This window comes from Bombus fervidus, chromosome 18, assembly GCF_041682495.2.
Source record: "Bombus fervidus isolate BK054 chromosome 18, iyBomFerv1, whole genome shotgun sequence".
Classification (NCBI taxonomy): Eukaryota; Metazoa; Arthropoda; class Insecta; order Hymenoptera; family Apidae; genus Bombus; species Bombus fervidus.
This window is the reverse complement of record NC_091534.1, coordinates 3686010-3758098: the sequence shown is the minus strand read 5'-3', so window position 1 is coordinate 3758098 and position 72089 is coordinate 3686010. Positions and strand designations below refer to the sequence as shown.

At 38.4% G+C, this 72089-nt stretch overlaps 3 protein-coding genes across 3 annotated transcripts; 2 read left to right on the top strand and 1 right to left on the bottom strand.

The window, feature by feature from the left end:
- The first annotated feature begins 14260 nt into the window (after positions 1 to 14260).
- Positions 14261 to 26806, top strand: LOC139996708 (uncharacterized). The gene is made up of 2 exons (XM_072021236.1): positions 14261 to 14710; positions 26651 to 26806. Exons 1-2 carry the CDS (start codon positions 14261 to 14263, stop codon positions 26804 to 26806), a joined length of 606 nt encoding a protein of 201 aa, XP_071877337.1.
- Positions 26807 to 28814: 2008 nt separating this feature from the next.
- LOC139996458 (uncharacterized protein C18orf63-like) lies at positions 28815 to 29983 on the bottom strand. Its single transcript, XM_072020830.2, has 5 exons — positions 29733 to 29983; positions 29495 to 29630; positions 29245 to 29419; positions 29002 to 29164; positions 28815 to 28917 (listed from the first exon to the last, which is right to left on the bottom strand). The coding sequence occupies exons 1-5, from the start codon at positions 29894 to 29896 to the stop codon at positions 28815 to 28817; spliced, it is 741 nt and encodes a 246-aa protein (XP_071876931.1). The 5' UTR covers positions 29897 to 29983.
- A 13665-nt stretch (positions 29984 to 43648) lies between these two features.
- LOC139996468 (uncharacterized protein C18orf63-like) lies at positions 43649 to 45540 on the top strand. Its single transcript, XM_072020841.1, has 5 exons — positions 43649 to 43913; positions 44016 to 44151; positions 44227 to 44401; positions 44482 to 44644; positions 44729 to 45540. The coding sequence occupies exons 1-5, from the start codon at positions 43750 to 43752 to the stop codon at positions 44829 to 44831; spliced, it is 741 nt and encodes a 246-aa protein (XP_071876942.1). The 5' UTR covers positions 43649 to 43749; the 3' UTR covers positions 44832 to 45540.
- The last annotated feature ends 26549 nt before the right edge of the window (positions 45541 to 72089 follow it).

Here is a 72089-nt window from a genome sequence, read left to right as displayed (position 1 = left end):
GGTATCTATTATAGTCTCTAATTTACTATATAATTGATACTTTAGCCAATAAGTAGATAATATCGATAAAGTATTTATTAAATACATAAACAAGAAAATTATGTAAATATTTCTCCCTTTCTCTCTCTATCTCTTCCTTTCTCACTATCCCCCTCTGCTTGCTAAAGAATATGAATGTTAAATTATAATATATATCATAATTGTCTGTATACCAATGTATAATTTATAGGTAATTAAAAAAAAAAGATAAAAATTCTGGCTACAAAGATATTGGGTTTATGCTGGGGTATAAAACATATATATTTAATCTTAAATATATGAAAACATTATACATATAACATTAACAAATTACTTTTATTAAAAATTTTATAAATTACAAAATATGTGAAATGAACTATATATTTATTATAATTATATCAATCAGATTGATCAATTTTTAAATTTTGTCTTTCTTTAAATCTTTTACTATTCGGCTATTCTTATATATATATATATATATATGTCGGAGTAGAGTTGTTTGACTTTTGATTATGGGCGTGTAAAGAATCTTCGCCTGGATTGTTCATTGTAGTTTCACAATCAAGATAACGTTTATTAACACAAATACAGAAGAAATAAGTTTGAACAGTAACAATGGTAACTAGACGCTGATGGCAATGACCTTAGATTCGATATAGCGAATCCACGGTCCACGGGCTCACTCTTTATTTAACTCAGAATAGAATTTCTATGCACAAAAGTATCGCTCGCTATGACGCTCTTTATATTGCTCTCTAGACGATGTGTCACTCACCAAGGAGATCACAAGAATCACTGAGTAATGGAAACTTTCTTCTCCTTACGATTGCGTTAGCTTTGTTTAACGTTGGCCTGGGATACCAACAAACTGCTACCGTTGCTAGGCAGACTCGCATAACTGCGACATTGCTCTTGCCCAGGGTTTGATTGTTAATACAACGTGTGTCTCATAATATTGGTACTTTTCTGTTAGGTGGAACGTTCATCCCGTAACCGCGGTTACGCTCGGCGACCGGTTGTCGCCTCGAGCCTAAGCTCATTGTCTCAAGTTTCGAATGACTGTGTCTGGGTTATTTCGTGAATGCTATTGAGGCTTTTCCAAGCAATTCCAACGGGTGACCCCGTTGTCCTTTCATCTCCGACATATATATTAATTAAGTAAGATCGTGAATCAGCTTTGAAGCATGACATGAAATGAAAAATACCAAAGATATAAATCACAATAGTTAACAATCTGACTATCTAACCCTTTGCGGACTTTTTTTTTTATCGTGGGGAATTCCTCATGGACACTCGGCGCTGCGTAGCAACGACCGTGTAGTGTCGGACTCTTACCGACTAAAATCCCACGGTGGTCATCCCGACGTTCAGAGGTGCACCCGGGGTCTCTTGCGAATCACTACCGAGTGCAACCTCGTCGTCTATCTCCCTGCCGTTGTAGTTGTCTAGGGAGGCGTCCCGGCTTGAGTTGGAAAGCTAAGGGGAACCACTCCTCCTAGCGCCACGTCCCCTAATCTGACGCACCCGGGGCAGCGACGGTGGCGCCGCGCCCCTGCGTCGTACGTAGCCCCTGCGACGTTGATGCGACGATCTACTGGCATCGGCTCTTCTCTTCCGGTCTCTCTCTGCCCGCTCCTTTCTCTGCATAACCTCCTCGCAGTAGGTGCGGACAGCGTTAAACTCCCGGGGCCCTCGGAGCATGGCCTCAACGACCGCTTCCGGAGCCAACCTCTCGCCGATGTCGAGCTGCAGGACGCGCCGCGGTTTCGCCCACGCTGGACAGAACTCCAGCGTGTGCTGTGCCGTGTCCTCCTCTTCCCCGCAGTGGTGACAGATGGACGTCACCTCCCGCCCGATCTTCAGCAGGTACTCACCGAAGACCCCGTGTCCGGTGAGCATCTGTGTCTTCCTGAAGGTGAGCGGAACCCCGCCTTGATCTCCCCAAGCCTCCCAATTGGGAAGCACGGCGCGGACGGCTCGGTGTGGCCGCCTGGCGTCCTCCTCCATCAGCTGGGAGCGCCACCGCTCCCAGATCTCCAGCTTTGCCTCTTCCCGGACGTTCGAGGCCGAGAGGCCGTCCAGCGACAGCGTCGCCGTCGAAGGCGGTGCCCTCAGGTGTTCATACACCCGACAGAGCTCAAGGGCCCGCAGCTCAAACGGTGGGGACGCCGCCAGCACTGTCGCCGACTCGTAGGATATTGTTCGATATCCTCTGGCTATTCGGATAGCGTTCGTCCTTTGCAGACTCCTCACCAGGGTACGACTGCGGCGGTTGGCCATCAGATCTTGAGCCCACACCGGTGCCCCATAGAGGACCCGGGACCGGATCACTCCCTCGTAGAGTCGGCGGACTCCCGACCCTGCTCCGCCTATATTCGGAAGAAGGCCGCACAAGGCGTTGGCTGCGGCCGTCACCCTCGGGACCAGGAGCTCGAAATGTGGTCCGAACGTCCACCGACTGTCGATGGTGAGGCCCAGGTACCTCATACGACACTTCACCGGCACCGCTTCGCCATTTATGGCCACGGACAAACCATCGGGAGGGGATCCCCTGCGGCGGCGGTCGAAGAACCATAGGGCCTCCGACTTGGCCGGCGACACGCTCAATCCCAGTCGCTGAATAGCGTGCACCGCGCATGCCACAGCGTCTTCCGTGAGAATCATGGTCTCACTCCACCACCGTCCCCCGGCTAGCACCAAGGTATCGTCGGCGTAACAAACCAAGCCCGTGCCCGGGGGCATCGGGCATCGAAGGACGGAGTCGTAGGCCGTGATCCACAAGATCGGTCCTAGCACCGAACCCTGCGGGACGCCGCGCTCCACACGTCTTCTCTCTTCCCCGTTCCTCCCAGTGAAGGTGATCCACCAATCGTTCAGGTAGGCTCCGATGACCTCAACCAGGTACGCCGGCACCTCGAAGTGTCGCAGAGCCTCCATTATCCTCGCCCAGGGGATAGAGTTGAAGGCGTTGCTGACGTCCAGGGAGACCGCTACCGCCGTTCCGTAGCGGGAAACCATGTCCTCCGCCATGCTCCTCACCCGCTTCACAGCATCCACCGTGGAGCGACCCCGGCGAAAGCCGTACTGACTGTCGTGCCATCCGGGAACCCGCCCCGAGATATGGGCCTCCAGACGGGCGGCGATCACCCTCTCGAGGAGCTTCCCGATCTCGTCCAGCAGGCATATCGGCCTGTACGCCGACGGCGATTCCGGCGGACGATCCTCCTTTCGCAGCAGGACCAATCTCGCCGTCCGCCACATCCGCGGGTAGATGCCCTCCCTCAGGCATCGGGTAAACAGATGCCGCACGCGAGGGGCCACCACCACCATCGTCACCGCCCAGACTCGGCCCGGAACTCCGTCCGGACCCGGTGTCACGTCCCGGGACGCCATCTTCTTAGTCGCCGCGAGAAGCTCCTCCTGAGTGACCTGCAGCTCCTCGCTCCGCTCCGTCGACGTCGTCGCCGCCGTTGCTGTTGACGACGTCTCGCCCCCGCCGGAGTAGCGGGACGATCCCGACCGCCCCGCGTCGCTGTCCTGATGCGGAAACAGCGTCCTGATGACCTTGGCCAGCAGTACCGGATCCATGTTGGCGGTCAGCGGGGGGGGGCGGGTCGTAACTTCCTCGTTACCACCTTGTACGGCCGCCCCCACGGGACTGACTCAACCGCCTCGATCAGCTCCTTCCAAGACCGAGCCTTCACGATCTTGATCTCCCGCTGCAGAGTCCGTCTCGCCTCTCTGTAGACCCCGTAGCAGCGGGAGATCTCCTCCTCGTCGCGCGTCCTTCTACGGCGACGGGCCCGCAGAAATCTTCTGCGTGCCCGCACGCAGCTCGCCCGCAACTCCGCGATCTCCGGCGTCCACCAGTGAACGCAGCGGTTGCGTCCACCGCCCGGGACGGAGCGCGGCATCGAGGCGTCGCAAAGTGTTGAATCTATGAAAACATTCAGTGGGAACTAAACATAAGCATATGTATTTACATGCAGGACAGTCGTGTAAAATAAATATTTCTTTTTTGCAATAAATCCTTTTGCAAATATATATCCGACATATTTTAGTATAAAATAGTACTTAATTGTTGGATACTTAGAGTTGTTTGTTGCTAATTAGGAATTTATTTACTGTGAATGATCGAATTATTTAATTTCATTTTAATCGTTTTGATTGATCGCATTATTTTTTTGAAGCTTCAACAAGAATCAACTTAAAATAATACGATCTTTATTACGAAAGGTACCGTTTCGTTTTTAACAATGTAAAGAATTTTGTGTGTATATGTATGTATGTATATATATACGTATATATATGTATATGTATATATATGTATATGTATATAATATATATATACATATTTAAAATATAGCATACATATTTAAAACAAGCCTTGGAGTATACCTGGAAATAATACAATGAAACTATTAGGTCCCTTTAACGCACCATCTAATCTAATCCATCCTTCGGCCGAGATAATCAGCAACTGTTCAATCGTATTTGCTCGGACACACATTATTTCCAAGGAATTGAGTTATTGCTCATAAACCATAAGAATTAAAGATTTTGCTTAATGCGGAGTTCCTTAATTTATACAATACATACCTAAAGTTTACAATACGGTGAGGTATGGAATAAGTGGACTTTACCCTAACGGTAATCCGGGGCCTCTCCCACCCTGACAGCGACCGATGGTAGGGGATGACATTTATTACTAGTTCGACAACATTTACTTGTTATTTGGTTAAACATCTTCGGTCAAGAGTCACCTAGTCTTCGCTCTTCTGTGAGAGCACTCGTAGACACTTGTAGTAATCAAGAGTTTTTGGAAATTAATAGTGATTTTTTAATTGAAAACTCAGTGTTAAGTGATATTACAATTGTTACATCGGTGTTAAATGACATTTTAATTGTTAATTAAAAAAGCATTGAATCTACGAAAGCGAAATTGGGCGGCGGGCGCGATCGTGCTAATTAATTCCGCTAAGGTTGTCGGCTACGAAAACATCTACGATTTCAAGAACAAGAAGTCACATTCTGCTGACCAGTATAGACGCGTTTTCGAAACTAACGTCTAGAGTTAATTTAATATAACGCGCTTAGTGGTCGACTTGCTGGCGGAATACAATAAAGATTGAAATACGTAAACTATAATTATGCCGGACATTTCGGACATGATGCCTCGCGCACCAAATCCTGATGGTACCTCGAGACACGTGGAGGACAACGTGGTGGTCCCTACAGGTTCATCGCAGTTAAGAGCACATATTCCTGCACATACTTCGATTCGCACAGAAAACACAGTAGCAGGTATGTTAGTATTACGACTAGTACGCAATGTTTAGGAATTTTTATTTTTATACGTGCAATAAAAAAGCATGTAAGCAGAATAAATGCATAAACATTCACGGTTTATTCACGATTATGTTTATTTAGATTTAAATTTATTGCTATCAATATGTTGACACAAATCATCAGTAGTTCGGGTCAATCATTGAGTCGTTCAAATTACGAGTTTATCATTCTCTAACAAGAAAGTAATGGCTTTCAATAAACCATTCATGAAATTCATATCGCTCATTTTGTTCTATTTCTATTCGATGATGCACGTCGTTAATATCTTATCTTATAATAATTTCGTTGAAGTCTTTGTTCATCAATAAACCGTCGTCTTTTATATGTTTGTTCGTAAATAATGTACAATAATAAGACTAAAATATTTATTCATATTTAGCTCCAGAAGAACAAAAGGAAATAAAACGGTGGAACATCGTAATAAGAGAACAAGAACGCTACGAAACCAGCGAGGAAGTCGCTGAATGGATTCCACCGTACTTCGGAAATTCCAGGACAACACACATCAATTCGTGGATAAGGGACGTAGAATCATGGTCAAGTGCGATGAACGGCGAGAATTCTTGTCTGAATGGCGGGCATACGTATTCGAATGACGAGCATACGCATTCCAGTAGGAAGTATACATGCTCGGATGGCGACTGTGGGTTTTCATACGACGAGTATCAATGCTTGAATGGGGAATATAATCAGCGGCCAGAAGAGGAGAATTTACGTTCAAGTTTCGCTAATTCATGGACACATATCGAGAATTTGTATCTCGATAGGGTGAATTCAGTAATAAATAACGAGAATGTTTGTATAAATGATGAAAATTTTTATACAAATGTTGAAAATCCGTTCATGAATGCAGAGGATTGGCCGAACGATGACGAAAATTCACCAAAGAATCAGGAGAATTCTTTGATAAAAGGTAAGAACTCATTAATAAATCACAAAAATTTTTGTATAAATAACGAGAATTCCTTGAGGAATGGCGAGAATTCTTTGTTAAACGGCGAGAATCTGTGGTTAAATGGCATGAATGCAGGGTCAAATGTCGATAATCCGAGTGCAAATGCCGAATATCCGCGGTGGTCGAATGGGGAGAATTTCTGTCCAAACTTCGAGAATTCAAGAACAATCATTGAGTCGTTCAAACTACGAGTTTATCATTCTCTAACAAGAAAGTAATGGCTTTCAATAAACCATTCATGAAATTCATATCGCTCATTTTGTTCTATTTCTATTCGATGATGCACGTCATTAATATCTTATCCTATAATAATTTCATTGAAGTCTTTGTTCATCAATAAACCGTCGTGTCATTTATATGGCTGTTCGTAAATAATGTACAATAATAGCACTAAAATCTTTATTTATATTTAGCTCCAGAAGAACAAAAGGAAACAAAGCGGTGGAGCAAAGTAATAGGTGATCCAATACGCTACGAAACCAGCGAGAAAGTTGTTCAATGGATTCCACCGCACTTCGAAAATTCGAGGACAACAGACGTCAATTCGTGGATAAGGGTCTTAGAATCATGGTCAAGTGACGAGATGAACGGCGAGAACTCTAGTCTGAATGGCGGGCATACGGATTCCAGTAGCGAGTATACGGATTCCAGTAGCGAGTATACGGATACCAGTACCGAGTATGCGGATACCAGTACCGAGTATGCGGATTCCAGTAGCGAGTATACGTATTCCAGTAGCGAGAATACGTATTGCAGTAGCGAGTGTGCGTATTTCAGTAGCGAGGACGCGGAATCCAGTAGCGAGTATGAGATTTGCAGAAGCGAGTATACGAGCTCGGATGACGAGCATTGACGATATTTGAATGGGGAATACAATCAGTGGCCGAAAGAGGAGAATTTTTGTCAAAATTTCGCGAATTCGATACATATCGAGGATTCGTATCTCGATAGGGAGATTTCAATAATAAATAACGAGAATGTTTGTATAAATGATGAAAATGTTAATACAAATGATACAGAATGACAACAATCCACCGATGAATCACGGGAATAAGTTAAAGAATGACAAGAATTCTTTGATAGAAGCTAAGGATTCATTAATAAATCACGAGAATTCTTGTATAAATAACGAAAATTCCGTGAGGAATGGCGCGAATTCTTTTATAAACGGCGAGAATCTGTTGTTAAATGGCGTGAATGCAGGGTCAAATGTCCAGAATCCGAGAGCAAATGCCGAATATCCGCGGTGGTCGAATGCAGAGAGTGTTACGTCGCGTGAGTCGGTACCTGTGTCACGGATCAAATTTTTGTTTAGCACGTGCTACGCCAGATGCTATGGCCCTTGCGAGATTCCTCATAGTCTGGGCGTTAAGGACTACCCATTGTTAACGCTAACCCTCAACAGGCCTAAGGAGACACCGTAAACCGAATCTGTTCTGTTTCATTTCTCTTCACATAAACATTTTCGGTTTACAGATGGTCCGCATATTTGTTGCACGCTCTTAACTATTACGGAGAAAGCGGGTGTCTGGCGAGATGACAAACTTTTCCCAGGAACAAGGATGCCCATATCTGGTTTTCTTTATCATTCATTAGCCAATGGGCATCGCGGATCATTACCCTCACTTTTCTATCGAAAAGTGCGGACGACGAATCCGCGTTCTGAGTTCAAAAGGGCACACCCACACCGAGCTTTCTTCCCTGATGGTACGAGCCAGGACCAAACAGTTCTTCTTCCGATCTTTTTGTAGCAAAACCTAACTGTGAAAAATAAACTTGACTTCAGACCGAATCTTGTGTTTTTCACTTTAAAAATTACGTGACATTTTGGCGATCCTGCTAAGGATCCATTCGCTTCAGTGTAAACGAAATCACGATTTCGGCGTGCGCGCATCATTGAAGATCGAAGGATCAGCGGACCATTGTGAATCTTCACTACCACAAAGCCCTGCAGCAACTTTCAACGTTCCACTACGGTGAAACTAGACGAGAGGACTACGGTCAGCGCAGAGCAAGCCTACAAATAAGATTCAGAATCCAGAACCAGCCAGAGAGGAAACATCCCAGAGACTCCTCGACGGGCATAGCTACTACGGTAAGCTACAAAACTCAATTCATTTTCGCGTTACCGTGCGAGAAAACCAAGTTTCCCAAGCGTTTCGAATTCAAACGACGATAATTCCGATTCGATAAGCTTGATTGGAATCATGTCCATGCCACAAAAGGACAAAAAGGAAACCGTTTCTGCAACCGGAGTTATGGATAAATCGACTCGTGCCATACTCGACGCGATACAGAAACAAAACGAGGACCTCGTCAAACAAATCGAACTTCTTGCGCGACGTATAGAAGAAACGCGACAGATAACCGACAATGAAAATAAGAAGCGTACAGCAGAAATAGAGCTATTAAACAAAAACATCTCGAAATTTACGTTAGGACACAACGTTAATACGGAACGGAGCTCCATGATTACCGTGGACGAAGTTGTTACCGCGAGAGACAGAACTCCCCCACCATTCGCTCCAATTCAAACAGAAGCAGAAAACTATCCTTCCTACGAAGACCGTTTACCGCGATTCGATCCTCCGAGGTTACGAGCCATGGAGGCGATGGCATGTCTACCACAGCTAAGCCTCGAAGACGATATCGGAGTAGAAGAGTTCATACGCGAAGTGCGCGAAGTGCGAGCCTTGTGTTGTGAACAAACGGTACTGCTCAGAATGATTAAGTTCGGGAAAATTACGGGTAAAGCCGCAATGGCTATCCGCAATGTACCAATCCACGAATACGGACACTTGTACGATGCCCTACGACGAAACGTAGCCACTCAAACCTCCATTAGGGAACAACAAGACGAACTACGCGAAACAAGACAGGAACACGGCGAAAGTGTTCAGAGTTACATTATCAGATTTCGCAGAGCACTCAATAAATTACAAAACAGCATAACGAATGAGTACCATGACGAAATCACTAGGCGAACGACGAACGATAGGATCTTAAGAGACTCCATAATCGATTTCATCCAAGGGTTAAAACCCGAAATAGGAAGAATATTACTCGGCTACCCACTATACAATATCGCCGAAGCCGAAAACAGAGCCTCCTACGTCGAGCGATACCTCAGGGAAGATAGAAATCGACGATCAAGACCAACGGAACGATCACGATTCCCCGAGCAGCGACGACCAACAACCAACAGACCAGACCTTCGAATTAACGCCACAACAGGAAGACTACCCACAGTTATTCTACGGTCCGACGGACGACGACTTAAATTCCTCGTCGATAGCGGAGCAGGAATTAATATACTCAAACGACGATGTGTATTGCGACCAACAATAGTGAAAGAACAGAAATTCTCGATGGGACACTCTAGATTTAAGACTAACGAACACGCGTTGATAAAATTATTTGGTAAGGTTGTAGAATTCTTCGTGGTAGACAATGACTTTCCGATCATAGAGGACGGCATACTCGGTTTTTCAGCCCTATCTAAATTTAAATTTGAACTATCAAACCAACAACTCAAACTAGACAATAACATTCTCTTGTTGCAACGGGAAAACGACGTACCCCCAAAACAAACAGTGTCAAAAACAGTCAATCTGAAAAGAAAAGATAATACCGCAGCCGACGCACTACCTAGAATACATGTTCTAACTAGACGAGACGAAAATTATTCATACAAACAAAAAGATACACAGCAATCGTTTAAAGCCCTACTTTCCAGTCAACAGCCCCACCAGCACCAAACGCCCTGGCCGCAACACCCAACACCTATACCTCAACCAATACATGCCACCCCGAAGGAAAATAGGAATCAGGTGTAATTTTCAAACCACATCGAGTACGATTTCGCAAAAGCCTCCTGAGGAAAACTTGAGGGACCAAGTTAAATCTAAGAAGGGGGGAATGTCACGGATCAAATTTTTGTTTAGCACGTGCTACGCCAGATGCTATGGCCCTTGCGAGATTCCTCATAGTCTGGGCGTTAAGGACTACCCATTGTTAACGCTAACCCTCAACAGGCCTAAGGAGACACCGTAAACCGAATCTGTTCTGTTTCATTTCTCTTCACATAAACATTTTCGGTTTACAGATGGTCCGCATATTTGTTGCACGCTCTTAACTATTACGGAGAAAGCGGGTGTCTGGCGAGATGACAAACTTTTCCCAGGAACAAGGATGCCCATATCTGGTTTTCTTTATCATTCATTAGCCAATGGGCATCGCGGATCATTACCCTCACTTTTCTATCGAAAAGTGCGGACGACGAATCCGCGTTCTGAGTTCAAAAGGGCACACCCACACCGAGCTTTCTTCCCTGATGGTACGAGCCAGGACCAAACAGTTCTTCTTCCGATCTTTTTGTAGCAAAACCTAACTGTGAAAAATAAACTTGACTTCAGACCGAATCTTGTGTTTTTCACTTTAAAAATTACGTGACACCTGCGACGTCCCTCATGGTCAGGCCGCCGGGGCCTGCACATCGTCACACTGACCCGCAATAAATCCAAGGAACCACCATAGCCCACATCTGTTAACAATAAAATTGCATCCTTTGCACATATTCGGTTTATGAGTGGTCCCTTAAATGGGTCCTTAGGTTTATTGCACGCTCGTACTCATTACGGAGAAAGCGGAGGTTTGCCCAGCGAGGTAGTAGGTTTTTCCCAAGGACAGAAACAAACGTGATTCATATTTGCCGAGGACTGTGCCCTCGTATTTAATTCATTAACATTGGGAATACCCAATGGGCATCGCGGATCGTTACCCTCACTTTTCTACCGAAAAGTGTGAACTACGAATCCGCGTTCTTAGTTCATCAAGGATACACCCACGACGAGCTTTCTTCCTAAATAGTACGAGACGGGTCAATCACTGTTCTACTAGCCCTCAGACAGTCAAGCACTGCTCTAAAATCCCTTGGACAGTCAAGTCCACTGTTCTACTAGTCCTCGGACAGTCAACTTCAAGTTTTAACATGTCAGTCAAGTTCTCGCCTCTATAACTACCACGTCTAGCAACCTTCGGGTTCATCAACACGCTTTCCAAACACGGTCTGCTCACATCTAGTAGTGTAATCCAGTATAAATAAATACATATATAATATAACTGTGAAGTCCAGTTATATTCCAACCCAATCACCCCTTATTCTCCCACAAGAAATAAGGGGATCGTCCTGTTCGTGGTGTCGATTCGTATAATCGTAACGGGAATTTACGACTCCCGTTGACGCGCTATAACGCGACCGTCTCCCCGCGACTGGACGAATATACAGAGAGTTTGTGTCCAAATTTAGAGGTAGAAGGCGCAGGTGCAATCGAAAATGATTCACTAAGCGTTTATAGTTTTTAATGTATGATGACGTACAGTGGGAAAGAACATAAGCGTATGTTTTGACATAGAGTATAGTCGCGTACGAAAAGTACCTCTCTTTTCAATTAATCTTTGTATAAGTACGTATTTGATATTATTTAATAATAAATTGTGCTTAAGTGTGTAATACTTAGTTTTATTTATCCTTACCTCCAGTCTATTTACTATAAAAGATCGAATTATATAATTTATTTCAATCGTTTTGAAATTATTACGTTTTTGAAGCTCTAACAAGAATCGATGTAAAGTAATACGATTTTTATTAAGAAAGAAAACGTTTCGTTTTTAATAATGTACAGAGTTTTGTGTATATATAATATACATATCTAAAACAAGTTTTACTTATATATACTTGGAAATATACTTGGTTACGTATATAGTAATAAAAATATTACGTCTCGTGATCCTACCATATATTCTAATCCATTCTACGGCCAAGATATCCATCAAGTATTTAGCAGAGGTCCAATTGAACGCTCTCAAATTTTTACATAAATTTAACCATATTTAAAATTTATCATATCGCTCCATAATTTCTGTCTTTTCTTAAAACATGCATACAATATATCTTTCGGAATTTACATTTAGTTTGCTCTTTTATTTTATGAGAAAAATTTGTACTCTGCCTTGCCTACCGTGAGCGGTTATTTTGACCGCCGACAAAATATTTTAGTTATTCTTAAAATAAATGCAATCAGTATAAAGAAAAGGCTATCTCAAGGTCAAATGTCAAACAAAATCAGTAATAACAAATAATAGCAGCTGGTATAGCCGTAATCTTGTCCTAAAACATAATCCATCCCTCGATCAAGATAGCCACCAGCTATCAAGACCTATCAACTCAGACTGATAAAAATCCTAAGGAGCCGCTACAAAATTTAGCATTTTTTACAGTCCATTTTTACAAACAGTTTAACAGTGGAGGAGTTTCTTAGGGTTATTGCTCATTTCGATATAACACGGAAAAAGCTTTCCCAACTCCACACTCGAGTAACCGTTGGTGGAGAACGGACAATACTCATCAATGTTTTCGTATAAATATCGTCAACACAGACTATATTCTTACTTGCTATTGTCCATTCGACTAGAATACATCTCAGTTTGTTAGTCAATTGGACGCCATCTAAACTTATTATCTCTAAAACTCAGACAGAAAGCATCTCACGCAGAGTGTTTTGTGTAATGTTGTTATAACAGGAAAAATAAAGTCAAATTTGACAATAATTTTGTATTCCGTACATGGTACTATTCTGTAATAAATATTTACTCTAGAAATGCCAAGACTTTTCAAAAAAATATTATAAAAAGACAATAACGGATATAGAAGAAGATAGTTCAGTGTGCGATGAACAAGAAATTTCAACCGAATCAGAGTTGAATATTATAAATAAGCGTTTACGTAAGGGAAAAAGGAAAGAAATGATCGTTGACAGCAGAGAGTAAGACTGGGCCCGAGGAAACAGTTTAGAAAGAAATAGATGCAAGTCCCAAACCAGGTAGGACATCAGTTCATAATATTTTGAGGGATATGCTAAACGGCATATAATGGAAGAACAAGTAAAGACGGCATTTTATCTTATGTGAGGGACAAATCTCGGGAATTCGTATTTATATGGCGAGAATTCATTAATAAATCAAACGCATTTTTGTATAAATAACGAGCATTCCTTGAAGAATGGCAAGAATTCTTTGATAAATGACGAGAATCTGTGGTTAAATGGAGTGAATCCAGGGTCAGATGTCGAGAATCCGAGCGCAAATGCCAAATATCTATATATATATTAGTAATAATGACTGAATGAATAATAATGACTTTGCTGAAATTATGAGGTTTATACGATTTGATAAGAAGAGGGAAAGAAGCCAATGTTTACGAACCAATAAATTTGCAATGGTATCAACAGTATGGGGCCAATTTACAAAGAATTCACAAAATTGTTATAAATCTGGTGCATACATTACTTTTATATAAAGAATCGCAGGAAAAAAACCATGCAATAAAACCATCAACAAGTTGAAATTCATTATTACAAAAAACTTGTCAAGTAAAAAATTTCTGTAACGAGAATTGATTGTAAAATAAACGCAAATTAAAAAAAATGTAAAAAGTTGGAAAGGTTACAAAATTACGAAAATTTGTTTAAGATGCGGGAAATATTTATACGGCAAATGTACAGTTGATAATAAGATAATATGTAAAAAATGCAGTGGAGATATATCTGTGGCGGCACTCGACAGCAAAATACCACCGAAAGACACCAACTAGTATCGGACGGCGACAGCGCTGTGGTTAGCGCCTTGCGGGCACGGACATGGTGTGCTATGGAGACGACACCTTGGTCTTGGCCGGGGATCGCGGGTGGTACGAGACACAGAGGCTCGCGGAGACGGCCGTGGCGTGCACAGTGCGCGCCATTCGGAGACTAGGCCTGAACGTGTCGCCGACCAAGTCAGAGGCACTGGGGTTCTTCGACCATCGCACTAGAGGAGTCCCCCCCCCCTCCTGAACTCTGCGTGGACATTGACGGAGAGGAAGTACCGGTGATATCCCAGATGAGGTATCTGGATCTCACCATTGACAGCGGATGGACGTTCGGTCCACATTTCAATCTGCTGGTCCCGAAAGTGACGGCAGCAGCCAACGTCCTGTACGGTTTACTGCCGAACATCGGAGAAGCGAGAACCGGAGTGCGCCGCCTATATGAGGGAGTGATCCGATCGCGGGTCCTCTACGAGGCTCCCATATGGGCCGGAGATCTAATGGCCAACCGCCGCAGCCTGACCTTGCTGCGGAGACTACACAGGACGACCGCTATCCGCATAGCGAGGGGATATAGAACGATATCCCATGCGTCGGCATCAGTGCTAGCTGCGTCACCTCCGTTCGAACTGCAAGCCCTCGCATTCCAACAGGTGTACGACCACCTGAGGGATCTGGGCACGAGTGACGGGGGAACGCAGCCCACCAACTGTGACCGGCCGGTCCAAGAAGTCCGGAGGGAGGCAAATCGAAGGATATGGGAAAGGTGGCGCTCCCAATTGCTGGAGGAAGACACCACGCGGCCGCACCGAGCCGTTCGCGCCATCCTCCCCAACTGGGAGGCCTAGAGAGACCGCGGAAGAGTCCCACTCACATTCAAGACGACGCAAGTACTCACCGGTCACAGCGTGTTCGGGGAGTACCTGCTAAAAAATTCAAAGGGAGGTGACGTCCATCTGTCACCACTGCCAAGAGGAGGAAGACACGGCACATCACACACTGGAGCGCTGCTCAGCGTGGGAAGAACTGCGCCGCGTACTACGCCTCACCATCGGCGATAGGCTAGCCCCTGAAGCGGTCATAGAGGCCATGACGAGGGGCCAACAGGAGTTAGCCGCCATCCGCAACTACTGCGAGCAAGTAATTCTAGCGAAGGAACGGGCGGAGAAAGACAGAGAGAAGAGAGGCGACCCCGTCAGAGTGGTTCGCCGAAGAGAACCGATACGACACCGCGAGACCGCGGCACCGCCACTACCGCCGTCATAGAAGAGCGCGGTGAAGGAGCCGTCAGACTGAGGGGGGTCTGGGCCCCCCCTCAGACTCGCACGACGGCCCAGGGAATGCGGCACTAGGGGGGGGGGTCCCCACACCTTGCTGCCAAACTCAACCAGGATGCTTACCACAACAACAAAGGGAGACGACGACGAAGGAGTGTTGCGGTAGCAAATCTAAAGAAAGGAACCGGGATACTCCTGACAAGCGTCGTAAAAACCACCGTGGGGTTTTAGTCGGTAAGAGTCCGACACTACCCGCCGCCCTCCAGAGGGCGGCCAGGCGTCCATGAGGATTTCCCCAGGATAAAAAAAATAAAAGAAAAGTGGTTAGCGCTTTAGGTTACGAACGTTCGGGACTCGGGTTTCAAATCCCGGCACCGGAGTCCCATTTTTCTTACGCAGCATCTGAAATGAGAAGAAAAAAGCAGCAGTACCCTAGCAGCGACATCCACACCAGCAAATACAACTATCACGACTTATTCACCTCACATCTCTATAGAAATAAAAGTGTAATTCTATTTAAGCCTATAATTGGAATTAAACAAAAGTAAATTTGGACGAAATTTAAGAAAAGTTCATCATTTTATATACATTTAGTTATAGATTAACCATTATCTAAGTTAAGTCATAAAAACTACTACTTCTTTAATCACCGATCATTTTGACCGCACACGGTAGGAGTAGGTGTACACGGAGTGTCGGTAGGTTTAGCGTTAATTACGTAAGATTTAGAGATTTTTCTTACTGTCGAGGCCCTTAATTTATACAATACATACTGAAAATTGGGACACTCCTTAGAGTTATTGCTCATTACGGTGAAATATGGTATAAGAGATACTCGAAGGTCGCTTGCACGGGCGAATAACCTTTGGTGGGGGGCGGCGACCACCCATCACTAGTTTTCCTTCCCGATAACATCATCGCCAAATAACGCTTCGCTAAAAACACCTTCTACATCTATTACACATAACATTCGTAGACATTAAATTCTTGAAAGATTGTTGGAGAGAAATAGTGATATTTTAATTGATAACTTAGTGTTAAGCAATATTTTAATTGTTATCTCGTTGTGAATATCATTCAAACCACCTCTATTATCTTAATCGAAACCGAAATCAACGATCGGCTCATTCGTGACGTCGATTATCGAATCAAAACGAGAAATTACGACTGTAGTTGACGCGCTATACTGCAAACGCGTCTCCCCGCGAATACGATCGAATAACAGTACATTGAATAACAAGGAAATTACTTTATATTTATACTTATATACCGAAAAAACTAGGTGGATTTCAAGTTTTATTTGATGTAGACCATAATATTAACACTTTGACTGCCACGTTGGTCATATATGACCGGCCACGGTTTCTCCTGTGACGCCACGGTGGTCATTGGTGACCGGACCGCTTGAACTTCTTACAATTGTAAAAATTGTATGAAAATTGACAGTTAGGGCATTTTGAATATAACCGATAAATAGAAGATACTTTGAAACAAAAGGTGCCCCATTGAGCAATTAAACATTTTTATTAGAACATCAATAAAAAAAAGAATGAGAACAAATCTTGTATCTAACGGTGCACTGTGTTTGCATCCATATCTTTGAGGGGTAATCTACGAATATTATTATAAACACACCTTAGAAAATAATCGTAAATGTTGCTTTATAATCATATAATTGAAGTTAGAAGTGCGCACATACCTTACTATTATATATAGAATGAGCAAATACTGTTTATTAATATCTTCTACACATTTCAACGATATATTCTGGACGTTTTGCTTACGACGATATAGCCTTATTATAATATGTCGCTATCAACTGTTAGCAAGGCACCACGATGGTCACCCGTGACCACCAATAAGATAAACGGTTCATTGGGGAAGAATGTTGTCTTATATCATCAATTTATTATTATTTTGCCATTATATGTTTTGAATAATAAAAATACTCCCGTGGCGTCCTGAGCGAAACATGTGGTTTCGGCGTAGCAGTCAAAGTGTTAATATCTATAATTGACTAAACTGCAACCGTAAAAATCCAATACCCGAAAATAATATAAAACAAAATTATCCGTAATAAATACTATTACTAGTAGAAACGAGTTGAAATTTCATAACAGATCAATATACATATAAAATTCTCTTTTAAAGAAGGAAGTAGACCGAGATACGAAGTTAGTATATATATACTACTACAGTCGGGGACATAAGAGAAGAAGAATAAAAGAGGGATGAAAAGCGAAACAGCAGCCGCTGAGTGGAAGTCGCATACGAAGCTCTGGGTAACTTGTCACTTTCCCTTAATCCGGATCAGCGGGACGACGGAACACCGGGCGATGTTCAGGCTTGCACCGTTAAATATTCAGAAGAAGTCTGGCCAGGTGTAAATCAGAGAGGCAAACCGCCCTCTCTGCCAACCCCTTCTTGGCTCTCCGATGCATTGCTCCCACGTGGATGCTTCGATACACATACATACATTCGACTATACGACTCATCCCAACATGTTCTTTTTCGACGTGGACGGGCCAATGAGATTTAACTACTATTCTTTGTTATTTACACCCGCTGTCCACCGTGAAAAAGAGAAGGGCCGTGAACAAAGCGCGCGCTATTCGAATAAAAGTGAGGTCGTTTAATGTGGCCCCCGAGTAATTGTTTAATTCCATCGCCGAGAGAATGGAGGCACGAGATTTTGGAGCGATGGTGTCTTGGAAAGAGTAAAAGAAAGGGAGGGATAGATTATTTCTATGGGAAGGTTAGGTTAAGGTTAAACCACCTGACTATCACGTTCAACGAAGAACTATGAAAATGCTGATTATGAAATTGTACAAATTGTTAAAAAACGAAACGTAGGAAAATAAAACTTTTACATATACGTACTATTGTAAAAAGCTATTTTCCACATTTCGGTTTACCTATAAACGCACAAGCGTTTCTCGGTCTAATCACTAGCTTATAAACTTATATGCATTTCGAAACGACGAGCGACGAATTCTTCGTGTTATTCTTAAGGGGTGGCATGACGGAGGGCAGAACAGAAAAGAGGGGGAAAAGGAAGGTGGTTGCGAGTCTCTTATTGGGGTTCAAGAAATATATGGGCGGAAATAAGCCCCTGGCATCGCCAAGATGAAAGGACGATAAAGGCAGGTCGAGTGACCGGAGGCATGCAAATTGATAGTAATAGCTATCCTCCACTGTCTGTCTACCTTCGAGTCCCTTTTCCATGTTCTTTAGAGGATTCTCCCCCCCCCCTCTCGCCACATCCTTGGAATCCTCGCGTGCGCCATGTGACATCGATCATTTTGATTTACCACCGTTTACGTTATTATCCGCAGGAAACGCAACGAGACAAAAGGAACTACTCTATCTTGATTATGCCAACTGCCGACTGATTTGTATGTTTTCGACATCAATACGAGTTTCAGTTTCAGTTTCAATCCATATTTCGTGTGTTTGACTTCTTGTGGAGGGAAGAAGAGATATTATCGTAAGTACTTGGAAGAATGTTTTTAGATAAGGAATGTATGTATATAAATGAACTAATCATGCTTGAAGAGGTTTGATTATATTTGAGATGGAGAATACTAAAGAATGCAAAATATCGAGAATACGAAATGATTATTCTTAATCGAATTTTATTAACTTGGGACTTTTACGAAGCTTTTATGCAAGAACTTCGCTAATAAATTTTCAGTTTCGAATGTTTAGAGTGGTATAACTGAAACCCTCAAATTCCTAAGTTTCTTTAGACTATTCGCAAAAATATCACAACTTATATCGAAAAAACCAAAACTAAAAAGCAAAGCAAACCAATGTAAAATAAAAAGTCACTCTGTCATTATTCACGCAGCTCAAGAATCACGAGTTTCTTGATAACAAGCATTCATCAGCGAGGGAGTTGCGACAAAACATTTTTGAATCAGCGGGAAGCAGAATCGTTGCTTTTCGGGTGAAACTGTGCGCATAGCGACCAAGAGCCGAAGCATGAAAAAGATTTTCAAGCGGCGCTGGTCTTTTCCCCGTTCTGGGTTCGGTGAAAGACTTTCGCCACGCGGAGAAGTTGGCCGCTGGAAAATACCTGGATACGTAGGGAACCACTCGACCCAAAAAGCATTCGAGGAGGTTGTCGACGAAATATGAACGACTAGCATGAATACAAGCCAGCGGGATCGGGTTTGCACGCGTTATTCATCCTTGCGGGGTTGTTTCACCGTCGACACACCGCGCTACGAAAAGTGCAGGCGCAAAAGTATGCGACCTCTTGAAAATCTGCGAGAGCATCACTCGAAACTTAAAACTTGCGGAATGTAGGTACTGAAACATATGCTTCTTTACCGCGCGTATTTCGCCCCGGGGCAAGATACTCTCTCAAGATCGGACCAGTTCCCATAAAACTACCAACTACGCGAGGACAACTCTTCGGTTTTGACCCGGTTTCGTCTACACGATTCTTTAATTCAAAGATATGAAATTGGAAATACGAAATATATTTCAAATGTTTTGCGAATATCGTTGCCATATTTTTCCGATATAAAAATTATAGGAGAAGATTAGGTATACCTAATATCTAAAATATGACAATCAGTAACTTTGAAATCAATGTTTTTAGTAAATATTTCTCAAGAGAAATCTCGCAACTAAATTTGATAAAAAGTTTTAGCGATGCGATTGCTTAAGCGTGACTTGAAAATTATCCACGTGAAAACCTTCACATAAATAGTCCATAATATACATAATCATATTTCGCTAGTTATATTTTACAAAATGTAGAACTTTATTTAAAGATATGAGACGTAATCGGTGATTCGACGTCTAATAGAGGGTGAAAGGAGGAAACGAAATAATTCCAGTGGAAAGATTACGTCATAAACAATCACTGAAACTCGACGTGTCAATGGGAGGATTAAGATTCATCGTCTTTCACCAGGATGGGATACACGCTCACAATGTTTTACGTTACGGAGGAAAATGCTATTCCGGTTGGCTCAGTCACAGTCCCTGATGACTGTGCAAAGAGCTTGGTATCCATCAACCCACATTGTTCCCCCTCATCCCTTTCATTACTCTAACCCGCCTTACCACTCTATACCCTATCACACTTGCTGCCGCTTACCGTGGAATTTCTTTGTCCCGAAAATGATCGTCGCAGAACCATTGAAAACAGGCTAGATCGTTACACATTCTTGCTCTTTAAGCAGAACTTTACCTCTAAACTGCGTCGCCAGTCCCTATTACATTATTACGATATCTATGTTTCATTTATTCATCATTATTTTATTTAGATCACTGGTAAAATATATGATAAGCAATGTCTATATTCAATAGCTAATTTTATATATAGCCTATGAAAACTATCCTTTTATTTGGCTGTATTAAATATTTCGTTTGCACACTGGTGTAACGATTCCTTAATTGGTTATGCATAAAATTTCATAGATTTATCGCCTATTTACTTGTAATATCACATATGTAATGTTAATGTTTATATTTATTCAATTAATATTCTTGTTAATATTGATGTTCATATTTATGTAATTATGATTGTCGTTAATATTAATGTCTATAGTAATTATCAATTAAAAATGCTGAATAAATTCAACGTCATATATTGATATGTAAATATAAATGATTTTGTAACAAAGTGCATTTTTAAGCAGACTATTGTGACGGACTATAAGTACGTTAAATCAGGTATTGATATAATAAAATCGTCTAAGAAATTGGATATTCTTAAACTAACGAAATATTTTAAAAAATATACTAAAACCATTTCTGTTCGTCTACACTGTTTCCTTTTCATGAAAAGCTATTTGAAATCTTGATCTCTTTAGACCGTATAAATCAAAAGATTCAACGTCCTTTTACCAATTAAGGTATCCCATTCCTGAGCAACCTTAAAAAAGAGAGAAGAAAAAAAAGGAATCTCTCAACGAGAGCTTTCAAGCTTTCCATTTTCATATCCAACGATTTCCTGAACGTCTAACGATCATTATGCCTGTCTACTCGGTCGTGATGAAAATCTCATACCGGATAATGAAAATCATTCAAATTGTATTTATGAATTCGAAAGTTTTTCCTACAAACCACAGCGCCGCGGCCGAGCCCGTAAGAAACTTTAAATAAAATTCATTTGGGAGATTCGTGATCCGGTATTACCATAAATTTGCAAGCTATCCACCGCAGTCTTGGAATTTATTTCAGCTTCAGCTAGCAGGACAATCCTGAGAGAAGAGAGAATCTCGAAATTCTGCCGTGAACGCACTTACGAACTTCTTTTCCATCGTAATGGTACTTATAAGTTGTTAGACGCATAAGGAGGACATTGTTATACGTATAATGCTCGATTATAACATAGATTGAGCTAATTTTAGGAACCTACCTTTTTTTCATAAATAAAATTTTAATTACGCAATTTGCTTCACAAACCGATAAGTTATAGATAGACATCGGAAAAGATTTGTTTCGTCTACTAAATATTATAAAAAGCATTATACTTTGGATATTTTTTTTTTTTTTTTTTTGCAAGTCGAATTTTTCTATAGATGCATAAATATCTGCAATCTAAGTACAGATGTAGAAACAAATTTTATTAATACAGAAAACACGCAACGTAATCAGCATGAACGCCGAATTCAATGATCTCGATGTAACAACACGTTGAGCGCGACAAGGGACATTTCTACGCGTGGAGCAGTAGTGTCGTTCTCCTCGTACTCGTAATGTAATGTCCTCGCGAGAACGTACCGGGAACTACATTATCCCCTGTTGCACGCCGGCTACATCCCCTGACCAATTGTCCCGGTTGTAAATTACCAGGGCCAGACCCGAATTCCGCGTGGGATTCCTCGTCGTCGCACTTACGAGCACGTGTGCGTGCTCTTGAACGCGTAAACATCTCGGCCCAGTGCCAGTCTACGGATTATGCGCGTGAATTTCGAAGGTCGACACTCTCTACACAGACACGAATACGACGAGGATACAGGCGCTAGAAGCAATCGATGACAAGGAGCACGTCGATGCTTCAAATCTCTCTTGCACAAGTGGCGCGACTTTTTTATCGATTTCTGTAATGTTATAAATTGAAGGGAATAATGAAGGATTTTTTAATTCTGACTATATAAGGTATGATAAAAATGGCAAAGAATGTTTCATATTAGGTTCGTGAATTGTAATATTTGGCGATAAAGATCGGACCAAATACACCTACTATGAATAAACAAATATGTTTCACCCTCTGAGTATCAAAAACGAGTACTTATATATATACAGGAACACGTATTAAATACTTTAGCTATTTCGTACATTTTCGAATATTTTTTGCATTCTATACATAATCGTACAGTTAAATTTTTCAAAAATGCATGAATATCTTACTAAACGGTACGCATCAACTACAAACCTGAATTTTTCACAGAGTACAAATTACCACCGATAATTACATCTCTAAGAGTAACATTCCTTCATCAGAAAACCATTTGCTTTCTCGAAGAGAGCTCACTGCGTCGAGATACCGATCGACGGAATCTTCGCACGTTTGCTCGTTTACACGCTCCCTGCTGGTTGCCCTCCGCCTTCTTCCACTACCTTCTCTCTACACCTGGTATAATTCCCCATTTAACATCCGGTTCTCGTACTAACGATATATCGGCAATTGCGCTCAGTTCCCTTCGTTCCAACCAGCATGTCTTCTATTCCCATCTTCTCTTCTTCCTTCCTGTTAGTAGGATTTCCTACAAGCGTTAGACTCGTACGTTTGACGTATGCTTTCACCGCTTTCGACTAGATACGACGGCCATATGCAGATAAGATTTTCTACAAGCGTGAAGCAGTACAACTTTTGTATTTTCAATTAGCCCCTTTAGAATCACGGACTTTTAGAATTAACATTCTTTTGGATTCTTAATAATCAGGACATTCAGGAATTATTTTCGTAGTACCCTCGAATTCTTAGCTCTAAGAAGCTTGAAATGTATGAAATATTAGTATCCAGTAAGGAATAATATATGTTATTTTCGTGAAATTTCAAAACGTCTCCTATACACATAAAATTCGTCAATGTTTTCTGATAACTAACTAGATATTTTGTGAACCACTGTTGGAAATTCGAGGATTAAACCGGATGCGCACCCATAGGCAAGAAGCGCATGCGTCGCAGGAAACGGTACGCATTGCGGTTGTAATATCGTGGCTCGGCCGTTTCACCGCTGCGAAGATATAGTTAAAGCCCTCTGTGGCTTCTACATCTCTGTTTCTCTTTCTGTTAGCCTTCTCGCGATTCTCTCTAGCCGAACATATAACGACGCCACCTTTTGCCATCTTACCGAATTGGGACGAAGGAACAAGGGAATCTGGAGGAGGAAAATGTAGAAACGACCGGAGAACTTGGCGAGAGCTTTGTATTATATGGAGCTGGTATGTCGCGCGACTTGAAAACCGCGCCGAAGGATAGCGAACATGTCCGAATCACTGACGATTATTGCCGAAAAATGCCGAAGTGTAGGAAGTTGTGACTTGCGCGCAACTTACTGGACTATTCAAAATAATTTATAGCGTGTTTGACAGTCGGTATTAATTTCAGGTCATTGTTTTAAAAATGTATCGAAGATAGTATGTAGGATGTGTAATTAATATATCTGTGTTTTGGCCCGTGTAGTTTCTAAAACGGGTACACATGTACTAACATATTCGTGAGATTGTTGATGTATAACGGTTTCATTAAGCAGCATACATTTGTATATAAAATAACATGGAAAAGAGAAAATTGATTTTGATTCTAAATTTCAAACAGCACATCGAATTTGAATTCAGTTGCATTCGACAAAATACTTGTCAGTATGTAATAATGCTTTGTGTTTCTTCGAACACCGACAAATGTAGCCGCGGAATTTGGCATAATAGACCATGCATGCAATCGGACGAAATAAACGCTACAAGATTAAAATAAACTCTTGCTTTTCAAAATATTCACATTGCAAATAAATATCGTACAATATATTGAATTTTCTCTATTAAAAATGGAAGGGGCAATTTCTTTTTTGTATATATGATAGCGAATGCAAAAATGTTTAGAAGATAGTCAATATTGAAAAATATCATAATTTTACAAAAAAAAAAAAAAAAATATCGAATATATACGATGAATTGATATAATATACGCCAGGATAGATGATCATTAAACTAAACTGATATTCTGCGCGAATTAAATTACCTGGAAAAGCTGAAAAGAAGAAAGCAATTCCTACTCAAGATATACCGCTTCTTGTATTTGATTACACGAACGTACTCTTGCTTTAAAATACGAAGCAATTAACAAGGGTCGAAATCTCAACCGAGAAACTGGAATCGGAAAACAGAGGAAAGGGGTTAAACACGACCCCCGGTTTCTTCGTTCGTTCACAAAACTTCCAGGCATCCCGTTAAACTCGCTCGATTTCTCCTGTGCACGCGCACTTACCGGCGCGATTATTGTTTCCGGCATGCCGGAACATATATCCGGTAGCACATTTCGCGCGGTATTAAGGCGCCTATATTCTCAGACAACAACAACTCTACTCTCCAAGGAGACAAAGTTGGTTCGGTGTTCTATGTTACGGCTATGGGCTAACAACAACGCTCAAGGGAACCAGGAACGATATAGGCATTCAACAGCTTTGATGCAACTACACTAACTTTCAAGAATATGTATCGCTCATTTGCTGCAACAATGAATTAAAAAATCACGATTTTAGGGGAAAGAAGATTTTAGAGTTTGAATCTTTCGTTAGAATTTTCTATGAAAAATTGCACTAAAATATCAAATTTATATAATAATTTAACTAATACTTAGTACTAATAATTTATATATCAATTTAACTAAGAAGTTAATAATTATTTATTATATTGTTAATTTATCATTAATCTGTACACTTTGGTTAAATTCACATATTATTATTACCACAAATAGATCAAAATGGTATTTCTGTACGGTAGTATACAAGCTTTCAATGAAGCTCCAATTGGAATAGAACAACATAGTGTAGTATCGTGGACAAAAGGCCTAAAAGATATCGGGTAAACCATAAACATTGTCGCGAGCCGAGATGCCGACAGGCCTATCAATGTGTCGTCGGTCCTTCAGTTGAATAGTTTCGTAAAAAAAAAGGCCTACGTGACTGGCCACGAGCGTGACACGTGCGTGGTGAGACTAAAACAAAAGGACAAAAGGATGCTAAGGTAGAAAGACAAATTCACAGTCAGTGTCAGTGGAGAAGTCAAAAAGTGTGAATCGAGAAGTCAGAGACTGCGAGTTGCGTTGTCGAGATAGAGTTGCTAGCGTTTTGGAGAGTGTGGTCCGCGCGCGAGAGAGAGAGCGTTGGATCCGTTGTAACGAGAATTGCAAATTGATTATTAAGTTGTCTAAAGTATAATACGTTATTGCGATTAGTTCACGTTAAACAACCATCGTTTTTCTGTTTAATCAACATCTGTACAATCCATTCATTCGTAAATAAATCATCATTAATTATTAGTATTTCCCGATACTACAATAGCCTGTAGATTTTTTGCATTGATCTCACAGGACTCTGATTAGGCTTACAATACTTTGCTCTCACGACAACATCACACGATTTGTTTCCTACTTGATGCCACTTTGAGTATATCGCAGGAAACACGTTATATGCCTGCTTTAATTTTATTATTTTTATTATCAAAACATGTTATATAACTTTACTATGTAACGTATTTTGCTATATGTACAGTGTACTTGCAGATTAAGAAAAGAATAGAGAGATTCGAATTGTTCATACAGATTAATTTAATTGTTCATACAGATTAATTTAATTGTTAAATATCAAAAGCAAAACCAATGTAATAACAGCTTTAAACAGCATCTGAAAAACGATAACATCCAAGGAAACCACTTGCGATTGAAAGAGTCGTATATGGGAAAATTCAAAGGTTTATTATAAATTGATATAAAAGGATTACTCTGAACATTTTTCAATGATTTTCTATGCAACAATAATATAATATTTCTATATAATAACTTTCTCTGTTAATGTTGTACATTATTTGACATTCTTTACTGTGAATTACCCATATTTGCTTATCAAACAAATTTAAATTGACTTGTGTTGCAGATATCTACCCTGTTCTATAAATTATTTCAAGGAATCTAAATATAACAGCTGTTTCTTCCATATTTATGTAAAAATGTATTGGATAAGTTTTCAAGTAACCGATACTCTGTGACGCCATCATTTCTTTTTAACAAAATTTCAGCTGATTATAATGATGTTTTTATAAATTAAAAATTTTAAAAATTTATAGCTATTGCTTAAAAAATGTTTATTTTTGGATTTACTACCACTGCACATTTTTTCACGATATCATACATTAATATAATCTTTTTATCTTTTCCTACAGTCCCCCAGATCTAGCAACATGCAGATCTTCGTTGAGACCTTAACAGGGAAAACTATTACTCTTGAAGTTGAAGCTTCTGACAAGATAGAGAATGCGAAAGCTAAGATCCAAGAAACAGAGGAGATTATTACCATCACTGCTAGCAATTCTCAATAGAAACATATGCAAGATAACTGGGATATTTCAATTTAACTGCATCGTTTGCAAAGATTACAGTCCATTGGGCCACAAGATTTAAATATTAACGTAAAGACAAAGAAGATCTTGATACTAGTCTTGAATACGTGCTTGAATTTAGTCCATTGCGCCAACAAAATGTTCCTGCAACTACGAATGATAAAAATGTATTTGGGGAAGGTACACCAACGCCATCACGTTACAGGATACCTCCAAGAGCATTAATTCTCAATTCAGAAGAAGCAAAAACGTTTGCTTTACTAAAACATTACGGATTAGGTCAATACGTGCCTATATTTCTTGAACAATATATATATACATATATATGTATGTATGTATGTATTTTAGTTTGAGATTGATTTGTTTATGACTTAAAACTAATGAAGATTTAATTGAAATTGATTTAATTGAAATATGAAGCTGACAGAAAAGCTATATTAAAAGTGATAAACAGATCATAAAAATATCAGCGACACAAAAAGAATTTATTACCTTTTCTTAATTATGTCTAATTCTAATTATTTATTATTATTTTATTTGTTATAAAAGCTAAAGCTGATTTAATGTATAAATTTAAAATTATTAATTAAGTATTATTTCTTATACTAACTTAGTACAGTTAAGAACACATATGATACATTTCAATTTTTGCTTACAAAGATACATTCACATACATTTACATACGAAATGGCTGTAAAATTGTTGTATTCTCAATGTGTGATAATACTTTATTAATAAGTACACATTTTGTTTGCTTTAGGATCATGCGGAATTGAACGCACATTTAGACAATCGTTCAATTCACTATCCTTCATTTGATCCAACTGATTTATTTTTGCCATTGTCTCCGCGATATTGTTTTGATCCTATTTAATAAATTAGAGAATAATTATATGCAACTTTAACTTAATCATACTGAATTTAGAAACATAAATATGTGTATACTGATAAATATGAGCTGCTACCTTTATCAGATTTAGCTTTTGATAGTTTCTCCTTTAGCGTCAAATGTTTTTGTCTTTGATCTTTTTCTTCCGGTAGCTATTTTTAAATAGAAAAGTTTATAAGCGAAGCATAAACAATGAAAGATAAAATATATCTTAGAAAGAAAATGTAGAAGAAGATATCACTTTTGCCTTGGCATAAGAATTCATCTTTTGAATTTTAAAGTACGTAGAAATTGTTCTTTCCTTTGATACAGTAAAATTTGGGTATCTTGATGCATTATCTGTGATAAAATTATTTTCCACATAATGTACAAATGAATTTTGCATAGCATTTAAACATTGAATACCTATGAAATTTATTTTATAATTCAAGCAATTACAATCTTTAGGTATATTTGTAAAGGTATATTATTATCTTAGTACCACTTTGATCTTCTTTCACATGCTTGTTGTTTAATTTTGCTCTCACATTTTCATGAAATTGTACATTACGAATTTGATGAATTTTAGTTAATTGCGTTCTTAATGCTGTAGCAGTATTCACATCTTTTGTCAATCCATCTACATATTTATCGGAAAATTCTAATTGTGAGATAATATTACTCTTTTCCTTCAGATACGTACTTAATCCTCTGTCCTTTGATGATGCATTACTTGATTTTATACTTAAAGGTTTCTGTTTATAATGGAGAATAGATTTTATTTCTGTGTAACTCACCGTACTATCAAATGGAGTATCTTTGGATATCTGTAGCCGTTTACCACAAACTCCAGGTAATTTCATTAGCATATCAGATAAAAAGTGTGTAATTGTAGATTCTTTTTCTCTATTTGGAATAATTTCTAATGGACTACTTGCTAGACACATTTGAGGATATGTAAAAGCTTTAGATTTGGAAATTGAAAATTTAATTTCATAAAATAAAATTCCATCTTTATTCTTTGGTAAATAATATCCATACTAAAACGTTATACATATTTATATACAAAAATTATATTTGAAGGGAAATTGCAAGACGAATAAACATAGATATTGTCGTTTATACCATATTTTTCCAGTGTCTACGTAATTGGTCATAATCTTTGAAAGCACATTTTGCTGGAAGTTCTTTAGATACAGATAATACTTTGCCTTTTTTTGTACTACAAAAATTAGAAAATTTTATTTTAAACCAAATATACATATATATTCCATATATATTCCACTAAATGAAATAAATTAGTTACCTTGGTAACACATGTACAAATGGAAGATTATAACGAGATAAATCAACGTATCCTTTAGGGTCTGCTAAAAAATGTGATAATATAGATGGTGAAAGATAGTCTTCAAGTTTTATATATGGAATTTTAAGTATTTCTGCATGAAGTTGCAAACACATTTTCCTTTCTAGAAACTTTTTAATGTTAACATATTTCATATGATTTTAATATCAGTTATACAAAGAACAAAATTAGATTTTCCATTACCCCCTATAAGTATATCTAATTTTAATGCTCTAGTTCCTTCTATAAAGTTATAAAAATGTTTTCCTTGAACAAAATAATCATCAACTTTATTCCACAAAGGAGCTATCTTAGTTTGTATCGTATACCTAAGACAACTTTTATAAACTTCTGTAGTAACTGATCTTAATCCTCGATACTGACAGAAATAAAAACCAGTTTATCATTGAAATAATATATTTAGAGTCAATAAAGATTTGTATCGTGAATATACCACTAGTTTAAAATTTCTCAAAATTTTGTCCAATCTACCAGTTTCAGAAAATTGTTTATGCGTTATAACAAATATATATCTTTCTGTACCCATTACTGGCGAAGCAATAACGTCAGATATTAAATGAATAAGTAATCTAAAATTTTATTGTTAGTAAAATATAAAGATCATTAAGATCATTATGATAGTATTATGGAATAGAAAGTTTTTGAAAGGGCAGAATTTGCCCTTGACTTACCGGCATTTCATTGTTTGCCAATAAAAATGTGATTTTGCCGATGGATCATGAACTTCAAGAAAATCAGTTTCGCAAATTGCACAACATAGGTTACTCATTTCCGGAAATAAAGCGTACAGAACCGACTGTTCTTTTTTTTTATTCATAAGATTACAAGCATCCATTATATATAATTGCTTGCTATTCTTAATTATTTTATGTTCTTGTAGATCCAATTTATACTAACAATTTTTCAAAAACGTATTTTCGAATGAATAGCCAACATTTAAAATTCTAAAAGTTGTAGTAATATTTTAAATATGATTTTTATGAAGAAGCTTTATTCTCAATTATGTTAAAATTAAACTTGTATGTGAGACATCTAAACTTTTCATATTTAAAAGAAATTTAAAATCTTGTTAAGTAAAAAGACGACTCTTTTTCTATTACCAACATATTATCTTATTTAGCGGTTACTGAGGAGTTTATATTATATATATTGGTACGGATCACTGAACCGCTTTGTTCAATAAAGTGCGCGAAAAATTCAAGATAACTACATATTAAGATGTAAGCATAGCTTTTTTAATAGAGACTTGCTTGAAATTCTCCCTTAGAAAACAAAATATTTTTTAATAACCTTGCATGACTGAATGAAAACCTTTTAATTTATTGTGACTTTTAACGACGAAACTTAAAGTTTTCCAATAGCGTATTTCCTGTACTTTGAATTCTTATTCACTCCTTGCTATAGTACTGGCATCGAATTTTTGACCAATATATAGATGTATTTGGCATTTCAGATATGTGAACGTGATTTCAAATTTCGATTTTAAATTACTTTATTTTGAATTATATTGATATCGCTAAATATAAGGCCAGATTCATATGTAACACAACGGTTCAGTAATGTTCAATTATGTTGTATGTTCGTAACTTCAAGCCATTTGAAGTAAACGCCGCGTAATTCAAATTTCAACACTATGCATAGCGTATTCTATAACGAATAAATTAATTACTATGTACTTACATAAATAGTTTTAAGGCGGGGAATCTACTGGTTTAAAAGTTATGACTATGTAAAACTGAGCATACTTTGGCTAATTTACGACCATTTTTACACATTACTTTGACGTCATATTGCTTCTATCCATCATTCAGTTGGTCCGTACAGATGACCAATGTACTGAAATTTGTGGGAAATTACATAGTTTATACAAGTTCGCAAGTATTTACTAACATAACAGCCGGTCTCATGATACTGCTCTCATCTACTGAACTATAAACTATTTACTGAATTATAAATAGAAATCGATATAGCGAACAAATAAGTTGTAAAACACCTTGAAAATGCTCAGTTTTACAATCATAAACTTCTAACTAACAAGTTCCTTGCATTAAAACTTCGAAGTTTTATTAATATAAAAATTAGAATTGTCTTTTAATTGGCATTATTTAACGAATAGAAAACAGGATAACTAAGTATAATAAAAGAAAATGTAAGCTATGATGTTTAATTAAGTAACACTTAAAATACGAAAGAAAGTAAAAAATATACAGAAAAAATGTATTTGATTAGTTTAATATTATGTTTCTATTTACTAATTACTGTAGAAATAGTACTAAAAGTAAAATATTTTATCATTTCCTGATATATACATTTAATTTGACGGTACATACTAGCACACATTTTAATGTGTGTACGTCATTTTTAAAAAATTATAAAGCATATACATATAAGAGATAGGAATCAACTAATTTATATATGTACATAATTATATATATATATATGTGTGTGTGTGTGTGTGTGTTCATGTATTAAGCAAAAGTTACACGAACTACAGCTTTAATTTCTTTCCGACAAATTATACATCGATCGAAATTTGGTGAACAGTAATGGCAAGTTGCCAGATGTCCACAAGGTAGAAATGTAATAGTCGCTTCTCGTTCCGTGCAAACTTTACACAACCGAGTATCCTTCAACTTTTGATTTTTTCGCTCCAGAGCAGCTAAAATAATAAACAGTATACTGTTTAAATATAATATATAATAAAATTTATTATACGTATACGAATTTCATACAAATTAAAGAATGTATGATCTATCTGTGTTTTTATTTTTATTACTTACCAATTTCCTCAACGAGAGTCATCTCGTTTGTTTCTATTTTCTTATCGGATCCCTCATGATCCTCAACGGTACTTTCTATTGGTTTCTTAACTCCTTTTAGTCTCAAACGGCTACGTTCATATGCCGTCGGGTTTCGTACAGATATTGAAAATCGATGGTCATTAAAATCAAATGACTCTTGATGTTGTTGCTCTTGATAAGGCCAAGATCTATTTCTATTATTTCGTTTTGTCCGTAGAAATTTATCAGGATCTACTCCGATTGGTACATTATTACAATGTTCATTGCGAACAAATTTGCACTCTGGAGAATACATCTGATGAATTTGCATGGGAGTATGACCCTCTGACCAGTGACTTATCACCAATTGACATTCAAAACAACGGACTATATCCGTTTCTCCCGTATAGTACAGTCCTGCAGCTGCAAGACTGACAGGGTCAATGAAAGATACAGGCCAGTTTAGAAAACTCGCACGTCTTGCTGCTTCAAAACGAAAATCATCATAATTTTCTTGAATGCCACGCGACGTGGATGGAACCGGCGGAATTGGATGATCCGGCGGCATTTGTATTGGGAATGTTGGTGGCATTGACGACGTCGACGGCATCGGTGATGTTAAATCATCCACCCTGGCTGAAGATGCAGAGGATGTTAAATCAACCACAATTACTTGACATTCGGCTAAATCATCCGCCGAATTTGAATCAACCGACGAAGTTGAACCAACCGACGAAGTTGGATCAACCGATGGGTTGGAATCATCTGACAATGTCGAAGGAGTAGGCAGTGATTCTTCATGTTCCGAAGATTCTGAATTTTGTTCCCTCAAATATCGCGATTTCATTATAGGAATCATTTTATCCAAATAGTTACTCGAAGAGTATTGAAACCTAAAAAAGAAGAAAAAGAAAAAAAAGAAATTAAAATATCTAGTAATTGTAACAAGCCGATATTATCGAAGTAATCTCAGTTCCGTGTGTTTTAGCGCAAAAGTTAAACATTGTCTTTGAAGAATTACAGCGATTTTATTTGATATTTGAAGCGTTTAAAGGATTTTTTTCTATACAATCTACATAAATTCTTTCGCTACGATATTTTGACTTACAAATGGTAAAACGTTTTTAGTTAACTTATTTTCGAGAAATATTATACGTGTACAGTTGATCAAACAAAAATATATTACAGACAAAACTTACGAATATGAGATGTTCACGTACCGCTACAACAGCTCACCAACTCTTCAAATGGAATCTTGACAAAGATGTAATATCCTGTTCTTGTATATTTTCAGTTCAACAATATCGTATTTTTAAATTTACTAATACTGCACTATCGTACGAACGAACCATACAAACTCATCCGCTATTAGACTAATACTGAACCTTGCTGCTATTTCCTACAAATCTTATCCCTACCATCCCACTATAAGGTACTGTGCAGAGTGCGTAAGTTGTCGACCAATCAAACGTCATTGATGCTCCGCCCCTTACGTATCGTACTGTACTGTACTGTATTATCATTGGTTGAATAAGCCAGGGCCGCTAGATACAGCGAGAGAATGTATCTCTTACTTACTTTCGGAAACGATGCCGCTTTTCAATGAATTCTTATTTGCTCCGTTTTTACTTGGCAATATTAATACGTTGTTTAAAAGTAGTTAAAAAGTAAAAACTGCTATGGAATTTCCATATCGTTATGTTTCAGATTTCTCATTTTCGTCAACATTTAATCGATACATTGCTTCATCGTTCTGGTGTCCACGGCCCTATTTCAAGGATCGAAAACAACACTTTAACTAATTGTATACCTGGGTATACGTGACTACAAAGTTTAGTGGAAGGATAATTACCGTCGTAAACAGTATTGTCTAAAATCTCAAGTAATTATTCCGTGTTTAATTTTAATAAATAACACTAGAGTATACACGGCCTCGGTATTAATCACCGCGGATTATAATAAAATTATTTTTACAAATAAGTACGCAATTTGTTTAATATGTGAAACATCTCACACAGGATTTCTGCAGGAAAATTCAACCGTTTGTAACAATTTATAAATTTATTTTGAGATAAAGTTCTCTCGCCATGCGAATAATAAGACGCTGTAGCATTATGTTGTATTATATTTTATCTATCATATCATATTATATATATATATCGCAATCATATATCGTCTTTGTCACTTTTCGCAAATATCCCTTACGTTTGGCAACAATATACAATATCGACGAAGTAAAACCATTAAAATCGACGATGCCTATGTTTTGTTACACGCAATCCTGAAATTCCTAAAATGACTGATCATTCTCATTATTGAATGTCTCTAGCAGGTGTTTATATTCGTGTTCAATGTAGCGGCGTATCTACGGTATCCCTTTGCTCTCTTTTCGCTTGTTTCTTCTTTAATTTTCTTTATTTTTCTCTAGCATTTTGCATTTTGTGCGTGTTAGGCACCAAAGTTTCTTAGGGCCACAAGTGAACGTTCTAAATTTTCCATTTTTGTTCTATCTTGCTGTACGTTTCTATTTACTAAGAAAACAGCAAGTAGAATTTCAAAAGAAAAATCTTTCTATTTATAACGGTATTATAATAACGGGTGCGTTTCTTATTGCCTTTATCTCTCCTGAGAAAATTCACCTATTATTCTAAACATTCTATGTTTGTATGGAACCTTCAATAGCCTAAATGACTTTTTCTTCAATACAATCGAGTATAAGGGGCGACAGGTATACGGGCTGATAGAACAAAGGCCGCCTGCTAATCTGAGGGATATTAGTTAACTTAATCCTAAGATTTACAGCGGCTCCTCAGACTACCTGAACATACTGTTTATGATGCATCAACCTCTGGCGACCACCCTTATGTGGCTAACTACGGGGCCGTTAGGGTGTTTATTGTCAAGTATCGGTACGGCCGATTCATTAAAGGCGAGCTATGCAATTCCTCGTCTCTGCTAGGTGGAACGTTCATCCCATGTCCGTGGCTACGATCGGCGACCGGCCGTCTCCTCTAGCCCAAGCTCTTTGTCTCAAATTTCGAATAACTGTGTTTAGGTTGTTTCGTAATTGCTAAAACATTCGTGTTTTTCCGAGTGATTCCAACAGGGGGTCCCGTTGTCCTCTCATCTCCGACATATGTATATATATAAGTTCCAAAGACAATATATGATTGCGCTATATATATATGTCGGGTTAGGGTTAACACTTGGGTTTGGGGCGTGTAAAGAATCTGCGCCAGGGTCGCTCATCGTCGGTGTACAATCGATGATATCTTTTATTGTCACAAATGCAAGATAAACTACCGGTCTCGATACTCGAACGATAATGACAACGATCGTGGGGTCGATATAGCGAATCCACGGCCCACGGGATAACTGATCTACTTTACTTCAAAGTCCAAGTCGAACTCGACTTACTCCTCGTGATACAAGGATCGCTTGATTAACTCTCTACTAAGACGTAGATTATTCACTGATCGTACAAACATACTAGGTATCTAACTAATGCGACTGTAAGAAAAAGAATGACTTTCCGTCGCAACGACGCTGCAGAGGAAAACTATGGTGGGATGTGCCTAAGGGCACGAGGTCATCGGATTCGTCAAAGAAAGCCTCCGCTCGGAGGGTGAGGGAAATAGACGTTGCTGTTAATTGGTTAATCTCCATGTTGGCGGTTAGAAAAGGATGCTAGCCGCTCTCGAGAGAGGGTTCCTAGCGGGAAACGTCGTACGTGAGGAAAGCAGATCTTCCGTATCTTGCCGCAATAGGTGACAGATATACGGGCTGATATAATAAAGACTGTTTGCCAATCTAAAGGACTTTAGTTAACCAGATCCTAAGATTTGTAACGGTTCCTCAGGCTATCTGAACATAAACTGCGAATGATGCGTCGGCATCTGGCGACCATCTTACCCAAAGAATGGGGTCTGTGTGTGGCCGCTGGAATGTTTTATTGTCAAGTGCCGGTACAGCCAATTCTTTAAAGGAAAGCTATGTAACTTCGTATCTCTGTTAGGTGGAACGTTCATCCCGTGGCCGTGGCTACATTCGGCGACCGGTCGTCGCCTCGAGTCCAAGCTCATTGTCTCAAGTTTCGAATGGCTGTGTTTGGGTTATTTCGTGAATGCTATTGAGGTTTTTCCAAGTAATTCCAACGGGTGGCCCCGTTGTCCTTTCATCTCCGACATATATATATATAGCAGTGGTGTGATCCGAGCGCGGTGGTGGTCGTCTCCCCGAGAGGACAAGGAATTTATCCAAGGGCAGTTAGTCTCATTTGAAAATTCATACTGCATACATCGCGAGCCCTGACGAATAAAATCGCTAGTCTAACGAATATGGAAAAATATCAAAAGTCGAGTCGAATTTCTGTAAATCATTAACTATATCTATCACGAAACAATTTGTGACGCTTCTATTATTATTTAATTTATTGTTAAAAATAACTGTTAACACAGTTAACACACTGTTAACACAGTGTTAAATTCATTGAACCACCCCTATTATCTTAATCGAAACAAGTGGACGGATTATTTCGCGGCGTCGATTATACGAATCGTAGCGGGAATTTACGCTTCTCGCTGACCCGTTTTCCTCCCGACCGCGTCTCTCCGCGAACTGTCGTAACAAACTTGTTTTGTTTCTCTACCACATTGTTACATCGCCCTTCTATATCTTCACGAGCTTTTGTGACAACATAAAATAAACACATGACCGACCAGTTCGTTCTGTATCTTTGGACCACATTTTGATATGTACGCAACGATGCTTTTGCCCATCCAAGTTGATGTGCAATTCCGACACGATACACAGACACGCAACGGATCCGAACGCTCCATTTGCAGATTTTTTTTTTTTTTTTTTTTTTTTTCGTCGTCACATCAAAGTAATGATGCGCATGTATGCAGCGGTGATTCGCAACAATGATGCACGACGATGATACGCGGTGATACACAACAAACGGATACGCATCTCTGGAAGAAGACATTTTTATAATTTCACAAGTTTTCATTTTGCAATGAAAATAGACTTATGACCGCAAACGAATTCGGAGAAGAATGTTTCCTGCGGCGGAAACACGAATTGAAGCTCTGTATTGAAAAACGAAACTGTAGAGCACTGTGACCATGCGGAAGAAATTTCTTTATTCAAAAATATTAGAAATCAGAACTTCCAATGATTTCTATCCTGTATGATAATGTATTGATGGATGGATTTATTACACTGGATTAAACAAAAAACGATGATTATTCAACGTGAACTTAACGCAATAGTGTGTACTATAACTCTCTATTAAGGACTCTTGACTTTTGACTCTCCGGCTCCTAACATCAACGGCTGCGGTGCCGAAATATATTAATGACCGTTAACAGCTGAGGTCCATTTCTTATGAACAATATGCAAAGAAACAACTTCCAGAAACAATTTCGTAAAAAGGCTGCCCATTTTCATCGGTTCCATCGATTAGTTTGTGGAGAAACGATTAAATACAACGAAAAAGACAGGTATGACAATGATAAATATGCGGAGCATTGGAGAAAAGGATTGGTTTGAAAGGAACGATTTGACTAGTTTGCGTGATTGAAAACGAAATGAAACGAAGAATTCGTTTCAATAGAAAGATTTGACTGGTCAACGTGATTAAAAACAAAACGGATCGACCGTCAACGGGTCGTGTACCATTGCGTGCTTCCTATTCCATTGCTGAATTTTAGATTTTTGAACACGTAGTGGTCTAAACTATCGAGATAATCGATTATCTCGCGAAGCGGCGAAATTTGCCGAAGTTGACCGATGTGCAGCCGACGGTTCGAGATCGTAGATAAACAGATGCATCGCATCTTAACTAATGTTTGCGTCTAAATATGTAAATCGACGTTGCGTTACATTGTATTCGAGGAGCTAAGGAGAGAAAAGATAAGAGTAAATGCGGGGCAAAGGACAGAGAAATACGAGGAGAAAATCAGGAAAATGCAACGAGGTGAGATTAATAAAAAAATATCCGAGAGAAAAGGATTTATAAGAGGAAGAATAGAGTTTCGGTAAAGAAAGATTAGAGTATATACAAAGAATAGCATAGTAAAACAATGATGGAAAATATATGCAACAAAAAGGTGCAGGTCAGTATCATATTGAAAACAGAACATTATGGTAATCAAAGATAAAGGCAATTTAATAAAATATAAGGCTCAAGGTATAATAGTAGGTATGAAGATATATAATTACTATATACTATATTACAGGTTACTAGAGTATTTGACAGCAAGGACAAGCAAAAGTAGCCAAAAACTAATTATTAGAGCAAAATATTAGAGGAATCCAAAAAGCAATAACATACGGGTTAGAGGAGCTCATTAATTATTAATAAAGCTGATTGCGTTTTCTCCCTTTAAGCGAAGTTTTTTGTATCCAGTGTCAAGAGCTCTTTTGACAAAACGCTTTGATTCTAGTAGACTACAATTTTTCAACAATTGTATTTTCATTGCAACGACTTCTTTTACAATTATGTTGTAATATTTGTTGTATCTGAAGGAACAAAAACGTGAGGATTTTCGTGGATAATTTATGACATACGGTCACACCGACCCTGGTATGGATTACAGAATTCTAATAAGAGACAGTGAAAATAAAAGAGAGAGAGAGAACGATATTCGATGTATCCTTATCTATTTCTAATGGATATATATTTATTATTCTGATTAGGGAAGTTACATTTTGATAGGAGAAGAAAAGAGCAGAAGAACTTGTTTCGTAATCGTAGTCATAGTTCTATACACAGATCTGAAAAGTCCTGTGAAGGAAACCAATTTTAATAAATAGTAATAGGAGTTATAGGGAATATTTTACTTTTCAAAGTATAATAATAATATATATTTTTTCAAAGTACAAAAGTATAAAAGTTTCGTATCGCTTCGAAATTGATGAAAATATTTTGTTAGAGGTCTTGAAATTTCTCTATGTAGTAGACAATAGAGGCTCGCCGCATGTTAGTCATAAAGAGGTTTCCATCAAGACATACGGACAGAACAGGCAGGAAAATAAAATTACCAGCTCATTCGTCGCCTTTAGAAAACATATTTTTTCACTCGATTGTATTGAAGAAAAAGTCATTTAGTCTATTGAAGGTTCCATACAAACATAGAATGTTTAGAATAATAGGTGAATTTTCTCAAGAGAGATAAAGGCAATAAGAAACGCACCCGTTATTATAATACCGTTATAAATAGAAAGATTTTCCTTTTGAAATTCTACTTGCTGTTTTCTTAGTAAATAGAAACGTACAGCAAGATAGAACAAAAATGGAAAATTTAGAACGTTCACTTGTGGCCCTAAGAAACTTTGGTGCCTAACACGCACAAAATGCAAAATGCTAGAGAAAAATAAAGAAAATTGAAGAAGAAACAAGCGAAAAGAGAGCAAAGGGATACCGTAGATACGCCGCTACATTGAACACGAATATAAACACCTGCTAGAGACATTCAATAATGAGAATGATCAGTCATTTTAGGAATTTCAGGATTGCGTGTAACAAAACATAGGCATCGTCGATTTTAATGGTTTTACTTCGTCGATATTGTATATTGTTGCCAAACGTAAGGGATATTTGCGAAAAGTGACAAAGACGATATATGATTGCGATATATATATATAATATGATATGATAGATAAAATATAATACAACATAATGCTACAGCGTCTTATTATTCGCATGGCGAGAGAACTTTATCTCAAAATAAATTTATAAATTGTTACAAACGGTTGAATTTTCCTGCAGAAATCCTGTGTGAGATGTTTCACATATTAAACAAATTGCGTACTTATTTGTAAAAATAATTTTATTATAATCCGCGGTGATTAATACCGAGGCCGTGTATACTCTAGTGTTATTTATTAAAATTAAACACGGAATAATTACTTGAGATTTTAGACAATACTGTTTACGACGGTAATTATCCTTCCACTAAACTTTGTAGTCACGTATACCCAGGTATACAATTAGTTAAAGTGTTGTTTTCGATCCTTGAAATAGGACCGTGGACACCAGAACGATGAAGCAATGTATCGATTAAATGTTGACGAAAATGAGAAATCTGAAACATAACGATATGGAAATTCCATAGCAGTTTTTACTTTTTAACTACTTTTAAACAACGTATTAATATTGCCAAGTAAAAACGGAGCAAATAAGAATTCATTGAAAAGCGGCATCGTTTCCGAAAGTAAGTAAGAGATACATTCTCTCGCTGTATCTAGCGGCCCTGGCTTATTCAACCAATGATAATACAGTACAGTACAGTACGATACGTAAGGGGCGGAGCATCAATGACGTTTGATTGGTCGACAACTTACGCACTCTGCACAGTACCTTATAGTGGGATGGTAGGGATAAGATTTGTAGGAAATAGCAGCAAGGTTCAGTATTAGTCTAATAGCGGTCTAATAGTCTAATAGTCTAATAGTCTAATAGAGTTTGTATGGTTCGTTCGTACGATAGTGCAGTATTAGTAAATTTAAAAATACGATATTGTTGAACTGAAAATATACAAGAACAGGATATTACATCTTTGTCAAGATTCCATTTGAAGAGTTGGTGAGCTGTTGTAGCGGTACGTGAACATCTCATATTCGTAAGTTTTGTCTGTAATATATTTTTGTTTGATCAACTGTACACGTATAATATTTCTCGAAAATAAGTTAACTAAAAACGTTTTACCATTTGTAAGTCAAAATATCGTAGCGAAAGAATTTATGTAGATTGTATAGAAAAAAATCCTTTAAACGCTTCAAATATCAAATAAAATCGCTGTAATTCTTCAAAGACAATGTTTAACTTTTGCGCTAAAACACACGGAACTGAGATTACTTCGATAATATCGGCTTGTTACAATTACTAGATATTTTAATTTCTTTTTTTTCTTTTTCTTCTTTTTTAGGTTTCAATACTCTTCGAGTAACTATTTGGATAAAATGATTCCTATAATGAAATCGCGATATTTGAGGGAACAAAATTCAGAATCTTCGGAACATGAAGAATCACTGCCTACTCCTTCGACATTGTCAGATGATTCCAACCCATCGGTTGATCCAACTTCGTCGGTTGGTTCAACTTCGTCGGTTGATTCAAATTCGGCGGATGATTTAGCCGAATGTCAAGTAATTGTGGTTGATTTAACATCCTCTGCATCTTCAGCCAGGGTGGATGATTTAACATCACCGATGCCGTCGACGTCGTCAATGCCACCAACATTCCCAATACAAATGCCGCCGGATCATCCAATTCCGCCGGTTCCATCCACGTCGCGTGGCATTCAAGAAAATTATGATGATTTTCGTTTTGAAGCAGCAAGACGTGCGAGTTTTCTAAACTGGCCTGTATCTTTCATTGACCCTGTCAGTCTTGCAGCTGCAGGACTGTACTATACGGGAGAAACGGATATAGTCCGTTGTTTTGAATGTCAATTGGTGATAAGTCACTGGTCAGAGGGTCATACTCCCATGCAAATTCATCAGATGTATTCTCCAGAGTGCAAATTTGTTCGCAATGAACATTGTAATAATGTACCAATCGGAGTAGATCCTGATAAATTTCTACGGACAAAACGAAATAATAGAAATAGATCTTGGCCTTATCAAGAGCAACAACATCAAGAGTCATTTGATTTTAATGACCATCGATTTTCAATATCTGTACGAAACCCGACGGCATATGAACGTAGCCGTTTGAGACTAAAAGGAGTTAAGAAACCAATAGAAAGTACCGTTGAGGATCATGAGGGATCCGATAAGAAAATAGAAACAAACGAGATGACTCTCGTTGAGGAAATTGGTAAGTAATAAAAATAAAAACACAGATAGATCATACATTCTTTAATTTGTATGAAATTCGTATACGTATAATAAATTTTATTATATATTATATTTAAACAGTATACTGTTTATTATTTTAGCTGCTCTGGAGCGAAAAAATCAAAAGTTGAAGGATACTCGGTTGTGTAAAGTTTGCACGGAACGAGAAGCGACTATTACATTTCTACCTTGTGGACATCTGGCAACTTGCCATTACTGTTCACCAAATTTCGATCAATGTATAATTTGTCGGAAAGAAATTAAAGCTGTAGTTCGTGTAACTTTTGCTTAATACATGAACACACACACACACACACACATATATATATATATAATTATGTACATATATAAATTAGTTGATTCCTATCTCTTATATGTATATGCTTTATAATTTTTTAAAAATGACGTACACACATTAAAATGTGTGCTAGTATGTACCGTCAAATTAAATGTATATATCAGGAAATGATAAAATATTTTACTTTTAGTACTATTTCTACAGTAATTAGTAAATAGAAACATAATATTAAACTAATCAAATACATTTTTTCTGTATATTTTTTACTTTCTTTCGTATTTTAAGTGTTACTTAATTAAACATTAATTTGAATTATGTATCTTATCTTATCTGAATAAAGTTAACTTTTTTCGCATCTAACTAATTGTTCTTTATTTTATTCCCCTCATTGTTAGTAAAATGAAACTGTATTATATATATAAATTTCAAACCATAAAAATCATAGCTTACATTTTCTTTTATTATACTTAGTTATCCTGTTTTCTATTCGTTAAATAATGCCAATTAAAAGACAATTCTAATTTTTATATTAATAAAACTTCGAAGTTTTAATGCAAGGAACTTGTTAGTTAGAAGTTTATGATTGTAAAACTGAGCATTTTCAAGGTGTTTTACAACTTATTTGTTCGCTATATCGATTTCTATTTATAATTCAGTAAATAGTTTATAGTTCAGTAGATGAGAGCAGTATCATGAGACCGGCTGTTATGTTAGTAAATACTTGCGAACTTGTATAAACTATGTAATTTCCCACAAATTTCAGTACATTGGTCATCTGTACGGACCAACTGAATGATGGATAGAAGCAATATGACGTCAAAGTAATGTGTAAAAATGGTCGTAAATTAGCCAAAGTATGCTCAGTTTTACATAGTCATAACTTTTAAACCAGTAGATTCCCCGCCTTAAAACTATTTATGTAAGTACATAGTAATTAATTTATTCGTTATAGAATACGCTATGCATAGTGTTGAAATTTGAATTACGCGGCGTTTACTTCAAATGGCTTGAAGTTACGAACATACAACATAATTGAACATTACTGAACCGTTGTGTTACATATGAATCTGGCCTTATATTTAGCGATATCAATATAATTCAAAATAAAGTAATTTAAAATCGAAATTTGAAATCACGTTCACATATCTGAAATGCCAAATACATCTATATATTGGTCAAAAATTCGATGCCAGTACTATAGCAAGGAGTGAATAAGAATTCAAAGTACAGGAAATACGCTATTGGAAAACTTTAAGTTTCGTCGTTAAAAGTCACAATAAATTAAAAGGTTTTCATTCAGTCATGCAAGGTTATTAAAAAATATTTTGTTTTCTAAGGGAGAATTTCAAGCAAGTCTCTATTAAAAAAGCTATGCTTACATCTTAATATGTAGTTATCTTGAATTTTTCGCGCACTTTATTGAACAAAGCGGTTCAGTGATCCGTACCAATATATATAATATAAACTCCTCAGTAACCGCTAAATAAGATAATATGTTGGTAATAGAAAAAGAGTCGTCTTTTTACTTAACAAGATTTTAAATTTCTTTTAAATATGAAAAGTTTAGATGTCTCACATACAAGTTTAATTTTAACATAATTGAGAATAAAGCTTCTTCATAAAAATCATATTTAAAATATTACTACAACTTTTAGAATTTTAAATGTTGGCTATTCATTCGAAAATACGTTTTTGAAAAATTGTTAGTATAAATTGGATCTACAAGAACATAAAATAATTAAGAATAGCAAGCAATTATATATAATGGATGCTTGTAATCTTATGAATAAAAAAAAAGAACAGTCGGTTCTGTACGCTTTATTTCCGGAAATGAGTAACCTATGTTGTGCAATTTGCGAAACTGATTTTCTTGAAGTTCATGATCCATCGGCAAAATCACATTTTTATTGGCAAACAATGAAATGCCGGTAAGTCAAGGGCAAATTCTGCCCTTTCAAAAACTTTCTATTCCATAATACTATCATAATGATCTTAATGATCTTTATATTTTACTAACAATAAAATTTTAGATTACTTATTCATTTAATATCTGACGTTATTGCTTCGCCAGTAATGGGTACAGAAAGATATATATTTGTTATAACGCATAAACAATTTTCTGAAACTGGTAGATTGGACAAAATTTTGAGAAATTTTAAACTAGTGGTATATTCACGATACAAATCTTTATTGACTCTAAATATATTATTTCAATGATAAACTGGTTTTTATTTCTGTCAGTATCGAGGATTAAGATCAGTTACTACAGAAGTTTATAAAAGTTGTCTTAGGTATACGATACAAACTAAGATAGCTCCTTTGTGGAATAAAGTTGATGATTATTTTGTTCAAGGAAAACATTTTTATAACTTTATAGAAGGAACTAGAGCATTAAAATTAGATATACTTATAGGGGGTAATGGAAAATCTAATTTTGTTCTTTGTATAACTGATATTAAAATCATATGAAATATGTTAACATTAAAAAGTTTCTAGAAAGGAAAATGTGTTTGCAACTTCATGCAGAAATACTTAAAATTCCATATATAAAACTTGAAGACTATCTTTCACCATCTATATTATCACATTTTTTAGCAGACCCTAAAGGATACGTTGATTTATCTCGTTATAATCTTCCATTTGTACATGTGTTACCAAGGTAACTAATTTATTTCATTTAGTGGAATATATATGGAATATATATGTATATTTGGTTTAAAATAAAATTTTCTAATTTTTGTAGTACAAAAAAAGGCAAAGTATTATCTGTATCTAAAGAACTTCCAGCAAAATGTGCTTTCAAAGATTATGACCAATTACGTAGACACTGGAAAAATATGGTATAAACGACAATATCTATGTTTATTCGTCTTGCAATTTCCCTTCAAATATAATTTTTGTATATAAATATGTATAACGTTTTAGTATGGATATTATTTACCAAAGAATAAAGATGGAATTTTATTTTATGAAATTAAATTTTCAATTTCCAAATCTAAAGCTTTTACATATCCTCAAATGTGTCTAGCAAGTAGTCCATTAGAAATTATTCCAAATAGAGAAAAAGAATCTACAATTACACACTTTTTATCTGATATGCTAATGAAATTACCTGGAGTTTGTGGTAAACGGCTACAGATATCCAAAGATACTCCATTTGATAGTACGGTGAGTTACACAGAAATAAAATCTATTCTCCATTATAAACAGAAACCTTTAAGTATAAAATCAAGTAATGCATCATCAAAGGACAGAGGATTAAGTACGTATCTGAAGGAAAAGAGTAATATTATCTCACAATTAGAATTTTCCGATAAATATGTAGATGGATTGACAAAAGATGTGAATACTGCTACAGCATTAAGAACGCAATTAACTAAAATTCATCAAATTCGTAATGTACAATTTCATGAAAATATGAGAGCAAAATTAAACAACAAGCATGTGAAAGAAGATCAAAGTGGTACTAAGATAATAATATACCTTTACAAATATACCTAAAGATTGTAATTGCTTGAATTATAAAATAAATTTCATAGGTATTCAATGTTTAAATGCTATGCAAAATTCATTTGTACATTATGTGGAAAATAATTTTATCACAGATAATGCATCAAGATACCCAAATTTTACTGTATCAAAGGAAAGAACAATTTCTACGTACTTTAAAATTCAAAAGATGAATTCTTATGCCAAGGCAAAAGTGATATCTTCTTCTACATTTTCTTTCTAAGATATATTTTATCTTTCATTGTTTATGCTTCGCTTATAAACTTTTCTATTTAAAAATAGCTACCGGAAGAAAAAGATCAAAGACAAAAACATTTGACGCTAAAGGAGAAACTATCAAAAGCTAAATCTGATAAAGGTAGCAGCTCATATTTATCAGTATACACATATTTATGTTTCTAAATTCAGTATGATTAAGTTAAAGTTGCATATAATTATTCTCTAATTTATTAAATAGGATCAAAAGAATATCGCGGAGACAATGGCAAAAATAAATCAGTTGGATCAAATGAAGGATAGTGAATTGAACGATTGTCTAAATGTGCGTTCAATTCCGCATGATCCTAAAGCAAACAAAATGTGTACTTATTAATAAAGTATTATCACACATTGAGAATACAACAATTTTACAGCCATTTCGTATGTAAATGTATGTGAATGTATCTTTGTAAGCAAAAATTGAAATGTATCATATGTGTTCTTAACTGTACTAAGTTAGTATAAGAAATAATACTTAATTAATAATTTTAAATTTATACATTAAATCAGCTTTAGCTTTTATAACAAATAAAATAATAATAAATAATTAGAATTAGACATAATTAAGAAAAGGTAATAAATTCTTTTTGTGTCGCTGATATTTTTATGATCTGTTTATCACTTTTAATATAGCTTTTCTGTCAGCTTCATATTTCAATTAAATCAATTTCAATTAAATCTTCATTAGTTTTAAGTCATAAACAAATCAATCTCAAACTAAAATACATACATACATACATATATATGTATATATATATTGTTCAAGAAATATAGGCACGTATTGACCTAATCCGTAATGTTTTAGTAAAGCAAACGTTTTTGCTTCTTCTGAATTGAGAATTAATGCTCTTGGAGGTATCCTGTAACGTGATGGCGTTGGTGTACCTTCCCCAAATACATTTTTATCATTCGTAGTTGCAGGAACATTTTGTTGGCGCAATGGACTAAATTCAAGCACGTATTCAAGACTAGTATCAAGATCTTCTTTGTCTTTACGTTAATATTTAAATCTTGTGGCCCAATGGACTGTAATCTTTGCAAACGATGCAGTTAAATTGAAATATCCCAGTTATCTTGCATATGTTTCTATTGAGAATTGCTAGCAGTGATGGTAATGATCTCCTCTGTTTCTTGGATCTTAGCTTTCGCATTCTCTATCTTGTCAGAAGCTTCAACTTCAAGAGTAATAGTTTTCCCTGTTAAGGTCTCAACGAAGATCTGCATGTTGCTAGATCTGGGGGACTGTAGGAAAAGATAAAAAGATTATATTAATGTATGATATGGTGAAAAAATGTGCAGTGGTAGTAAATCCAAAAATAAACATTTTTTAAGCAATAGCTATAAATTTTTAAAATTTTTAATTTATAAAAACATCATTATAATCAGCTGAAATTTTGTTAAAAAGAAATGATGGCGTCACAGAGTATCGGTTACTTGAAAACTTATCCAATACATTTTTACATAAATATGGAAGAAACAGCTGTTATATTTAGATTCCTTGAAATAATTTATAGAACAGGGTAGATATCTGCAACACAAGTCAATTTAAATTTGTTTGATAAGCAAATATGGGTAATTCACAGTAAAGAATGTCAAATAATGTACAACATTAACAGAGAAAGTTATTATATAGAAATATTATATTATTGTTGCATAGAAAATCATTGAAAAATGTTCAGAGTAATCCTTTTATATCAATTTATAATAAACCTTTGAATTTTCCCATATACGACTCTTTCAATCGCAAGTGGTTTCCTTGGATGTTATCGTTTTTCAGATGCTGTTTTAAGCTGTTATTACATTGGTTTTGCTTTTGATATTTAATTGATTCATACAGATTAATTAGTTTTGTATGCTGTGTATTTCACCACCTTGCACAGCCATTTACGACACATTGGATACGCAGATAAAAAAGAACGCGACGGACGGGGGAAAACAGAAGAGAATCGCAAGCAGTTGTACCAAACCTGGATGTAGGAACTAGCGATGATATCAACATGACATTTATCTCAGCAGAAACCAGTTTGGATTTCCAGCTCAGATTCTCTGGTGCCTAAGACGCATAAAATGCAAAATGCTGGAGAAAAATAAAGAAAATTAAAGAAGAAACAAGCGAAATGAGAGCAAAGGGATACCGTAGATACGCCGCTACATTGAACACGAATATAAACACTAGACATTCAATAATGAGAATGATCACTCATTTTAGCAATTTCAAGATTGTTAGTAACAAAACATAGGCATAAAATCGTCGATTTTAATGGTTTTACTTTGTCGATACTTTTTTTCGCATTTGTCAAACGAGAACGTTTCTTTCAATATTTTTCAAGATTTAATTGCTTTTCAAGCTAAGTGTATTGCTTGAAGTAATAGCTTCAATCTTCGTTTTTACTATCATCTAGTGCATACGCAATTAACAATTTTAGTGCCAAACTAAATATATGGTATATTGTTGGCAAACGTTAGGAACATTTGCGAAAAGTGACAAGTGATGTGATATGATAGATAAAATGTAATATAACATAATGCTACGGCGTCTTATTATTCGCATCGCGAGAGAACTTTGCGCGCAAGTAAATCTGATAAAGACAGCAGCTCATCTTTATCCAGTATATACATATTTATGTTTCTAAAATCTGTGTGATTAAGTTAAAATTATAAGTGACGACCATCCATACAAGTGACGACCATCCGTCGAATGTGAAGTAAAATCAGAATAAAACAAGTGCTTCTAAACTTAATAGTGAACAATCAGACTCTTCTAATCTCCAATCCGAATCATAGCCGCTCGACTAGTTATCTCAAATTGAATTAACTAGCTCGAAAATGGCCCAAACATCGGGAACTAGCTCACTCGAACAAAGCTATAACCGCTTTATTCTCCCTCCTCCGTGGCAAAAGGGCAAACTGTCCCACGTTCCAAACAATACAAACGACAACAAAAAACCTTGAACCTTTCTCATCTCTGGAAGTTATAGAATTAATCCGTCGTCTAAACTCCAGGAAAGCATCGGGACATGATCAGATAAGTAACAAAGCTATCAAGGAGCTTCTCATAAAAGGGATTGCTGTCATTACCTCTATTTTTAATGCAATTCGTCGCCTTGAATACTATCCTAATCTTGAAAAATATCATTAATTACTCTTATCCCTAAACTTGGAAAACCTCACAATCTGTTTACCAAAAGGCATCACTGCTTTCCCCACGCCGTAGCAAGATTCTTTAAACGAAGTCTACTCTTTATTCTTCTTCCCATTCGCGACCAGACGCGCGCAACCGCGAAGTTAAGACACGACTCTGCGACTACAAAGCATATGGAACACATACATATATATATACGTGCTACGATCGCGTGCGAAATAGCCGTGCGCGACCGAACGTCGACGATAGAACATCAGGAATCCTTACTGAAGATTTTTTATTTATTTATTTACTTATTTAATGTATAGCACTATTAACTTATAATAATAATAATAATAATATATACGTATAATATTGTATGCAATATATAACGGTATATAGAATGAAACTGTAGAAACGTTACCTACCCTCGGATTTCTATGATTTTGCAGATATGTTGCAGAAATATTTTGAACAACTTTTACCTATTTGCTATACTGTATATAAAGAGTGAACTTGTTTAATTTTCAATATATTGGTAAGAAACTACCGGCTCGATTATACTGTATTTCTGCTTATAGTTGTTCATCTGCGACAGCGGCGTATGCGTCGGTCTGGTTGCCAGTCGTCGGTCACTTACCTTTTATGCATTAACAATTATTTAATTAATTAATATTTGAACCCAATACATTGATGATATTCACTTTTAATTGAGTTATAAGTTACCAGTTATAACAGACTCTTGCAGCCTCGCATGTGTACGTTGTGCACGAAGCCTCTAACCCGCCCGACCCTCGTTTCCAAAGAGAAAATAAGTGACCGGCAATCGGTAACCAAACTAACGCATACGCTGTCACAGTTGCACAACTGCAGATGCAGAATTCACTGTATTGCTATCGGTAGTTTTTCGCGAATATCCCAGAAAATAAGCGAATTCACTTCTTATATAGGAAAAGGTTATTTGAAATATCGATTTCTACAACATATTCGAAAATATCGAAATCGAAGAGTAGTTAACGTTTCTACAGTTCCACATACCAAATCGTATTCTCTTCAACGCTATTCAATTTTTATGCGAAAGATTTTTCCATAAAGTAAATCATTTTGTAATGATGTTTGAAATGATAAAGTTAGATGCTTCATTCTATTTAGCGTAGATTATCATATATTCAAAGGAATAGCTTTCTGTTTGTTCATTAATATGGCATTACTTAGTTTTTATCTAACTGGGAAATGTAAACATTTTCTAATGTAATTTCAATATGAGAGCCAATGGAACTTTAAGATCATATTCCGAAAGAACGATTCATTTGCGACCCATGGTTCCTTGCAGATATTACGCGATTCATTAGATATCCATTACACGATGCAGTACAAAAAGTTTGGCTTTGAAATTCTATTATACGGTATCTTTCATTAATAAATCTCCATCGATCTGAAGGTGTAGGATCATCTACCAAAGTCATGAGATATAATTCCTGAATACCGTGAACAACCAATAGCCTATAACCAAATTGCACAACATTTAATAATGTTTCTTTAATGCAATATAATTGTAATATCTTCTTACTCTTTTCCTTTCCTATACTCTGTTGCTTTTGACGACATATCTTTCGTTTGTCAATTTATAACCTTAAACGAAGATAATTAAAATTAAGAATTATAATGATTTATAATGAATTATACAAAAACATGGCACGAAAATCAACGTAATCACACCGTACATGTACATGTATTTATAATAACGACAACGGTAAAAATTCAGGACGTCGAAAAACTGGGAATGCCATTGGGTTTCACTTTTGGAGGAAGAAATTTCCACAATGTGTCACTGGGTCAAGATCAAGAACCCATAGCGGAAGAAGCCATAGAACTTTCGGCGATCCAAGGCCACTGGGTAACTTTGCGAAATGTTCATTTGGTGAGGAAATTGTTGCCTACATTAGAAAAAAAGATGGAACAATGCTCGGAGAATCCACATGATGATTATCGATTGTTCATTAGTGCGGAACCCAGTCCTGATCCTCCTGAATCAATAATACCTCAGGTAATAAACAATTGTGTAATTTGAAAAAGCAAAAGAAAATATCCAGTTTTAATTAACCTAACCTATGTACTAATTATATACCTTAACCCTCCGTCGGTAATATGGTATTTCACAAATGTCGGTATTCCAGTAACGCGGTCGGCATTACTTGTTTTTCAGTAACTTGCCTAATTTCTTACTGTTTTTGCTTTAAGAAAATCTAAGAAAATTCTGAGGTATCTATTATAGTCTCTAATTTACTATATAATTGATACTTTAGCCAATAAGTAGATAATATCGATAAAGTATTTATTAAATACATAAACAAGAAAATTATGTAAATATTTCTCCCTTTCTCTCTCTATCTCTTCCTTTCTCACTATCCCCCTCTGCTTGCTAAAGAATATGAATGTTAAATTATAATATATATCATAATTGTCTGTATACCAATGTATAATTTATAGGTAATTAAAAAAAAAAGATAAAAATTCTGGCTACAAAGATATTGGGTTTATGCTGGGGTATAAAACATATATATTTAATCTTAAATATATGAAAACATTATACATATAACATTAACAAATTACTTTTATTAAAAATTTTATAAATTACAAAATATGTGAAATGAACTATATATTTATTATAATTATATCAATCAGATTGATCAATTTTTAAATTTTGTCTTTCTTTAAATCTTTTACTATTCGGCTATTCTTATATATATATATATATATATGTCGGAGTAGAGTTGTTTGACTTTTGATTATGGGCGTGTAAAGAATCTTCGCCTGGATTGTTCATTGTAGTTTCACAATCAAGATAACGTTTATTAACACAAATACAGAAGAAATAAGTTTGAACAGTAACAATGGTAACTAGACGCTGATGGCAATGACCTTAGATTCGATATAGCGAATCCACGGTCCACGGGCTCACTCTTTATTTAACTCAGAATAGAATTTCTATGCACAAAAGTATCGCTCGCTATGACGCTCTTTATATTGCTCTCTAGACGATGTGTCACTCACCAAGGAGATCACAAGAATCACTGAGTAATGGAAACTTTCTTCTCCTTACGATTGCGTTAGCTTTGTTTAACGTTGGCCTGGGATACCAACAAACTGCTACCGTTGCTAGGCAGACTCGCATAACTGCGACATTGCTCTTGCCCAGGGTTTGATTGTTAATACAACGTGTGTCTCATAATATTGGTACTTTTCTGTTAGGTGGAACGTTCATCCCGTAACCGCGGTTACGCTCGGCGACCGGTTGTCGCCTCGAGCCTAAGCTCATTGTCTCAAGTTTCGAATGACTGTGTCTGGGTTATTTCGTGAATGCTATTGAGGCTTTTCCAAGCAATTCCAACGGGTGACCCCGTTGTCCTTTCATCTCCGACATATATATTAATTAAGTAAGATCGTGAATCAGCTTTGAAGCATGACATGAAATGAAAAATACCAAAGATATAAATCACAATAGTTAACAATCTGACTATCTAACCCTTTGCGGACTTTTTTTTTTATCGTGGGGAATTCCTCATGGACACTCGGCGCTGCGTAGCAACGACCGTGTAGTGTCGGACTCTTACCGACTAAAATCCCACGGTGGTCATCCCGACGTTCAGAGGTGCACCCGGGGTCTCTTGCGAATCACTACCGAGTGCAACCTCGTCGTCTATCTCCCTGCCGTTGTAGTTGTCTAGGGAGGCGTCCCGGCTTGAGTTGGAAAGCTAAGGGGAACCACTCCTCCTAGCGCCACGTCCCCTAATCTGACGCACCCGGGGCAGCGACGGTGGCGCCGCGCCCCTGCGTCGTACGTAGCCCCTGCGACGTTGATGCGACGATCTACTGGCATCGGCTCTTCTCTTCCGGTCTCTCTCTGCCCGCTCCTTTCTCTGCATAACCTCCTCGCAGTAGGTGCGGACAGCGTTAAACTCCCGGGGCCCTCGGAGCATGGCCTCAACGACCGCTTCCGGAGCCAACCTCTCGCCGATGTCGAGCTGCAGGACGCGCCGCGGTTTCGCCCACGCTGGACAGAACTCCAGCGTGTGCTGTGCCGTGTCCTCCTCTTCCCCGCAGTGGTGACAGATGGACGTCACCTCCCGCCCGATCTTCAGCAGGTACTCACCGAAGACCCCGTGTCCGGTGAGCATCTGTGTCTTCCTGAAGGTGAGCGGAACCCCGCCTTGATCTCCCCAAGCCTCCCAATTGGGAAGCACGGCGCGGACGGCTCGGTGTGGCCGCCTGGCGTCCTCCTCCATCAGCTGGGAGCGCCACCGCTCCCAGATCTCCAGCTTTGCCTCTTCCCGGACGTTCGAGGCCGAGAGGCCGTCCAGCGACAGCGTCGCCGTCGAAGGCGGTGCCCTCAGGTGTTCATACACCCGACAGAGCTCAAGGGCCCGCAGCTCAAACGGTGGGGACGCCGCCAGCACTGTCGCCGACTCGTAGGATATTGTTCGATATCCTCTGGCTATTCGGATAGCGTTCGTCCTTTGCAGACTCCTCACCAGGGTACGACTGCGGCGGTTGGCCATCAGATCTTGAGCCCACACCGGTGCCCCATAGAGGACCCGGGACCGGATCACTCCCTCGTAGAGTCGGCGGACTCCCGACCCTGCTCCGCCTATATTCGGAAGAAGGCCGCACAAGGCGTTGGCTGCGGCCGTCACCCTCGGGACCAGGAGCTCGAAATGTGGTCCGAACGTCCACCGACTGTCGATGGTGAGGCCCAGGTACCTCATACGACACTTCACCGGCACCGCTTCGCCATTTATGGCCACGGACAAACCATCGGGAGGGGATCCCCTGCGGCGGCGGTCGAAGAACCATAGGGCCTCCGACTTGGCCGGCGACACGCTCAATCCCAGTCGCTGAATAGCGTGCACCGCGCATGCCACAGCGTCTTCCGTGAGAATCATGGTCTCACTCCACCACCGTCCCCCGGCTAGCACCAAGGTATCGTCGGCGTAACAAACCAAGCCCGTGCCCGGGGGCATCGGGCATCGAAGGACGGAGTCGTAGGCCGTGATCCACAAGATCGGTCCTAGCACCGAACCCTGCGGGACGCCGCGCTCCACACGTCTTCTCTCTTCCCCGTTCCTCCCAGTGAAGGTGATCCACCAATCGTTCAGGTAGGCTCCGATGACCTCAACCAGGTACGCCGGCACCTCGAAGTGTCGCAGAGCCTCCATTATCCTCGCCCAGGGGATAGAGTTGAAGGCGTTGCTGACGTCCAGGGAGACCGCTACCGCCGTTCCGTAGCGGGAAACCATGTCCTCCGCCATGCTCCTCACCCGCTTCACAGCATCCACCGTGGAGCGACCCCGGCGAAAGCCGTACTGACTGTCGTGCCATCCGGGAACCCGCCCCGAGATATGGGCCTCCAGACGGGCGGCGATCACCCTCTCGAGGAGCTTCCCGATCTCGTCCAGCAGGCATATCGGCCTGTACGCCGACGGCGATTCCGGCGGACGATCCTCCTTTCGCAGCAGGACCAATCTCGCCGTCCGCCACATCCGCGGGTAGATGCCCTCCCTCAGGCATCGGGTAAACAGATGCCGCACGCGAGGGGCCACCACCACCATCGTCACCGCCCAGACTCGGCCCGGAACTCCGTCCGGACCCGGTGTCACGTCCCGGGACGCCATCTTCTTAGTCGCCGCGAGAAGCTCCTCCTGAGTGACCTGCAGCTCCTCGCTCCGCTCCGTCGACGTCGTCGCCGCCGTTGCTGTTGACGACGTCTCGCCCCCGCCGGAGTAGCGGGACGATCCCGACCGCCCCGCGTCGCTGTCCTGATGCGGAAACAGCGTCCTGATGACCTTGGCCAGCAGTACCGGATCCATGTTGGCGGTCAGCGGGGGGGGGGGGCGGGTCGTAACTTCCTCGTTACCACCTTGTACGGCCGCCCCCACGGGACTGACTCAACCGCCTCGATCAGCTCCTTCCAAGACCGAGCCTTCACGATCTTGATCTCCCGCTGCAGAGTCCGTCTCGCCTCTCTGTAGACCCCGTAGCAGCGGGAGATCTCCTCCTCGTCGCGCGTCCTTCTACGGCGACGGGCCCGCAGAAATCTTCTGCGTGCCCGCACGCAGCTCGCCCGCAACTCCGCGATCTCCGGCGTCCACCAGTGAACGCAGCGGTTGCGTCCACCGCCCGGGACGGAGCGCGGCATCGAGGCGTCGCAAAGTGTTGAATCTATGAAAACATTCAGTGGGAACTAAACATAAGCATATGTATTTACATGCAGGACAGTCGTGTAAAATAAATATTTCTTTTTTGCAATAAATCCTTTTGCAAATATATATCCGACATATTTTAGTATAAAATAGTACTTAATTGTTGGATACTTAGAGTTGTTTGTTGCTAATTAGGAATTTATTTACTGTGAATGATCGAATTATTTAATTTCATTTTAATCGTTTTGATTGATCGCATTATTTTTTTGAAGCTTCAACAAGAATCAACTTAAAATAATACGATCTTTATTACGAAAGGTACCGTTTCGTTTTTAACAATGTAAAGAATTTTGTGTGTATATGTATGTATGTATATATATACGTATATATATGTATATGTATATATATGTATATGTATATAATATATATATACATATTTAAAATATAGCATACATATTTAAAACAAGCCTTGGAGTATACCTGGAAATAATACAATGAAACTATTAGGTCCCTTTAACGCACCATCTAATCTAATCCATCCTTCGGCCGAGATAATCAGCAACTGTTCAATCGTATTTGCTCGGACACACATTATTTCCAAGGAATTGAGTTATTGCTCATAAACCATAAGAATTAAAGATTTTGCTTAATGCGGAGTTCCTTAATTTATACAATACATACCTAAAGTTTACAATACGGTGAGGTATGGAATAAGTGGACTTTACCCTAACGGTAATCCGGGGCCTCTCCCACCCTGACAGCGACCGATGGTAGGGGATGACATTTATTACTAGTTCGACAACATTTACTTGTTATTTGGTTAAACATCTTCGGTCAAGAGTCACCTAGTCTTCGCTCTTCTGTGAGAGCACTCGTAGACACTTGTAGTAATCAAGAGTTTTTGGAAATTAATAGTGATTTTTTAATTGAAAACTCAGTGTTAAGTGTTAATTTTAATTGTTAATTAAACAAGCATTGAATCTACGAAAGCGAAATTGGGGTGGGGCGCGATCGTGCTAATTGATTCCGCTAAGGTTGTTAGCTACGAAAACATCTACGATTTCAAGAACAAGAAGTCACATTCTGCTGACCAGTGTAGACGTGTTTTCGAAACTAACGTCTGGAGTTAATTTAATATAACGCGCTTAGTGGTCGACTTGCTGGCGGAATACGATCCAGATTTTAATAATTAAGCAGTAATCATGTCGCACATTTCGGAGATTATGCCTCGCGCACCAAATCCTCATGGTACCTCGAGACACGTGGAGGACAACGTGGTGGTCCCTACAGGTTCATCGCAGTTAAGAGCACATATTCCTGCACATACTTCGATTCGCACAGAAAACACAGTAGCAGGTATGTTAGTATTACGACTAGTACGCAATGTTTAGGAATTTTTATTTTTATACGTGCAATAAAAAAGCATGTAAGCAGAATAAATGCATAAACATTCACGGTTTATTCACGATTATGTGTATTTATATGTAAATTTGTTGCTAACATTATATTGACTCAAACCATCAGTAGTTTTGATTCGTTCAAACTACGAGTTTATCATTCTCTAACAAGAAAGTAATGGTTTTCAATAAACCATTCATGAAATTCATATCGCTCATTTTGTTCTATTTCTATTCGATGATGCACGTCGTCAATATCTTATCCTATAATAATTTCGTTGAAGTCTTTGTTCACCAATAAACCGTCGTCTTTTATATGTCTGTTCGTAAATAATGTACAATAATAACACTAAAATCTTTATTCATATTTAGCTCCAGAAGAACAAAGGGGAATAAAACGGCGGAACACCGTACTAAGCGAACCAAAACACTACGAAACCAGCGGGGAAGTCGCTCAATGGATTCCACCGTACGTCGGGAATTCGTTGAGAAGACACGAAAATTCGCGGACAACTGAAGTGAGAGGGTGGTCAACTGGTGTGAATGTCTGGACGAGGGGAGTAACTCCATCGTTAAGGGACTTAAAATCATGGTCAAGTGACGCGATGAACGGCGAGAATTCTTGTCTGAATGGCGGGAATACGTATTCGAATAGCGAGCATACGCATTCCAGTAGGAAGTATACATGCTCGGATGACGACTGTGGGTTTTCATACGACGAGTATTAATGCTTGAATGGCGAATATAATCAGCGGCCACAAGAGGAGAATTTATGTTCAAGTTTCGCTAATTCATGGACACATATCGAGAATTCGTATCTCAATAGGGAGAATTAAATAATAAATCACGAGAATTCTTGTATAAATAACGAAAATTCCATGAGAAATGGCGCGAATTCTTTTATAAACGGCGAGAATCTGTTGTTAAATGGCCTGAATGCAGGGTGAAATGTGCAGAATCCGAGGGCAAATGCCGAATATCCGCGGTGTTCGAATGGAGAGAGTTTGTGTCCAAATTTAGAGGTAGAAGGCGCAGGTGCAATCGAAAATGATTCACTAAGCGTTTATAGTTTTTAATGTATGATGACGTGCACTGGGAAAGAACATAAGCACATAGAGTATAGTCGCGTACGAAAAGTACCTCTCTTTTCAATTAATCTTTGTATAAGTATGTATTTGATATTATTTAATAATAAATTGTGCTTAAGTGTGTAATACTTAGTTTTATTTATCCTTACCTCCAGTCTATTTACTATGAAAGATCGAATTATATAATTTATTTCAATCGTTTTGAAATTATTACGTTTTTGAAGCTCTAACAAGAATCGATGTAAAGTAATACGATTTTTATTAAGAAAGAAAACGTTTCGTTTTTAATAATGTACAGAGTTTTGTGTATATATAATATACATATCTAAAACAAGTTTTACTTATATATACTTGGAAATATACTTGGTTACGTATATAGTAATAAAAATATTACGTCTCGTGATCCTACCATATATTCTAATCCATTCTACGGCCAAGATATCCATCAAGTATTTAGCAGAGGTCCAATTGAACGCTCTCAAATTTTTACATAAATTTAACCATATTTAAAATTTATCATATCGCTCCATAATTTCTGTCTTTTCTTAAAACATGCATACAATATATCTTTCGGAATTTACATTTAGTTTGCTCTTTTATTTTATGAGAAACATTTGTACTCTGCCTTGCCTACCGTGAGCGGTTATTTTGACCGCCGACAAAATATTTTAGTTATTCTTAAAATAAATGCAATCAGTATAAAGAAAAGGCTATCTCAATGTCAAATGTCAAACAAAATCAGTAATAACAAATAATAGCAGCTGGTATAGCCGTAATCTTGTCCTAAAACATAATCCATCCCTCGATCAAGATAGCCACCAGCTATCAAGACCTATCAACTCAGACTGATAAAAATCCTAAGGAGCCGCTACAAAATTTAGCATTTTTTACAGTCCATTTTTACAAACAGTTTAACAGTGGAGGAGTTTCTTAGGGTTATTGCTCATTTCGATATAACACGGAAAAAGCTTTCCCAACTCCACACTCGAGTAACCGTTGGTGGAGAACGGACAATACTCATCAATGTTTTCGTATAAATATCGTCAACACAGACTATATTCTTACTTGCTATTGTCCATTCGACTAGAATACATCTCAGTTTGTTAGTCAATTGGACGCCATCTAAACTTATTATCTCTAAAACTCAGACAGAAAGCATCTCACGCAGAGTGTTTTGTGTAATGTTGTTATAACAGGAAAAATAAAGTCAAATTTGACAATAATTTTGTATTCCGTACATGGTACTATTCTGTAATAAATATTTACTCTAGAAATGCCAAGACTTTTCAAAAAAATATTATAAAAAGACAATAACGGATATAGAAGAAGATAGTTCAGTGTGCGATGAACAAGAAATTTCAACCGAATCAGAGTTGAATATTATAAATAAGCGTTTACGTAAGGGAAAAAGGAAAGAAATGATCGTTGACAGCAGAGAGTAAGACTGGGCCCGAGGAAACAGTTTAGAAAGAAATAGATGCAAGTCCCAAACCAGGTAGGACATCAGTTCATAATATTTTGAGGGATATGCTAAACGGCATATAATGGAAGAACAAGTAAAGACGGCATTTTATCTTATGTGAGGGACAAATCTCGGGAATTCGTATTTATATGGTGAGAATTCATTAATAAATCAAACGCATTTTTGTATAAATAACGAGCATTCCTTGAAGAATGGCAAGAATTCTTTGATAAATGACGAGAATCTGTGGTTAAATGGAGTGAATCCAGGGTCAGATGTCGAGAATCCGAGCGCAAATGCCAAATATCTATATATATATTAGTAATAATGACTGAATGAATAATAATGACTTTGCTGAAATTATGAGGTTTATACGATTTGATAAGAAGAGGGAAAGAAGCCAATGTTTACGAACCAATAAATTTGCAATGGTATCGACAGTATGGTGCCAATTTACAAAGAATTCACAAAATTGTTATAAATCTGGTGCATACATTACTTTTATATAAAGAATCGCAGGAAAAAAACCATGCAATAAAACCATCAACAAGTTGAAATTCATTATTACAAAAAACTTGTCAAGTAAAAAATTTCTGTAACGAGAATTGATTGTAAAATAAACGCAAATTAAAAAAAATGTAAAAAGTTGGAAAGGTTACAAAATTACGAAAATTTGTTTAAGATGCGGGAAATATTTATACGGCAAATGTACAGTTGATAATAAGATAATATGTAAAAAATGCAGTGGAGATATATCTGTGGCGGCACTCGACAGCAAAATACCACCGAAAGACACCAACTAGTATCGGACGGCGACAGCGCTGTGGTTAGCGCCTTGCGGGCACGGACATGGTGTGCTATGGAGACGACACCTTGGTCTTGGCCGGGGATCGCGGGTGGTACGAGACACAGAGGCTCGCGGAGACGGCCGTGGCGTGCACAGTGCGCGCCATTCGGAGACTAGGCCTGAACGTGTCGCCGACCAAGTCAGAGGCACTGGGGTTCTTCGACCATCGCACTAGAGGAGTCCCCCCCCCCCTCCTGAACTCTGCGTGGACATTGACGGAGAGGAAGTACCGGTGATATCCCAGATGAGGTATCTGGATCTCACCATTGACAGCGGATGGACGTTCGGTCCACATTTCAATCTGCTGGTCCCGAAAGTGACGGCAGCAGCCAACGTCCTGTACGGTTTACTGCCGAACATCGGAGAAGCGAGAACCGGAGTGCGCCGCCTATATGAGGGAGTGATCCGATCGCGGGTCCTCTACGAGGCTCCCATATGGGCCGGAGATCTAATGGCCAACCGCCGCAGCCTGACCTTGCTGCGGAGACTACACAGGACGACCGCTATCCGCATAGCGAGGGGATATAGAACGATATCCCATGCGTCGGCATCAGTGCTAGCTGCGTCACCTCCGTTCGAACTGCAAGCCCTCGCATTCCAACAGGTGTACGACCACCTGAGGGATCTGGGCTCGAGTGACGGGGGAACGCAGCCCACCAACTGTGACCGGCCGGTCCAAGACGTCCGGAGGGAGGCAAATCGAAGGATATGGGAAAGGTGGCGCTCCCAATTGCTGGAGGAAGACACCACGCGGCCGCACCGAGCCGTTCGCGCCATCCTCCCCAACTGGGAGGCCTAGAGGGACCGCGGAAGAGTCCCACTCACATTCAAGACGACGCAAGTACTCACCGGTCACAGCGTGTTCGGGGAGTACCTGCTAAAAAATTCAAAGGGAGGTGACGTCCGTCTGTCACCACTGCCAAGAGGAGGAAGACACGGCACATCACACACTGGAGCGCTGCTCAGCGTGGGAAGAACTGCGCCGCGTACTACGCCTCACCATCGGCGATAGGCTAGCCCCTGAAGCGGTCATAGAGGCCATGACGAGGGGCCAACAGGAGTTAGCCGCCATCCGCAACTACTGCGAGCAAGTAATTCTAGCGAAGGAACGGGCGGAGAAAAACAGAGAGAAGAGAGGCGACCCCGTCAGAGTGGTTCGCCGAAGAGAACCGATACGACACCGCGAGACCGCGGCACCGCCACTACCGCCGTCATAGAAGAGCGCGGTGAAGGAGCCGTCAGACTGAGGGGGGTCTGGGCCCCCCCTCAGACTCGCACGACGGCCCAGGGAATGCGGCACTAGGGGGGGGGGTCCCCACACCTTGCTGCCAAACTCAACCAGGATGCTTACCACAACAACAAAGGGAGACGACGACGAAGGAGTGTTGCGGTAGCAAATCTAAAGAAAGGAACCGGGATACTCCTGACAAGCGTCGTAAAAACCACCGTGGGGTTTTAGTCGGTAAGAGTCCGACACTACCCGCCGCCCTCCAGAGGGCGGCCAGGCGTCCATGAGGATTTCCCCAGGATAAAAAAAATAAAAGAAAAGTGGTTAGCGCCTTAGGTTACGAACGTTCGGGACTCGGGTTTCAAATCCCGGCACCGGAGTCCCATTTTTCTTACGCAGCATCTGAAATGAGAAGAAAAAAGCAGCAGTACCCTAGCAGCGACATCCACACCAGCAAATACAACTATCACGACTTATTCACCTCACATCTCTATAGAAATAAAAGTGTAATTCTATTTAAGCCTATAATTGGAATTAAACAAAAGTAAATTTGGACGAAATTTAAGAAAAGTTCATCATTTTATATACATTTAGTTATAGATTAACCATTATCTAAGTTAAGTCATAAAAACTACTACTTCTTTAATCACCGATCATTTTGACCGCACACGGTAGGAGTAGGTGTACACGGAGTGTCGGTAGGTTTAGCGTTAATTACGTAAGATTTAGAGATTTTTCTTACTGTCGAGGCCCTTAATTTATACAATACATACTGAAAATTGGGACACTCCTTAGAGTTATTGCTCATTACGGTGAAATATGGTATAAGAGATACTCGAAGGTCGCTTGCACGGGCGAATAACCTTTGGTGGGGGGCGGCGACCACCCATCACTAGTTTTCCTTCCCGATAACATCATCGCCAAATAACGCTTCGCTAAAAACACCTTCTACATCTATTACACATAACATTCGTAGACATTAAATTCTTGAAAGATTGTTGGAGAGAAATAGTGATATTTTAATTGATAACTTAGTGTTAAGCAATATTTTAATTGTTATCTCGTTGTGAATATCATTCAAACCACCTCTATTATCTTAATCGAAACCGAAATCAACGATCGGCTCATTCGTGACGTCGATTATCGAATCAAAACGAGAAATTACGACTGTAGTTGACGCGCTATACTGCAAACGCGTCTCCCCGCGAATACGATCGAATAACAGTACATTGAATAACAAGGAAATTACTTTATATTTATACTTATATACCGAAAAAACTAGGTGGATTTCAAGTTTTATTTGATGTAGACCATAATATTAACACTTTGACTGCCACGTTGGTCATATATGACCGGCCACGGTTTCTCCTGTGACGCCACGGTGGTCATTGGTGACCGGACCGCTTGAACTTCTTACAATTGTAAAAATTGTATGAAAATTGACAGTTAGGGCATTTTGAATATAACCGATAAATAGAAGATACTTTGAAACAAAAGGTGCCCCATTGAGCAATTAAACATTTTTATTAGAACATCAATAAAAAAAAGAATGAGAACAAATCTTGTATCTAACGGTGCACTGTGTTTGCATCCATATCTTTGAGGGGTAATCTACGAATATTATTATAAACACACCTTAGAAAATAATCGTAAATGTTGCTTTATAATCATATAATTGAAGTTAGAAGTGCGCACATACCTTACTATTATATATAGAATGAGCAAATACTGTTTATTAATATCTTCTACACATTTCAACGATATATTCTGGACGTTTTGCTTACGACGATATAGCCTTATTATAATATGTCGCTATCAACTGTTAGCAAGGCACCACGATGGTCACCCGTGACCACCAATAAGATAAACGGTTCATTGGGGAAGAATGTTGTCTTATATCATCAATTTATTATTATTTTGCCATTATATGTTTTGAATAATAAAAATACTCCCGTGGCGTCCTGAGCGAAACATGTGGTTTCGGCGTAGCAGTCAAAGTGTTAATATCTATAATTGACTAAACTGCAACCGTAAAAATCCAATACCCGAAAATAATATAAAACAAAATTATCCGTAATAAATACTATTACTAGTAGAAACGAGTTGAAATTTCATAACAGATCAATATACATATAAAATTCTCTTTTAAAGAAGGAAGTAGACCGAGATACGAAGTTAGTATATATATACTACTACAGTCGGGGACATAAGAGAAGAAGAATAAAAGAGGGATGAAAAGCGAAACAGCAGCCGCTGAGTGGAAGTCGCATACGAAGCTCTGGGTAACTTGTCACTTTCCCTTAATCCGGATCAGCGGGACGACGGAACACCGGGCGATGTTCAGGCTTGCACCGTTAAATATTCAGAAGAAGTCTGGCCAGGTGTAAATCAGAGAGGCAAACCGCCCTCTCTGCCAACCCCTTCTTGGCTCTCCGATGCATTGCTCCCACGTGGATGCTTCGATACACATACATACATTCGACTATACGACTCATCCCAACATGTTCTTTTTCGACGTGGACGGGCCAATGAGATTTAACTACTATTCTTTGTTATTTACACCCGCTGTCCACCGTGAAAAAGAGAAGGGCCGTGAACAAAGCGCGCGCTATTCGAATAAAAGTGAGGTCGTTTAATGTGGCCCCCGAGTAATTGTTTAATTCCATCGCCGAGAGAATGGAGGCACGAGATTTTGGAGCGATGGTGTCTTGGAAAGAGTAAAAGAAAGGGAGGGATAGATTATTTCTATGGGAAGGTTAGGTTAAGGTTAAACCACCTGACTATCACGTTCAACGAAGAACTATGAAAATGCTGATTATGAAATTGTACAAATTGTTAAAAAACGAAACGTAGGAAAATAAAACTTTTACATATACGTACTATTGTAAAAAGCTATTTTCCACATTTCGGTTTACCTATAAACGCACAAGCGTTTCTCGGTCTAATCACTAGCTTATAAACTTATATGCATTTCGAAACGACGAGCGACGAATTCTTCGTGTTATTCTTAAGGGGTGGCATGACGGAGGGCAGAACAGAAAAGAGGGGGAAAAGGAAGGTGGTTGCGAGTCTCTTATTGGGGTTCAAGAAATATATGGGCGGAAATAAGCCCCTGGCATCGCCAAGATGAAAGGACGATAAAGGCAGGTCGAGTGACCGGAGGCATGCAAATTGATAGTAATAGCTATCCTCCACTGTCTGTCTACCTTCGAGTCCCTTTTCCATGTTCTTTAGAGGATTCTCCCCCCCCCCTCTCGCCACATCCTTGGAATCCTCGCGTGCGCCATGTGACATCGATCATTTTGATTTACCACCGTTTACGTTATTATCCGCAGGAAACGCAACGAGACAAAAGGAACTACTCTATCTTGATTATGCCAACTGCCGACTGATTTGTATGTTTTCGACATCAATACGAGTTTCAGTTTCAGTTTCAATCCATATTTCGTGTGTTTGACTTCTTGTGGAGGGAAGAAGAGATATTATCGTAAGTACTTGGAAGAATGTTTTTAGATAAGGAATGTATGTATATAAATGAACTAATCATGCTTGAAGAGGTTTGATTATATTTGAGATGGAGAATACTAAAGAATGCAAAATATCGAGAATACGAAATGATTATTCTTAATCGAATTTTATTAACTTGGGACTTTTACGAAGCTTTTATGCAAGAACTTCGCTAATAAATTTTCAGTTTCGAATGTTTAGAGTGGTATAACTGAAACCCTCAAATTCCTAAGTTTCTTTAGACTATTCGCAAAAATATCACAACTTATATCGAAAAAACCAAAACTAAAAAGCAAAGCAAACCAATGTAAAATAAAAAGTCACTCTGTCATTATTCACGCAGCTCAAGAATCACGAGTTTCTTGATAACAAGCATTCATCAGCGAGGGAGTTGCGACAAAACATTTTTGAATCAGCGGGAAGCAGAATCGTTGCTTTTCGGGTGAAACTGTGCGCATAGCGACCAAGAGCCGAAGCATGAAAAAGATTTTCAAGCGGCGCTGGTCTTTTCCCCGTTCTGGGTTCGGTGAAAGACTTTCGCCACGCGGAGAAGTTGGCCGCTGGAAAATACCTGGATACGTAGGGAACCACTCGACCCAAAAAGCATTCGAGGAGGTTGTCGACGAAATATGAACGACTAGCATGAATACAAGCCAGCGGGATCGGGTTTGCACGCGTTATTCATCCTTGCGGGGTTGTTTCACCGTCGACACACCGCGCTACGAAAAGTGCAGGCGCAAAAGTATGCGACCTCTTGAAAATCTGCGAGAGCATCACTCGAAACTTAAAACTTGCGGAATGTAGGTACTGAAACATATGCTTCTTTACCGCGCGTATTTCGCCCCGGGGCAAGATACTCTCTCAAGATCGGACCAGTTCCCATAAAACTACCAACTACGCGAGGACAACTCTTCGGTTTTGACCCGGTTTCGTCTACACGATTCTTTAATTCAAAGATATGAAATTGGAAATACGAAATATATTTCAAATGTTTTGCGAATATCGTTGCCATATTTTTCCGATATAAAAATTATAGGAGAAGATTAGGTATACCTAATATCTAAAATATGACAATCAGTAACTTTGAAATCAATGTTTTTAGTAAATATTTCTCAAGAGAAATCTCGCAACTAAATTTGATAAAAAGTTTTAGCGATGCGATTGCTTAAGCGTGACTTGAAAATTATCCACGTGAAAACCTTCACATAAATAGTCCATAATATACATAATCATATTTCGCTAGTTATATTTTACAAAATGTAGAACTTTATTTAAAGATATGAGACGTAATCGGTGATTCGACGTCTAATAGAGGGTGAAAGGAGGAAACGAAATAATTCCAGTGGAAAGATTACGTCATAAACAATCACTGAAACTCGACGTGTCAATGGGAGGATTAAGATTCATCGTCTTTCACCAGGATGGGATACACGCTCACAATGTTTTACGTTACGGAGGAAAATGCTATTCCGGTTGGCTCAGTCACAGTCCCTGATGACTGTGCAAAGAGCTTGGTATCCATCAACCCACATTGTTCCCCCTCATCCCTTTCATTACTCTAACCCGCCTTACCACTCTATACCCTATCACACTTGCTGCCGCTTACCGTGGAATTTCTTTGTCCCGAAAATGATCGTCGCAGAACCATTGAAAACAGGCTAGATCGTTACACATTCTTGCTCTTTAAGCAGAACTTTACCTCTAAACTGCGTCGCCAGTCCCTATTACATTATTACGATATCTATGTTTCATTTATTCATCATTATTTTATTTAGATCACTGGTAAAATATATGATAAGCAATGTCTATATTCAATAGCTAATTTTATATATAGCCTATGAAAACTATCCTTTTATTTGGCTGTATTAAATATTTCGTTTGCACACTGGTGTAACGATTCCTTAATTGGTTATGCATAAAATTTCATAGATTTATCGCCTATTTACTTGTAATATCACATATGTAATGTTAATGTTTATATTTATTCAATTAATATTCTTGTTAATATTGATGTTCATATTTATGTAATTATGATTGTCGTTAATATTAATGTCTATAGTAATTATCAATTAAAAATGCTGAATAAATTCAACGTCATATATTGATATGTAAATATAAATGATTTTGTAACAAAGTGCATTTTTAAGCAGACTATTGTGACGGACTATAAGTACGTTAAATCAGGTATTGATATAATAAAATCGTCTAAGAAATTGGATATTCTTAAACTAACGAAATATTTTAAAAAATATACTAAAACCATTTCTGTTCGTCTACACTGTTTCCTTTTCATGAAAAGCTATTTGAAATCTTGATCTCTTTAGACCGTATAAATCAAAAGATTCAACGTCCTTTTACCAATTAAGGTATCCCATTCCTGAGCAACCTTAAAAAAGAGAGAAGAAAAAAAAGGAATCTCTCAACGAGAGCTTTCAAGCTTTCCATTTTCATATCCAACGATTTCCTGAACGTCTAACGATCATTATGCCTGTCTACTCGGTCGTGATGAAAATCTCATACCGGATAATGAAAATCATTCAAATTGTATTTATGAATTCGAAAGTTTTTCCTACAAACCACAGCGCCGCGGCCGAGCCCGTAAGAAACTTTAAATAAAATTCATTTGGGAGATTCGTGATCCGGTATTACCATAAATTTGCAAGCTATCCACCGCAGTCTTGGAATTTATTTCAGCTTCAGCTAGCAGGACAATCCTGAGAGAAGAGAGAATCTCGAAATTCTGCCGTGAACGCACTTACGAACTTCTTTTCCATCGTAATGGTACTTATAAGTTGTTAGACGCATAAGGAGGACATTGTTATACGTATAATGCTCGATTATAACATAGATTGAGCTAATTTTAGGAACCTACCTTTTTTTCATAAATAAAATTTTAATTACGCAATTTGCTTCACAAACCGATAAGTTATAGATAGACATCGGAAAAGATTTGTTTCGTCTACTAAATATTATAAAAAGCATTATACTTTGGATATTTTTTTTTTTTTTTTTTTTGCAAGTCGAATTTTTCTATAGATGCATAAATATCTGCAATCTAAGTACAGATGTAGAAACAAATTTTATTAATACAGAAAACACGCAACGTAATCAGCATGAACGCCGAATTCAATGATCTCGATGTAACAACACGTTGAGCGCGACAAGGGACATTTCTACGCGTGGAGCAGTAGTGTCGTTCTCCTCGTACTCGTAATGTAATGTCCTCGCGAGAACGTACCGGGAACTACATTATCCCCTGTTGCACGCCGGCTACATCCCCTGACCAATTGTCCCGGTTGTAAATTACCAGGGCCAGACCCGAATTCCGCGTGGGATTCCTCGTCGTCGCACTTACGAGCACGTGTGCGTGCTCTTGAACGCGTAAACATCTCGGCCCAGTGCCAGTCTACGGATTATGCGCGTGAATTTCGAAGGTCGACACTCTCTACACAGACACGAATACGACGAGGATACAGGCGCTAGAAGCAATCGATGACAAGGAGCACGTCGATGCTTCAAATCTCTCTTGCACAAGTGGCGCGACTTTTTTATCGATTTCTGTAATGTTATAAATTGAAGGGAATAATGAAGGATTTTTTAATTCTGACTATATAAGGTATGATAAAAATGGCAAAGAATGTTTCATATTAGGTTCGTGAATTGTAATATTTGGCGATAAAGATCGGACCAAATACACCTACTATGAATAAACAAATATGTTTCACCCTCTGAGTATCAAAAACGAGTACTTATATATATACAGGAACACGTATTAAATACTTTAGCTATTTCGTACATTTTCGAATATTTTTTGCATTCTATACATAATCGTACAGTTAAATTTTTCAAAAATGCATGAATATCTTACTAAACGGTACGCATCAACTACAAACCTGAATTTTTCACAGAGTACAAATTACCACCGATAATTACATCTCTAAGAGTAACATTCCTTCATCAGAAAACCATTTGCTTTCTCGAAGAGAGCTCACTGCGTCGAGATACCGATCGACGGAATCTTCGCACGTTTGCTCGTTTACACGCTCCCTGCTGGTTGCCCTCCGCCTTCTTCCACTACCTTCTCTCTACACCTGGTATAATTCCCCATTTAACATCCGGTTCTCGTACTAACGATATATCGGCAATTGCGCTCAGTTCCCTTCGTTCCAACCAGCACGTCTTCTATTCCCATCTTCTCTTCTTCCTTCCTGTTAGTAGGATTTCCTACAAGCGTTAGACTCGTACGTTTGACGTATGCTTTCACCGCTTTCGACTAGATACGACGGCCATATGCAGATAAGATTTTCTACAAGCGTGAAGCAGTACAACTTTTGTATTTTCAATTAGCCCCTTTAGAATCACGGACTTTTAGAATTAACATTCTTTTGGATTCTTAATAATCAGGACATTCAGGAATTATTTTCGTAGTACCCTCGAATTCTTAGCTCTAAGAAGCTTGAAATGTATGAAATATTAGTATCCAGTAAGGAATAATATATGTTATTTTCGTGAAATTTCAAAACGTCTCCTATACACATAAAATTCGTCAATGTTTTCTGATAACTAACTAGATATTTTGTGAACCACTGTTGGAAATTCGAGGATTAAACCGGATGCGCACCCATAGGCAAGAAGCGCATGCGTCGCAGGAAACGGTACGCATTGCGGTTGTAATATCGTGGCTCGGCCGTTTCACCGCTGCGAAGATATAGTTAAAGCCCTCTGTGGCTTCTACATCTCTGTTTCTCTTTCTGTTAGCCTTCTCGCGATTCTCTCTAGCCGAACATATAACGACGCCACCTTTTGCCATCTTACCGAATTGGGACGAAGGAACAAGGGAATCTGGAGGAGGAAAATGTAGAAACGACCGGAGAACTTGGCGAGAGCTTTGTATTATATGGAGCTGGTATGTCGCGCGACTTGAAAACCGCGCCGAAGGATAGCGAACATGTCCGAATCACTGACGATTATTGCCGAAAAATGCCGAAGTGTAGGAAGTTGTGACTTGCGCGCAACTTACTGGACTATTCAAAATAATTTATAGCGTGTTTGACAGTCGGTATTAATTTCAGGTCATTGTTTTAAAAATGTATCGAAGATAGTATGTAGGATGTGTAATTAATATATCTGTGTTTTGGCCCGTGTAGTTTCTAAAACGGGTACACATGTACTAACATATTCGTGAGATTGTTGATGTATAACGGTTTCATTAAGCAGCATACATTTGTATATAAAATAACATGGAAAAGAGAAAATTGATTTTGATTCTAAATTTCAAACAGCACATCGAATTTGAATTCAGTTGCATTCGACAAAATACTTGTCAGTATGTAATAATGCTTTGTGTTTCTTCGAACACCGACAAATGTAGCCGCGGAATTTGGCATAATAGACCATGCATGCAATCGGACGAAATAAACGCTACAAGATTAAAATAAACTCTTGCTTTTCAAAATATTCACATTGCAAATAAATATCGTACAATATATTGAATTTTCTCTATTAAAAATGGAAGGGGCAATTTCTTTTTTGTATATATGATAGCGAATGCAAAAATGTTTAGAAGATAGTCAATATTGAAAAATATCATAATTTTACAAAAAAAAAAAAAAAAATATCGAATATATACGATGAATTGATATAATATACGCCAGGATAGATGATCATTAAACTAAACTGATATTCTGCGCGAATTAAATTACCTGGAAAAGCTGAAAAGAAGAAAGCAATTCCTACTCAAGATATACCGCTTCTTGTATTTGATTACACGAACGTACTCTTGCTTTAAAATACGAAGCAATTAACAAGGGTCGAAATCTCAACCGAGAAACTGGAATCGGAAAACAGAGGAAAGGGGTTAAACACGACCCCCGGTTTCTTCGTTCGTTCACAAAACTTCCAGGCATCCCGTTAAACTCGCTCGATTTCTCCTGTGCACGCGCACTTACCGGCGCGATTATTGTTTCCGGCATGCCGGAACATATATCCGGTAGCACATTTCGCGCGGTATTAAGGCGCCTATATTCTCAGACAACAACAACTCTACTCTCCAAGGAGACAAAGTTGGTTCGGTGTTCTATGTTACGGCTATGGGCTAACAACAACGCTCAAGGGAACCAGGAACGATATAGGCATTCAACAGCTTTGATGCAACTACACTAACTTTCAAGAATATGTATCGCTCATTTGCTGCAACAATGAATTAAAAAATCACGATTTTAGGGGAAAGAAGATTTTAGAGTTTGAATCTTTCGTTAGAATTTTCTATGAAAAATTGCACTAAAATATCAAATTTATATAATAATTTAACTAATACTTAGTACTAATAATTTATATATCAATTTAACTAAGAAGTTAATAATTATTTATTATATTGTTAATTTATCATTAATCTGTACACTTTGGTTAAATTCACATATTATTATTACCACAAATAGATCAAAATGGTATTTCTGTACGGTAGTATACAAGCTTTCAATGAAGCTCCAATTGGAATAGAACAACATAGTGTAGTATCGTGGACAAAAGGCCTAAAAGATATCGGGTAAACCATAAACATTGTCGCGAGCCGAGATGCCGACAGGCCTATCAATGTGTCGTCGGTCCTTCAGTTGAATAGTTTCGTAAAAAAAAAGGCCTACGTGACTGGCCACGAGCGTGACACGTGCGTGGTGAGACTAAAACAAAAGGACAAAAGGATGCTAAGGTAGAAAGACAAATTCACAGTCAGTGTCAGTGGAGAAGTCAAAAAGTGTGAATCGAGAAGTCAGAGACTGCGAGTTGCGTTGTCGAGATAGAGTTGCTAGCGTTTTGGAGAGTGTGGTCCGCGCGCGAGAGAGAGAGCGTTGGATCCGTTGTAACGAGAATTGCAAATTGATTATTAAGTTGTCTAAAGTATAATACGTTATTGCGATTAGTTCACGTTAAACAACCATCGTTTTTCTGTTTAATCAACATCTGTACAATCCATTCATTCGTAAATAAATCATCATTAATTATTAGTATTTCCCGATACTACAATAGCCTGTAGATTTTTTGCATTGATCTCACAGGACTCTGATTAGGCTTACAATACTTTGCTCTCACGACAACATCACACGATTTGTTTCCTACTTGATGCCACTTTGAGTATATCGCAGGAAACACGTTATATGCCTGCTTTAATTTTATTATTTTTATTATCAAAACATGTTATATAACTTTACTATGTAACGTATTTTGCTATATGTACAGTGTACTTGCAGATTAAGAAAAGAATAGAGAGATTCGAATTGTTCATACAGATTAATTTAATTGTTCATACAGATTAATTTAATTGTTAAATATCAAAAGCAAAACCAATGTAATAACAGCTTTAAACAGCATCTGAAAAACGATAACATCCAAGGAAACCACTTGCGATTGAAAGAGTCGTATATGGGAAAATTCAAAGGTTTATTATAAATTGATATAAAAGGATTACTCTGAACATTTTTCAATGATTTTC

Coding starts and splice junctions, on each gene's coding strand:
- LOC139996708 (XM_072021236.1), top strand. CDS start 14,261: ATGAGGTATCTGGATCTCACCATTGACAGCGGATGGACGTTCGGTCCA. Junction 14,711..26,650: donor TCCAAGAAGTCCGGAGGGAG/GCAAATCGAAGG, acceptor CTTTTCCTACAG/TCCCCCAGATCTAGCAACAT.
- LOC139996468 (XM_072020841.1), top strand. CDS start 43,750: ATGGATGCTTGTAATCTTATGAATAAAAAAAAAGAACAGTCGGTTCTG. Junction 43,914..44,015: donor TGGCAAACAATGAAATGCCG/GTAAGTCAAGGG, acceptor ATAAAATTTTAG/ATTACTTATTCATTTAATAT. Junction 44,645..44,728: donor TTTGTACATGTGTTACCAAG/GTAACTAATTTA, acceptor TAATTTTTGTAG/TACAAAAAAAGGCAAAGTAT.
- LOC139996458 (XM_072020830.2), bottom strand. CDS start 29,896: ATGGATGCTTGTAATCTTATGAATAAAAAAAAAGAACAGTCGGTTCTG. Junction 29,631..29,732: donor TGGCAAACAATGAAATGCCG/GTAAGTCAAGGG, acceptor ATAAAATTTTAG/ATTACTTATTCATTTAATAT. Junction 29,165..29,244: donor ATTAGATATACTTATAGGGG/GTAATGGAAAAT, acceptor AAAAGTTTCTAG/AAAGGAAAATGTGTTTGCAA.